We start from the raw sequence: 60948 nt of genomic DNA on the forward strand, positions 1-60948 counted from the left end.
CCTCTTTTGAATGCCTCGATAGCTGTCCTGACATCACATTTTTTTATACTAATTTTTTCACAATTAAAGCGTTTAAAGTAATCGCGTACCGACTCGGTTGGTCCTTGAACCAACCGATAGAGGTCACTGGTTTGCTTCTCCAATTGGCGACTGCTGGCGAACTGTTGATAAAAAGCGTTGATTAGGTCAGACAGGCAGGAGATGGATCCGGGGGGGACATTCTGTTAGGTTATGATACATATGACAATTCATAAATCATGCGGAAAAACCATTTAGCCAGGAATACATATTATTTACACATAATCATATAGCATAGTTTAGATGCATACTCTTTGTTGCGTGCCTTCCCTAGCTGCGCCCGAACCGAACAAGAACAAGTCTTTAGGACTCCAAGTGTCGTCCCTCCGTAGATAGTCCACAGCACGTCCGGATCCGCCTTAAGATTGACCAACTAGAATCGCCCTTAAGGTACTAAAGATTTTCGGCACTTATAGTCAAGAAATGTGTCTGAATTTTCTCTCAAAAACTCACTTTGAATACTTGAATTATCTATGTAAATATGTGACCCTAGGCACTTATTTATAGAGTTATGGAAAGGGTTTTGGAATCCTATTAGGATACTAATTTATTTAATTATAACCCTACTAGGACTCTAATTAAATAATCATTATCTAATAGTTTTAGGATTTAATCACACTTCAAATTCTGATTGCTTCAGGATTCCCGCACAAGCATTGCACGAGCACCGTACACCCGCGCAAGCCTTGCGGCCCACGCTAGGCGCACAGCGCTCGGCCCACTGCCGTGCTCCCGCGCGCGCGCCCAAGGCCTTGGCTGGGCCTGGCCTTGCATTGGGCCTGGTCGAGGCTTGGCGTGCGTTGGTGTGCGTTGGCTCGCTGGGCGACGGCCTGGCTTCGTGCTGGGCCTTCGTCTAGCGGGCCTCGTCCGATGCTAATTCGTACGATACGCTTCCGATTAAATTCCAGATTCCGGAATTCATTTCCGATACGAACAATATTTAATATTTTCGATTCCGGAATCAATTTCCGTTTCGAACAAATATTTAATATTTCCGTTTCCGGAATTATTTTCCGATTCCGATAATATTTCCGATTCTGACAATATTTCCGTTTCCGGCAATATTTCCGATTCTGGCAATATTTCCATTTCCGATAATATTTTCCGATACGTACCATGTTTCCGTTTCCGGCAACATCTACGACTTGGATAATATTTATATTTCCGATACGATCCATATTTCCGTTTCCGGCAATATCATCGTTTCCGGAGTATTCATTTCTTGCCTGTGACGATCTCAGCTCCCACTGAAACCAAGATCCGTCGATTCCGAATATCCATAGATGGAGTATTTAATGCCATTAAATACTTGATCCGTTTACGTACTATTTGTGTGACCCTACGGGTTCAGTCAAGAGTAAGCTGTGGATTAATATCATTAATTCCACTTGAACTGAAGCGGCCTCTAGCTAGGCATTCAGCTCACTTGATCTCACTGAATTATTAACTTGTTAATTAATACTGAACCGCATTTATTAGACTTAACATAGAATGCATACTTGGACCAAGGGCATTATTTCCTTCAGTCTCCCACTTGTCCTTAGGGACAAGTGTGCATTTCCTAATTCCTTTGTCGCTCGATGCTTGCTCTTGAACATAAGGTAAGAGTTGTCATCCTTATTATGTCCAGAGGTGTTTCTCGGTTTCAGAGTTCAACTGATCAAATAAACAGATAATCATAGCCTATGATTCATCCGAGCACGGCCATGCATTTCACAGTTTCTAGCTCTCCGAGTGGCCTTGTACAACTTTTAAGCATCTCATCCCGATTTATGGGAGGACAATCCCAATCTTGCGATCTTGAGATTAGACTTCGTTTGATAGGTGATTACCTGAGCGTTGCCTTTATAGCCTCCTTTTACGGTGCGACGGTTGGTCAACGCCAAAGCAACCAGTTCTCAAACAAGTAATCTCAAATCACTCAGGTATTGAGGATTTAGTGTCTAATAATTTTAATGAAATTTACTTATGACAGATTTTCATCTCTTACAGTAAAGTTTCATAGGTCTTGTCCGATACTAGTCTTCCCAAAGTAAGTATCTATGCAAATGATTATGACATTGCCATGTCCACATAGTTCAAGAAACAGAACTACTAGTCATCTTGCATTCTAATCGTCTAACGTTTTCTATGCGTCCAATTTTATAGAAAACTCCGACTAGGGACCATTTTCAACCTTTGACATTCAAGTTCACTTGATAGACATTTCTTAGTTACAGGACTGGTCCTGACAGTCTATCTTGAATATATCGTCAAATTGAAGGGACTCATCATTTAATAAACCACAAATTAAATGGAAAAATGAATTCTTTTCATTTATTGTGAATGATTAACCAATAATGTTTTACAAAGATTTAAACTCTAAAACTTTAAAACATTAAACAGAGACATCAAAGCCATTCTCCAATATGCTTGATTCCCATAGCTGCAGTGTGCGAGTTGTGCTTCGCTTGCGGCAGAGGTTTAGTCAATGGATCTGATATGTTGTCATCAGTTCCAATTTTGCTTATCTCGACTTCTTTTCTTTCAACGAACTCTCGTAGAAGGTGAAATCTACGAAGTACATGCTTGACTCTCTGGTGGTGTCTAGGCTCCTTTGCCTGTGCAATAGCTCCGTTATTATCACAATACAGGGCTATTGGTCCTTTAATGGAGGGGACTACACCGAGTTCACCTATGAACTTCCTTAGCCATATAGCTTCCTTTGCTGCTTCATGTGCAGCAATGTACTCCGCTTCAGTTGTAGAATCCGCAATGGTGCTTTGCTTAGCACTTTTCCAGCTTACTGCTCCTCCGTTGAGGCAGAAGACAAACCCAGACTGTGATCTGAAATCATCTTTGTCGGTTTGGAAACTTGCGTCCGTATAGCCTTTAACAATTAATTCATCATCTCCACCATAGACCAGGAAGTCATCTTTGTGCCTTTTCAGGTACTTCAGAATGTTCTTGGCAGCAGTCCAATGCGCCTCTCCTGGGTCTGACTGGTATCTGCTCGTAGCACTGAGTGCGTACGCAACATCCGGGCGTGTACATATCATAGCATACATTATTGAACCAATCAATGATGCATATGGAATCCCATTCATTCGTCTACGCTCATCAAGTGTTTTTGGGCACTGAGTCTTGCTTAGAGTCATTCCATGAGACATGGGTAGGTAGCCTCGCTTGGAGTCCGCCATCTTGAACCTATCAAGCACCTTATTGATATAAGTGCTTTGACTAAGTCCAATCATCTTTTTAGATCTATCTCTGTAAATCTTGATGCCCAATATGTACTGTGCTTCTCCTAGATCTTTCATCGAAAAACATTTCCCAAGCCAAATCTTGACAGAGTTCAACATAGGAATGTCATTTCCGATAAGTAATATGTCGTCGACATATAATACTAGGAAAGCAATTTTGCTCCCACTGACCTTCTTGTATACACAAGATTCGTCCGCGTTCTTGATGAAACCAAAGTCACTGACTGCTTCATCAAAACGTATATTCCAGCTCCTGGATGCCTGCTTCAATCCGTAGATTGACTTCTTTAGCTTGCATACCTTTTTAGCATTCTTTGGATCCTCAAAACCTTCAGGCTGTGTCATAAACACAATTTCTGTTAAAACGCCGTTTAAGAAAGCAGTTTTGACATCCATCTGCCATATTTCGTAATCGTAATATGCAGCGATTGCTAACATTATCCGAATAGACTTCAGCATTGCAACTGGTGAAAAGGTTTCATCGTAATCCACACCGTGGACTTGCCTGTAACCTTTTGCAACCAATCTAGCTTTGAAAACTTCAAGTTTCCCATCCTTGTCCTTTTTCAGTTTGAAAACCCATTTGCTTCCAATGGCTTGGTAGCCATCTGGCAAATCGACCAAATCCCATACTTGGTTTTCAGACATGGAGTCTAATTCAGATTGCATGGCTTCTTGCCATTGCTTGGAGCTAGGGCTCGTCATAGCTTGTTTGTAAGTCGCAGGTTCATCACTTTCAAGTAATAGAACGTCATAGCTCTCGTTCGTCAAAATACCTAAGTACCTTTCCGGTTGAGATCTATATCTTTGCGATCTACGCGGGGTAACATTTCTAGATTGACCATGATTCTCACCAGATTCTTCTAAAGATCTCTGAGTTTCATCCTGAATGTCATCTTGAGCATTCTCTATAGTTTGTTGTTCGACTCGAATTTCTTCGATGTCTACTTTTCTCCCACTTGTCATTTTGGAAATGTGATCTTTCTCCAAAAAGACACCATCTCGAGCAACAAACACCTTGTTCTCAGATGTATTGTAGAAGTAATACCCCTTTGTTTCCTTTGGATAGCCCACAAGGATACATTTGTCAGATTTTGGATGAAGTTTGTCTGAAATTAATCGTTTGACGTATACTTCACATCCCCAAATCTTAAGAAAAGACACATTTGGAGGCTTTCCAAACCATAATTCGTATGGAGTCTTTTCGACAGCTTTAGACGGAGCTCTATTTATAGTGAGTGCAGCTGTATTTAGTGCATGTCCCCAAAATTCTAATGGAAGTTTGGCCTGACCCATCATTGACCTGACCATGTCTAGCAAGGTTCTGTTCCTCCGTTCCGACACACCGTTCCATTGTGGTGTTCCTGGAGGAGTCAATTCTGATAGAATTCCACATTCTTTCAGATGGTCATCAAATTCATAGCTCAGATATTCACCGCCTCTATCAGACCGCAGTGCCTTAATCTTCTTGCCTAATTGATTCTCTACTTCACTCTGAAATTCCTTGAATTTGTCAAAGGATTCAGACTTATGCTTCATTAGGTAGACATAACCATACCTACTGAAGTCATCAGTGAAAGTGATAAAGTAGCTGAAACCACCTCTAGCATTTGTACTCATTGGTCCACATACATCTGTATGGATTAAACCCAATAGTTCATTTGCTCTTTCTCCAACGTTAGAGAAAGGTTGCTTTGTCATTTTGCCAAGTAAACATGATTCGCATTTACCATAATCCTCTAAGTCAAATGGTTCTAGAATTCCTTCCTTTTGAAGTCTTTCTAAGCGTTTCAAGTTTATATGGCCTAATCGACAATGCCACAGATAGGTGAGATCTGAATCATCCTTTTTGGCCTTTTTGGTATTTATGTTATATACTTGTTTGTCGTGATCTAATAAATAAAGTCCATTGACTAATCTAGCAGATCCATAAAACATCTCTTTAAAATAAAACGAACAACTATTGTCTTTTATTAAAAAAGAAAATCCCTTAGCATCTAAGCAAGAAACTGAAATGATGTTTTTAGTAAGACTTGGAACATGGAAACATTCTTCCAGTTCCAAAACTAGCCCGGAGGGCAACGACAAATAGTAAGTTCCTACAGCTAATGCAGCAATCCGTGCTCCATTTCCCACTCGTAGGTCGACTTCACCCTTGCTTAACTTTCTACTTCTTCTTAGTCCCTGTGGATTGGAACATAAGTGTGAGCCACAACCTGTATCTAATACCCAAGAAGTTGAATTAGCAAGTATACAGTCTATAACGAAAATACCTGAAGATGGAACGACTGTTCCGTTCTTCTGATCTTCCTTTAGCTTCAAGCAATCTCTCTTCCAATGCCCCTTCTTCTTGCAGTAGAAGCATTCGGATTCAGAAGTGGGTTGACTGACCTTCCTCTTTACAGATTTGGCGCCAGTTTGCTTAGTTGGGCTGGCCTTGTCGCCACCTTTCTTAGCATTCCTCTTCTTTCCAGATTTCTTGAACTTGCCCCCACGCACCATAAGCACATCATGCTTATCACTTTTGAGCGTCTTTTCAGCGGTCTTCAGCATACCGTGAAGCCCAGTGAGCGTTTTGTCCAGACTATTCATACTGTAGTTCAGTTTGAACTGATCATACCCGCTATGAAGAGAATGGAGGATGGTGTCTATAGCCATTTCCTGAGAAAATTGCTGATCCAACCGACTCATATTCTCAATGAGTCCAATCATTTTGAGAACATGTGGACTTACGGGCTCGCCTTTCTTAAGCTTGGTCTCAAGAATTTGCCTATGAGTCTCGAATCTTTCGACTCGAGCCAGATCTTGGAACATGTTCTTCAACTCACTGATGATTGTGAAAGCATCTGAGTTGATGAACGTTTTCTGCAGATCCGCACTCATGGTGGCGAGCATTAGACATTTCACATCCTTGTTGGCATCAATCCAACGATTGAGGGCTGCCTGAGTGACCCCGTCGCCTGCGGCTTCGGGCATCGCCTCATCTAGGACATACTCCTTTTCTTCCTGCATAAGAACTATTTGCAAGTTCCTTTGCCAGTCAAGGAAGTTTTTCCCGTTCAACTTCTCCTTTTCGAGAATTGATCGAATGTTGAATGAATTGTTGTTTGCCATATTAAAAACTACAATTGAAAAGAATAAACAAATAAATAACCATTCACAGTTTCTCTTAATAAACTTAAATTCTAGCATACATGCATAATTCAATGTTTTTTAAGCATTTTATTCAAGTTATGTGTTCCGGCAGGTGTGAATAAAATGATTCCAAGATCCTAAAATCATTGAAGAACTAAGCACAGTTTGTCGACTTAATCCTAAAACATCATAGGTAAGCAAAAGCCTTTTGCTAATAGTCTAGAAACTATTCTTGGTTGATAGGTACTTCTAAGAACTTATTAGGTAAACCTATCGATTTTGCCACGACATAAAAGGACTCCTTACTTATATCGTTGAGTTTCACCAAAACTAACATGTACTCACAATTATTTGTGTACCTTGCCCCTTTAGGACCAATAAGTAACACCTCGCTGAGCGAAAACTATTACTAGATTGATGTAAAGGATATCCAAGCAAGTGTATATTTTGGCATGGCACCTTTTAACTCAATTTTTAAGTTTGGAACTTAAGGCTCTTACTATGTTGGTTAGATTTTAAGTGAACTGAAATCCTTAATCATGCAACATAATCAAGCCACAATCTCATGCATAATTAAGACATATTTAAAGCAATAAATAACTTAAAGCATGCATAAGATAAATGTGATCTAGTATGGCCCGACTTCATCTTGAAGCTTTAACTTCAAAGTCCGTCTTGAAAATCTCCGTGGGAGGCACCATTTTCTTCAAATAGGATAAGCTATAATTAAAACTACGGATATTTCATGAAATGCCCTCGAGTTTTTCCATAATTCACCAAACGCCCATCAAGTTTCAATAATTCATAAAATACCCCTCACAATTCGTACAAATACCCAACATACCCTTACTAATAACAGACCGTTAGTCTGCCGTTAGCCAAGTTTTCTATTCACCCAAATGCCCCTATTCTGAAACTTATTTCACCAAATGCCCCTATTGTGAAACTTATTTCACCAAATTCCCCAAACTTATGTATAGCTATTTTGATGTTTCAGCGACTAGTTTTTGTGTTTGAAAGGTAGCTGTTGGTCACGGTTGACTATAAAAGCCCCTTTGCTGAATGGTTCTTGTAAGTTAGATGTTATTTTGATTTGCATTGCTAATTTCATAAGATTTTTGTCATGAGTTTTCTTTCAAAATCATCATCCAAACCCAATGAGTACACATATACTAAAGTACCTACCAATTTTTGTTATTGTGGTAGGAAATTTGTCATTCGAAGCTTTGATACAACACTCAATCCACAAAGGTTGTACTACAAGTGTGATCCTTGAAACAATCTGAGATGGTGAAAGGGAGTAGTTGAGCAAAAAAACAAGGGGCAACAACACGAAGGACAATGCGGGGGAAACTTAGGCGAAGGAGAAAGTATTGAAAACAGGCGAAACAGTAAGATGCAAGAAGAATTGAAGCAAATGAAGAAGAAGCTTAAACAACAACAAAAATTAGTCAAAGTTGTAATACAAATGGGGATATTGATGTTTGTAATTTTACTGTTTGTAATCATGAAGTAAACACAAGTAATGAGAAACAAATTCACATTTCATAAATAATTGATGTTGCATAATCTGCACAAAATACCGAACTGGGAAGCATTTCTGTTTTTAGCTTCACTTACAAAACATCTTTGCACCAACTACATTTAATGTTATTTTCTACTCAATGAATATGTGCAAGATCAAAACAGATGTGCAAAAAACTACCCCAAAAAGCATTAGCAGCTATCCAGAAGAGCTTGTGGAACACCACTTCAACCTCCATTCCTACCACAATAACAAAATTTGTTAGGTACCCTAATATATGTGGACTCATTGGGTGTGGAAGATGATTTTGAAAGAAAACTCATGACACAAATCTTATAAAATTAGCAAAGTAAAGTAAAATAACATCTAAAATACAAGAACCATTCAGCAAAGGGGTTTTTATAGCCAACCATGATCAAGAACCACTTTTCAAACACAAAAACTAGCTGTCGGAACATCAGAATAGCTATATTTAAATTTGGGGCATTTGGTAAAATAAGTTTCCTACTAGGGGCATTTGTTGAAATAAGTTTCAGAATAGGGGCATTTGTTGAAATAAGTTTCAGAATAGGGGCATTTGGGTGAATTGGAAACTTGGCTAACGGCGGACTAACGGCCCGTTATTAGTAAGGGTATGTTGGGTATTTGTACGAATTGTGAGGGGTATTTTATGAATTATTGAAACTTGATGGGCGTTTGATGAATTATGGCAAAACTCGAGGGCATTTCATGAAATTTCCGTTAAAACTAATTACAACTATTTGATGGTACGCAGACCATATTTGAATTGAAAAACGACTTTGGTACTTTAGACCAATTACATTCAAATTAATGGTACGCAGACCATATTTTCTATCCTATTTGGGCCATACTAGTCACTTCATAACCTGCAAAACAGTACATATACAATATATACCATTCACCCATTCATTATCCTGAATGGCCCACATAGCTGGTTAGTAAAACACATTATGCATCACGTAAACATTTGCAGCAATTAATCAAGGGCACCAATAATCTACCAATTATTCAGTCCTTATTAATTCTAATCAAGTTATTTTAACCTTAAGGATTCGTAGACCTAATCAAGAGTTTATGACTAAAAGCGCTCCCACTTAAACCAATAAATTCATATGCTTTACTAATTTTAAACATAAAAATGTATTTCAAGTCTAACCGGAAACATACAAATTTAATTAAAATTTAAAGCCCATATAAATTTATAATTGAATCCAAAAATTTTAATTTGATTTCAGTCGAATTTTAAATTAATTCATGATTTTAATTTTAGTAAAATAATTAGAATAAATAAAATTTATTATAATTACAATATTCAAAATTAAAATCCAAGAAAATAATTTAAATTATTAATTTTAAAATTAATTAAAATTACGTGAACTGAAAATTTCAAATTAAACATTCAAAACGATCTAATCGCAACGCAAACACCCTACGCATCGCACGCCCATGGGCCACACGCACACAGCCATCGCTGGCCATGTGCGCGCAGCCCATGCGCTCGTCGCATAGCTGCTGCATCTTCCATCGCAAGCCATCGCACAAGAGGTGCTCGCTGCGCGCGCGCCAGCGCTCGATGCACGCGAGCCATCGCTCGCTGTGCGCGCTCGCCAGCGCTCGCTGCGCGCGCTCCAGCGCTCGATGCACGCGAGCCATCGCTCGCTGTGCGCGAGCAATTGCTTGCTGCGCGCGATCAGCGCTGGGCGCAGCGCTCGTGGCACGCGAGCTTGCGCTCGCTGCGCGCGAGGCTGCGCGTGCTTGCGCGAGGCAGTGCGCGTTGTTGCGCAGCTCGCTTGCTGCCCACACGCGACTGCCATGCCTTGCCTTCGCCCATGCCCATTCATCCATAGCTCGTGGCCCACGACACAAGGCAGGGCTGCTGCCTTGTGCTCGTGCACCATGCCCTTGCTCATTGCATTCGTGCCGCACGGGCGACGAGCTCCCTTGCTCGTCGTCGCATGCCCGCACTATACAACACCCCTTAAGGGTAACACGAAGCGTCCATTGCTTTGTGCGTGCAAGTTATATCAACGAATCGCATAAAAATTTAAAATTTATATTTAAAATTAATGACAAATTAATAAATTATATTAATTTCATAATTTTAGGGCGAAAAATCGAAAATTTATTATTCAATTGATTTCCGATTATCATGGATTCAAGCCTAGGTCATAAAAATTTAAAATTTAACATAAATTTACAATTTTTATGGTGGTTTTTAATCATAGGTATCTAATTAAATTATAATTAATTATGAAAATCAAATTAATTCTAAATTATTCTAATTTTCAACTAATTAATCATAATTACAAATTAGATTGCATAATTAACAAGGCTAGGCATTCAAACTTGTTAAACATATACAGTAGGTCAATCAAAAATTCAAGATTTATCAACAAGAATCGCAAATATTTAATTTAACATCTTAAATTTACGAAATTTTGCATTCGAAAAACTAAAACCTTCGAAAAGTCATAGTTAGGCTTCGAATTTGAGAATTCTGGGTTCGGCAGAAAAATACTATTTTTGTCAAAATTTTAGAATGCCTTTTACATGCGGAATTGACACAAAAATCACTCGATTTGGATGAGTAACGAAGAAACTGCCGAAAAACTGCGTACGTATAATTAAATAAACGCAATTTGCAATTAATTAACAATTACGAAAATTAATCACCCCTTTTAATTCTTGCAAATTTGTAATATTTAACCATGTTCATGCAATTTAGATTATGAAAATAATAAGAGGCTCGTGATACCACTGTTAGGTTATGATACATATGACAATTCATAAATCATGCGGAAAAACCATTTAGCCAGGAATACATATTATTTACACATAATCATATAGCATAGTTTAGATGCATACTCTTTGTTGCGTGCCTTCCCTAGCTGCGCCCGAACCGAACAAGAACAAGTCTTTAGGACTCCAAGTGTCGTCCCTCCGTAGATAGTCCACAGCACGTCCGGATCCGCCTTAAGATTGACCAACTAGAATCGCCCTTAAGGTACTAAAGATTTTCGGCACTTATAGTCAAGAAATGTGTCTGAATTTTCTCTCAAAAACTCACTTTGAATACTTGAATTATCTATGTAAATATGTGACCCTAGGCACTTATTTATAGAGTTATGGAAAGGGTTTTGGAATCCTATTAGGATACTAATTTATTTAATTATAACCCTACTAGGACTCTAATTAAATAATCATTATCTAATAGTTTTAGGATTTAATCACACTTCGAATTCTGATTGCTTCAGGATTCCCGCACAAGCATTGCACGAGCACCGTACACCCGCGCAAGCCTTGCGGCCCACGCTAGGCGCACAGCGCTCAGCCCACTGCCGTGCTCCCGCGCGCGCGCCCAAGGCCTTGGCTGGGCCTGGCCTTGCGCTGGGCCTGGTCGAGGCTTGGCGTGCGCTGGTGTGCGTTGGCTCGCTGGGCGACGGCCTGGCTTCGTGCTGGGCCTTCGTCTAGCGGGCCTCGTCCGATGCTAATTCGTACTATACGCTTCCGATTAAATTCCCGATTCCGGAATTCATTTCCGATACGAACAATATTTAATATTTCCGATTCCGGAATCAATTTCCGTTTCGAACAAATATTTAATATTTCCGTTTCCGGAATTATTTTCCGATTCCGATAATATTTCCGATTCTGACAATATTTCCGTTTCCAGCAATATTTCCGATTCTGGCAATATTTCCATTTCCGATAATATTTTCCGATACGTACCATGTTTCCGTTTCCGGCAACATCTACGACTTGGATAATATTTATATTTCCGATACGATCCATATTTCCGTTTCCGGCAATATCATCGTTTCCGGAGTATTCATTTCTTGCCTGTGACGATCTCAGCTCCCACTGAAACCAAGATCCGTCGATTCTGAATATCCATAGATGGAGTATTTAATGCCATTAAATACTTGATCCGTTTACGTACTATTTGTGTGACCCTACGGGTTCAGTCAAGAGTAAGCTGTGGATTAATATCATTAATTCCACTTGAACTGAAGCGGCCTCTAGCTAGGCATTCAGCTCACTTGATCTCACTGAATTATTAACTTGTTAATTAATACTGAACCGCATTTATTAGACTTAACATAGAATGCATACTTGGACCAAGGGCATTATTTCCTTCACATTCATGAGCCATTCCAGAGCTGCTCCATCAAGGGTACCGCCGAATGATTTACACATGACAGGCTCGACCAAATCGTATGGGATTCCGATCTGCCACATGCGCTGCTTGTAGAAGTTGACGTGCCGGTAGGGATCAGACGTTCCATCATACAGGGTGGTCCAGGTAGGGAGTCGAAGTGTGTGTGGAACTGTTACTCTGGCGATCGCCTCACAAAATGGTGACGCTGCATACCCGTCGGTTGGTTCGATCTCTACTGGTGTGGGTGCTCCGGGTAGCTTGATCATCAGCTTCATCCGGCGAGAGTAGTGCTTTGTCGTGCGTGCATCCATCTTGTTCAGGCGCTGGGTCACCCGGTCTGGGGTCGATTCGTCTTCCTCATCTCGGGGTTCCTCGTCGTCGATCAGATCTTCGAAATCGTCGGGCATCTCGAACGTCAGCTTCCTCGGCTTCCCACCAGCCTTGTAACGCGACTGGTATTTTGAGCTCTTCACAGAATCAAGCTCTTTTTGCAAGTTTTCAATGGATGCCCTTTCTTGGGCCAGCTCTGCTTGGGCTTGCTCGTAGGCCGCCTTCATCTTTGCGAGCGTCACCTCTCCAGTAGTCATGGTGAAAAAGATGTTCTTGTGGAAAACCTAGTTAATGTCCCCACAGACGGCGCCAAACTGTTTATGCCAAATTTCGTCTAGGGGCGACTTTCGGCTAGGGTCGACACTAACTAAGCAATGAACGAATAAAGCAAATAAAAGAGACACGACACAGAGAAGTGTTGACGCGGAAAACCCAGGAATAAGGTAAAAAACCGCGGATAGCTATGAGGCTATCAATCCACTAAGTATCTTTTGATATTTCTTATGATCGTTTGTGCTTAATCGAAATAGCTAATACAAGGAGTTCCTTTAGAATATGAATGTAAATAATGCTTGAGTATTGAGAGCTTCCGTTAACTTGTGTCCTCTGATACGCCGTGTTTATCCTTTTATACGTAGAACGCAACGGCTGTCTTGGCTAGGAGAATCCCTACAAGGTCGGGATTTCCTATATCTTCTCCAGTCTTCAACCAATTCCGTATTATCTGGTCCATCCTTGGACTCCTTCCGCTCTTATAACGGCGCTATCTACCTTGGGCTTTGGGCTTAGTTTTTGACCTATCTCCGCTTGTTTGCCTGTCGATCATCATTACTTCCTTGTCGCTAATGCTTCGTCACTGGTCCTGTGTCGCTTCTGCCTCGTCGCCTGTCTTTTTACTTGACGCGTCTGCTTGGTGCGGTGTTACCTACGACACGACAATATCTGGGCGACACGGCATGATCAAACATCAAAGCAGTTATGTCGTTAGTCCAAAAAGTGGGATAACAATTATTATGGAAAGCTTAGAAGATATTGGGATGAGATTAACAATCTAGAAGGGTTTCCTGAATGTGAATGTGGTGCAATGGCTAAGTGTACTTGTAGCATCATAAAGAAGTTGTGGAAAAGGGATGCAAAGAACAAGGTCATAGATTTCTTGATGGGCTTGAATGGAAACTATGACAGTATGAAAGGAAGTATCTTGGCCATGGATCCTTTGCCTACTGTTAACAAAGATTTTCAGATGGTTCAACAAACTGAAAAACAGAAAGAGATCTCTGGTGCTATGGAAAATGTTGTTGAGGCAAGTGCTCTAGCTGTCAATAAACATGTTGTTGTGAATACGTATCAGAAAGGTGCCCAGGGGTCAAAAGTGAATACTCAAGGAGCAAGAAATTTTCAGAAAAGGGAGACAAAGGAAGAGAAGATGAGGAAGTATTTTTGTGAACATTGTAAGATGAAAGGCCACACAAAAGAAGGATGCTTCAAGCTACATGGCTATCCCGAATGGTTTAAAAACCCAGGAAAGTCTAAGGGAACAGGGAATTATGCGGGGAATGTGTCAAGTTCAATTAAGGAGGACAATATTCTAGATACTCCTTTGGAATCTAGAAGTCAAATGGATACAACAATGGTTAATACAGTGGTCGAGCAAGTCATGAAGACGATGTCTAGCAAGCAACAAGATCCTAGTTGTTCTTCCAGAAACAACTTGCAACTGAGTAATTTTGCAGGTATAATGTCCTCATACAATGCATCTTCATATTATGAGATTTTTGGAAAGGATGCCTGGATTATTGATTCGGGAGCATCTGATCATATGGCAAGTTGTAGTAGATACTTCACTGAGATAAAAAGGCTTAACAATCCAATAAATGTGGGAATGCCTAATGGCACTATGAGATCAGTGAAAGAAATAGGGACAGTGGTTTTAGGACCACAAATAACTCTGAGAAATGTGTTGCATATCCCAGAGTTCAAACACAATCTCTTGTCAATTGGTAGGATTTTGGAACAAACAAAGTTGAAAGTGAATTTTGCTGACACAGAGTGTTTGTTTCAGGACCCTTCTAATGGAGAAACGGTAGGAAGTGGAAAGAAGCATGGAGGATTGTACAAACTGAATCAAGAAGGAAATGATAAGAAGAAGAATGAAGAAATGAATGGAAATCAAGTTGTAATGGCTTGTAATAATGTTACCCTAAGTAGCAAAGCAAAACAGAAATTGAACTTAATGCATCAGAGATTAGGGCATGGATCTTTGTCTAAAATGAAACACATTTCAGTTTGTGAATGCCAAAGTTTAAATGAGTTCTTCTGTGATACTTGTTGTGTTGCAAAACACCATAAATTGCCTTTTCCTGTTAGCACATCTATAGCAGATAAGATATTTGATTTATTACATGTGGATTTATGGGTTCATACAGGACACAAGCAGTGACAAGTGGAAGATATTTCCTCACTATCCTATACGACCATTCTAGGGTGACTTGGACGCATTTGCTCTCAAACAAAGGGCAAGTTAAAGGAATTCTGAATGCTTTTCTTGGATATGTAGAAAACCACTGTCAATACAGTGAGGAGTGATAATGGAACATAGATATTGCAAGAGGAATGCTCTAAGATGTTTACAGAAAAGGGGATCTTACATTAGAGAAGTGCTCCTAGAACTTCTCAATAGAATAGGAGAGTTGAAAGGAAGCACAAGCATCTTGCCGAAACAGCAAGTGCCATAAAAATTCATACTGGATTGCCAAGTAAGTTTTGGGGTGAGTGTATTTTAGCAGCAACTCACATTATTAACATGCTTCCTAGTGCTATGATTGGATGGAAAACTCCTTTTGAGAGGTTGATGAAGAGAAAGCCTGATTATAGGCATCTAAAGGTGATTGGTTGTTTGTGCTATGCAACAAATAACTATAGAAAAGGTGATAAGTTTGCAGCTAAAGGTACAAGATGTGTACTTAGGGTATCCTAATGGAAAAAAGGAAAACAGAGTTTATCATCTAGAATCACACAAGATTTTCATATGTTGAGATGTAGTCTTTAAGGAGAATATTTTTCCTTTTAGATTGCAGGCTTCAGAACTTGTGAAAGAACCATTTACTCTGACTTTGACTAATGCAGGAAACGATGAGGAAGACCAACAAAGAAAGGAACAATTCTTATTGCAAGAAGCACCAGAGGAACAAACTGTCTCTGATCCTGAGACAAATCAAAATATGCATACAAGGGAAACTGAAGAAATTCACTCTGTAGAAAACAATGAACAAGTGAATGTTCCTGTGTGTGAAGATAATATGAGAAGACTAGAAAGGGACAGGAGAATTCCTTCCAAGTTTAAGGATTTCATCCTAGATTTCAAGAAACAGAATCAAAATCCAAGTCAAGAAGGGACATCAAGTGCTATGATGAAGAATATGGTGTCTCCTTGAACAATGTGCTTACAATTAAGGAACCAACTAGCTTCAAGGAAGCATCTCAAGATGAGAGATGGATGAAAGCAATGGAGGAAGAGATTCAAGCCTTAGAAAAAAATGGAACATGGGAAGTTTCAGTGCTTCCCGAAGGAGAAAGAGCTATTGACAACAAATGGGTGTATAAAATCAAGTTCAACTCTGATGGTTTTATAGAGAGATTCAAGGCAAGATTAGTCACAAGAGGTGATAAACAAATTAAAGGGAAAGAGTACAATGCCACTTTTTCTCCAGTGGCCAAGTTTGCAACCGTGAGGACTTTGATTGCATTGGCTACAATTAAGGAATTGAATCTCCATCAACTGGACATTAATAATGCCTTTCTACATGGATATTTAGAAGAAGATGTTTACATGAAAGTTCCAGAGGGATGCAGTGGTAGAAATGAAGGGAAAGTTTGCAAATTAAAGAGAAGTTTATATGGGCTGAAGCAGGCATCTAGGCAATGGAATATTGAACTGAAAACTTTTATGAAGAGTCATAATTTCAAGCAATGCACAAGAGACTATTCAGTTTTTTTACAGAGAGAAAGGAAGCAAGATATGCATAGTGTTGGTCTATGTAAATGATCTTCTAATCACAGGAGACGATGAAGATTCAATAGCTCAACTCAAACTCGATCTTGACAAAGCCTTTACCATAAAGTATTTGGGGTATTTGAGATATTTTCTGGGAATTGAAATAGCAAGAGGGATGCATGGAACCATGATCAATCAAAGAAAGTATGCACTTGACATTGTGTATGATACAGGAATGATGAATGCACTGCTACAACTTTTCCTTTCCCTAAAGGAGTGAAGTTGTCAACAGATCATGGAGAACTGTTAGAAGATCCATAATCATACAGAAGATTGGTGGGAAGGTTACTATATCTTAATCTTTCCAAGCCTGATATTTCTTTTTCAGTCCAACAACTCAGTCAATACATGAGTTGTCCTAGGAAACCTTATATACAGGATGCTTTACATGTAGTCAGATATTTAAAGGGAACTACAGATCTAGAACTTTTCTATCCTAAAGAAGGTGCAACATTCTTTACTGCATTTTCTGATGCAGACCGGGGAAGTTGTGCCTTCAGTGGCAAATCCCTTATAGGATATTATGTCTTTTTAGGGAACTCTTTAGTCTCTTGGAAGACAAAGAAACCAAAGGCAGTGTCTAAATCTTCCTGTGAATCTGAACTAAGAAGCATGTCCATGACCACAAGTGAATTAAGTTGCTTGGATCACATGATTATTTGAAGATTTGAAGCAGGGGTTTGACAAACCAGTTACTCTCTTTTGTGATAATAAATCAGCTGAATACTTAGCTCATAATGCAGCTTTCCATGAGTGTACAAAGCATCTCAATATTGATTGTTATTACATAAGAGAAAATATTGAAGAAGGTCTTATTGATAATTCTCATGTGAAGTCATCTCTACAATTGGCAGACATCATGACCAAGTCTCTTCCAGCACATCAGCACTGGTTTTTAGCATCCAAGTCAGGACTCGCAACTCTGTCACAAGTCCAACTTGAAGGGGGAGTGAAGAAATTATCTAGTGCTGATGATTAGTTTGTGCTTAGGAGTTTTTCTTATGTATGCATGTGGCCTGCATGCTTTGTTTATTTGGTTGCTTTTGTTTTGTATTAGCAGTAGGAAATGAGTTGTCTATTGGACAGTAGTGTAATCCGATTTTATATAAGGAATGGAAGGATCCTCCTAGGGTTATGAGCTCATAAAATGACTGCGCCACTTTTCTCTAATTTCCTTTCTATTTGGTGATGCAATATCACTGAAGCTTTATATTTTCTTCAGACTAGCTGGTTGCATTAGCTGTTTGTGTAAAAGTATTTGATAAATTAGCTGATAGATGTTAGTTGTTTAATATGTAAAATGATCATTAATTAACATTTACATAATTTGTTTCTTATTAATATTAGACAAATAGTTTATTGTGTTAATTTTTTTCCCTTTATATTTTTCTAATAAACATTGACTAAATAAAATAAATTTTTTTTTTGTTTATTCTTAATTTAAATTTTTTAATAATATATATTTTTCAAATAGAGAAATATTACTAATGATGTTTCAGCATGATTGCAATGTACTTCAATTGCTTCAAAGTACTAATATTTATTACAACAACAAAAAATGAATCTAGTAAATAGGGTGAAATGAAAAAGAAAGTGTGAGTAATGTTTTTAGGAGAAAAATATGTAGGGTACCAAGGTTAATAGTGGTTGTAATTATAGGCAATAATAGGACAAAAATAGTCATTTCCATTCACTTTAATTTCTTAAACCTCTAATTGCAAAAAGCTCCTATATTGAGCTTTTTCACCCCAAAACTCTTTTCTAAGCCTCTCCTAACCAAACACTTCCAATTAGCTTTTTCTAAAGGTCAAACCCCTAATTCACCCCCAAAAAGCTCTTTTTCCCTCAAACCTCTCCTGACCAAACACCTCCATAGTATATTGAAATAAAAAGTCAACTCATAATGTTTAAAAGTTAACTCTATATGTATAAAAATTGATCACCTCCCTCGAAAGATACGGTTTCCATCCTCCACTAAGAGTTGTTTTCCTACATCTCGAGCGTTCGATGCTCCAATATAATGGCCAATGATCTGAGTGTGAGATGTTCTAGACTTAGAATTGATGATGATGATGATGATGATGATGGGGTAATTGATCTGGGAGAAATTGAATGCACGAACACTAATGAACCTGGCCCAATTAGTTGTTGGGAGGCTTCTCACAGAGCGACCATACAACATTGAAGCTTTCAAGCGCAAGATGACAAAGGTATGGGCGCCCTCCCACAATCTAATTATTAGGGTTCTTAGCCCCAATCTATATGCATTCCAATTCTTTCACTAGAAGGACAAGGAGAAAGTAATAAACGGAAGACTATGGTGTTGGGAGAACAATCTTGTAGCACTGGAGGACGTGAAGGGGGATGAACAACCTGAAAGTGTTAAGATAAACCGGTCCCCGTTCTGATTAGGGTTTGTAAACTATCGTTTAATTGTCGGTCGAATGAATATGTTAAAACCCTAACTACAAGTATGGGTGAGTTTATATATGGAGGACGATGAGATGGGAGTTGATCGTTATAGAAGAATTAGGAGACTGATTGACATTAGCAAACCGTTGAGAAGAAACCAGAAAGAAAAGGATAGGAGGGGTAATGAAATAAAAATCGAATACAAGTAAGAATGACTCCCTTATTTTTGCTTAACCTGTGGTATTATTGGCCACTCTAAGAGAGTCTGTGTTAATGTTTCGAAGGAGGATAAATAGAAAACTTTGGGGTAGGGACTGTGACTAAGGACATCACCACGTAAAGGTGTGGTGAAGGAGGCAGAAGAACTGGCGGCTATCACTTCAAGTAGACGACAATTATTTGTCCAAAGGAGGCTAGCTCATCCTCTAGCTCGTCGAAGGAGGTAAAGGAGGTATAGGGATGCCTAAATGCGAAGAGTGGGGTTGTATTGATAGGATTTACAATTAATCTAATTAACAATAGAGGAAATAATCCATAACCCAGAATCCATGGAGAAGTATAAATTAAGCATGACATAAATTTATAGCATGTACTCCCTTATAGTCTACGAACATGAACGAGAACTCCAATTGTAGTTCCTCTACTTGGTTCACCGACACGTTTAGATCCGCCTTGAGATTGATAGCTTAGATCTCCTTCAAGGTACTTTTACTTTTTTTGGAAGAACACAATTTTGAGCCTCAGAGAAAATTAGGGTTCACAAAAGATGCCTAGGGTTTGTGTATAATTAGTTGTGTGGAAAAACAACAAGTGACAGGGCAGGAAATAACCCTTAGGGTTATTAAGCCAACCGGCCAAAGGCATAATGCGTTCAACCGGCCAATAAAGCCCACGCGCGCAGCACCAACGCATGGGCCATGGGCCTTGCTTAGTGTGCATTGTTGTTGCTGCCTATCCGCGCCTAGCCGCAAGGACATGGGCTTGCTCCGTGCGCGCTGGCAGCGTTGTGGCCTGCGGGCCTTGCGCGCTTGCGTGCTAGGCTCGTTGGTCGCAGCGTTGCTCGTCCCTTCTCGTGTTTTGCGTCTAATGCCTTACGACCATTATTAGATGTATTGTACGATACGGTCCAACGTCGTAAGATAAAATTATTCGTTTTTCCTAGATTACGAATATACGCAATACAATATACGATTCCGATCCAACGTCTTATCGTATATTTATGTTTTCCGAAATAATTTCTCGAAAAGCCATTAAATGAATTTCCCATTCATTTAATCTGGCGATCTGTTTTATGTTATTGGTGAGACCTTATAGGTTCAGTCAAGAGTAAGTTGTGAGCCTAATAAGGATTAGAACTCACTGATCAAAAATATTTCTTCAGCTAGCTGTTCCGGTCACTTGATCTTACTGAATTAATTATTCGTAATTCATATGAACCTTGGTATTGGAGCAATGCACCTTGGGTGAAGGACAAATTTCCTTCATGTATGTCAGGTGATGGGGGTAGAGGACACGGTAAATGGTCCAGCAGGAGAGGTGGAGAGGAGTTTCTTGGAAAAGTTAATGCCTAAGGAACCCCCAAAGGTTAGGTGCCATACGGTTTTGAAGTGTCTAATGAGGGGTGTTAACCCATGTGCCAGAGACAACAAAAGAGAGCGTGAGACGTTGACGACAGTTGTAGGACATCAGTTTAGGGGTAACACTGATTCTGCATCCTTTCTTCTTAAATTTCTGGGGGTTTTTTGGCAATTAAAACAAACTGGGGATTTGTAACAATCAATTGGGTGCGCTGAAGAAGGAGAGAGAGAGAGAGAATTGAAGTTCAGAGTGAAGAGAAAGTTGGAGGAGAAAAAGTTCCTAAATGGAGTACGTAGAACTTTAGTTATAATATTTTATTGTCAAAAGAAAAAAAAAGAATTACTTTTTGGAAAAATTGACATAAATAATCCCACATTTCACTCATTTTCTCAAAATAATCCCAACTTTGGATTATTTTGTAATAATCCCAACTTTCGAATATATATTCTTAAAATAATCTAAACTATCAATTTGCCTATGTACAATAGACGCAAAATGATTTACTAATGACAAGAAAAAAAGACTTCGGATTATTTTGAGAAGGTAATCCCAAAAGTTTAGATTAATTATAATATAATCCAAAGTTGGGATTATTTTCAGAAGATGACTGAAAGTTGGTATTATTCTTATTAACTTTTCCTTAATTTTATTTTTTCGACGAAAATAATATTTTATCGGTATTAAACTCTACACAATTTCTTAAACACAAGTAGTATGGAGTATAGTTAAATTTGATACTTCTTCCATTTTTTAATTCTCGCAACGTATAGACTTTTTACACTATTATCATATGTTACTTTGACTATTGTTGGTTATTTATATGTAATAACTAAGATAGAAAATACTCATGCGATATCTTGTTAGATTCGTCAAAATGTGTATTTTCAAAATAACAACTTTTTAAAAAAAATTGCTTAAAGAAAATTAACGATTTTAACAATCAAAGTTGTGCATTGACATGCGTGAAAGTGACCAACGTTGCGAGTAAAATCAATCTGAGAAAGTATAATAATGATGCAAGTGGGATAGTTGACAATAAAAAATATAAAAAAACAAGTGGGTGTAAAAGTTATAAGAAGTGGAATTATTTATAATTTAAGTGGGCTCATAGGAAAGTAAAAAAAAAAAAAATAATTGGGGAGTGAGTGTGAAAGTTATCAATGGAATTGTGACACCTTAAAACATACGACCTGAAGTAATAATTGTGACTCCTAAAAAATACGGAGGGGGTATTTAAAAGTGGCAGAGGACTGAAAATCCTCGAGCAACAGCAGGCAAGGCCAGCGCGCATGTAATACCTCGTATTTATCGTAATTTATAACTATATTTTATTGTACTTATAAAGATTTTTACGAATTTAATTGCATTTAATGTGATTTAAATGTATTTTATTTTTAAATAATTTAATTATTAATTATTTACGAAAACCGAATTTTTATTAAATAAATTAAACGAATTTATTCATTCGGGAATTGTTGGGTCGTATTTTAAAAACGAATTTAATTCTAATCTAAGCCCGATTCGATTTCGTTTGCAAACCCAACAAGGCTTGCAAGAAACTAATTTTAATTAAGCCCGTAAGCAAGCCCAACTCAAAACCCTAAAACCTAGCCCATGAGGGAAGGAAAAGCTATAAATACAACCCTTCCCCTCATTAAATCCCCACATTAAACTTCGGAATTCTCTCTCTCTCTCTCTCTCTCTCTCTCTCTCTCTCTCTCTCTCTCTCTCTCTCTCTCTCTCTCTCTCTCTCCTCCCTTGCGGCACTCTCTCTCTCTCCGCTTGCTCTCTTTCTTCGGCCGCAAGCCAACAAGACACAAGGTCCTTGCTCGCTGCCCAGCCCGCGCATCCCGCGCCTGCCGAGTGCCTTGTCGCGCAGCATTCCGCGACCGTGCTGATGCCTGCCTTCGCTCCGTGCCTCGCGCACACCCTCATACTCCCTCACACTCCCTCGCGTCCCTCTTGCTGCCAGCACGCGCACATCGCTATGCGTTGTTGCTGCGTTGTGCCGAGCGCCCGCGCCCAGCTCTCGCCCCTGCTCGCAGTGCACCCGCGCACCGTTGCTGCGACGAGTCTCGTGCCCCTGCCGAGTGCTCGTGCCCCTGCCGAGTGCTCGTGCTGCTGCTGTTGCTTTGTGTCGCTGCCCACACGCAACAATTGTGTTGTGTGTGTGTTGTTGTTGATCGATTTCCATACTCCGTATACTTTTAACCTTTTCCAAATTTCGTTTTTAAATTATTTAATTATTATTGTTGTTTTGGATTATTTAAATTGCTGAGAACGGTTATGAACATCGTGTTTTTAATATTGTCGTATTTAGATTGATGATATTGATTTTAATTACACAAACTATTATTTTCAGATTTAATGATTAAATAAAGTGTCAATTTTTATGGTCAAAACATGGTTTTATTGATGACCTAGTGATATGATTTTAATTCCGATGATTCAAGCAATTGATTCACATAATTTAATGACGATTTAAATTATGGGAATCAACTTAAAATTTTCAGATTTATTATAAAGCTTTAAAGTGTTGATTTTAATGATTTTAAGGCCAAAAAGTCAATGTTTTATGCTAGGACTTGAGTTGACTATTTGAGACTATTAATTTAACGAATAACGATTAATTTCTAAATAAACCAAAGTTTTTAGAATCTATAGTTGCTGGAAATTTAGTAAACATGGATAATAATTAAGTTTCTCCTTTGTGTTTATAGGAGTTGATTTCTAGCTTGAGTCGTGATTCGCACAGTGGCCCCCGTACTTAGGTATTTACGTACATGACTAGGGTGACCACCTATTCCATGAGGACTTTATTATGTGTATTGATTGTGAATCATGTGAACTTAAAGTGTTGAGAATTTATGTTTGATGTTGGGAACGAACATGTTATAGTATTGTAGATTCATGTTTGATGTGTGGACAAGCATGTTGGGGATTATTATTGAATCTATGAATTCTACGTGAAGGAGCATGTTATGAATTGTTAATGCTTTATGAAGCTTTGTGAACGGTCATGTTATGGACTTTTATAATCATTGAATTCTGTCAAGCATGTTGTCCAAGTTGATATGCATGTATGGGTGTTTCGCATGCAAGTTATTATGATTATGCTATTGTATGGGATGTCTAGCATACTTTGAGCCTATTGAATATTGCCTTAGTGCATCGTTTATTCTACCACCGTGTAGAATACATTTAAGGAGTTTATGTGAATTGAACTAAGGACTATTCGTGCTAAGGGCACACCCCGCTTGTTAACAGGCTACTACTACTACTTATAAATATAAGGATTATCAGGGTGTTATAGCGCAAGTCAGCCCTTCTCGCGCCCTCGTCCCCCGTCTCCCTCGTGCAACACCCTGCCCCGCGTCCCCCTTGTGCGCGCAGCTCGCGTCGCAAGAAGCAGCACGCGGCAGTAACAACAACAGCGTTGCGTCGCATTGCTCTCCCTCGCCTTCCCTGTCCGTTTGTGGCTTCCGCCGAGCACCACCCGAACCATCGTCCACCGCCGCGCCCTATTGGTCGGCCGATATTGCTTCTCTTCTTCCTAATCTCTCCTCTATTTAATTATTGTTTTTAAATTATGATTAATTATTATGATTATGATTTAAATTGATTTTGAGATTGAGATTATGGATGTTGAATTATGAATTTTGATGATTGAATGTTGTTTATTCAAAGTATTTAATAATATTGTAATTTTTAAATTTGTTTTAATCATTAAATCGGGAATTTTTATGAATTTTAATGGTTTTAATTACAAACTATGATTAGGATTTTAATTAAAATCATATGATAATTGATTAGCATAATTATACATTGATTTTAATTATGATAACCCATTATAATTTTCAGATGCATCAACTCAACCTCATCATTATGGCTTTTTCATGTGAACTTTATTATTGTATTTTGGAGTGAAGCATGTTTAGTTATAAGCTTAGTTTGTTATTGTTTGTAGTACTCGGCTTTTGTTGATTACATGATTTATGTCTTTTGGTCATGGGCTTCACCATAATGACCCTATGATGATCCATTAATTGCACTTGCGTTGTTGGGGAGTATAATTTACTAAGCAGGACTCATAGAGGTGACTTGTCAGCCAAGTAATCTTTCAGGACGAGGTTGATTGAGAGAGTTATTTATTTGCCTTGTTTTAAACTCTATTTCTAATATTTAGTCTAGACCATAATTAGTTAATGGTTGATTTTAATTGGATTTTGGATTGGGCCTATACGATTCCAACTTGTAGTAGAGGTCATTAACTATTATTTATATTTTGAAAGTTAGTTATTTTCGCTGCGTAATTCTGGTACTATCCTTAACCATTATCACGGTAGTGGTAATATTCTAGTAATTCCTTTATTTAAGTTGGAAAATAGTTTTACAAAATCAAGTAATTATCAGGGTGTTACTAAAAGAAGGTAAAAGTTAATGATGAGAAAACTCAAATTTTATATTTTTGATTGGTTGCGGAGAAAAAATAAATAAATGTTGGGTCCATTACACCAAATATCTTGTTGATCGAGATTTATTAACACACTTCAAAAGGGAATAAATTGTAGATAAACATGGTGTATGGAGATAATGAAAACATGCGTTTAATTGACATTGCAGCGTGCTCTTCGAACCAAATTTATAAATAAATACATGCAAGTATTAGGGGAGATAGCTCTCAACATAATAAAAATTAGTAGCACATGATCAAGATCGATCATAATACAACAATGTTGAATTTGGTACAAATATTTGTTTATATCTGATTGACTAGATTTATGAGCATGACTCAAAACTACATTATGAAGATGTGATATGTACCAAAAGTATAATGGATGCTCCTGAAGAGTACAAGCTATCTTCCATATATAAGTTTTGTTTAGATTGTCTTGCAGTTATAATTAAGACAGCAGTTTATGTTGTTATATCACGTCACAATATGGCCAAGTTTTATAGTATCATAATTACAATGATCACTTTGATAATCTAACCAGAAGTTAGATAATGAACTATTTCGTATGATATTACATGATGTGATAATGCAGGCCATCCGGGTTTAAGAATACACGTCATGAGAATTTGAATATTCCTGTCAAATAGTATTTTATGTGTTGGCACTCCCTCGCGTGTTGTATATATCTAAAGGCAAGATATAATGATGAGGTTGAGTTGTATTTCAATCAAAAATTTATAATGAATCGATTGAGAAAATTAATACATACAAGAGATATTTATGATTTTGAAAAATTATGTAATGATAGGTGATTTGAAGTTCATGATAGTAAGTGACTTGCAGTTTACCGTAATGATAGTAGGTGACTTAAAGATCACCAAGAAGTTTAACTTATTACAAGTGCTTTGTGATTGATTTAATTATCATAAACTCTTGACTGGGGCAATCATATGTCAGCACGAAAAGAGAAAATATGAAGAAAAACAACTGCATATTGCATCTACTCCCAATAATCAATGTTGATCTCCAGAAGATAACAAAAGTATGAAACATTTATCAAAATACACGTTGAAAAATGTATTATTTAGTTGGTGAAGAAATTTATGCCCCATAATATATTTTAAAAAAATTCCCAACTTAGGGGGAGATGAGCTAGAATAAGTTGACAAAATGAGATAATAAATTGATCCCCATATGAGTAGGTGTACATGCCAACTTTATGTCCTTGAAGTATGTTTGGACATAAATATTTATGACTTGATTGTGTTAAGTTGTTACATGTTCAGAGGCATAAAGGTGTATAATGGTCATAGTGCTCGATGTTACATATATTAAGTGTTGAGAAATATATATCTTGTCAATATTTATTTAAATCTCTACATCTGAAGTGTAGGTTATATATATAGTTCCAATATAGTGCGATATAAATTTATTTATATGAAAATGGCAAGATAGTGCAGTTGATGATATTATTGAAAATAAAGAAAACACTAATATATAGTGTAAAAATACCCTTGAAGTGGTATAGATATCTGAACTAAAGTAGATGGCCTATGCGAAAAGTTTAATGGTGTTGATTTAATATGTATTCAGATATCATCGGTGAATAGCATGCAAAATATATATTAACTAATACTTGATGATGCTGGTATATGATGGAACCGATATGCATATGTGAAAGTAATAGATTTGAGAATGAGGACATGAAATATATGTTCTTGTTGATGTCGACATAATCATAATGTTCAAAATGAGCTCATGGACCCAAAGTCCAAAATTTTATGGATTTTAAAATCCACACTATACAGTGTTTTGCATTTTGAGTCTTACATTCATATGCATGTGTAATTAATAGGTAAATGCATCACTGATCATACATTTAGTTTGTTTTATGTTTTATCATAGTATGATTTTCATTTGTCCAGTTATACTTTCATATTGCATGCACAAGTTTCAAAGCTATTATGATGTCATATATGAATATGCATCCAAAGAATGGTAAGACGAATTTGCAACTTTATGAAAATTTATAAGAGGAGATTTTTACTCCATTGGACTAATAGTTGCGAAATAAATATATAATGTTGATTTAATAGCATGCTATGAATCATGCAAATTAAATAAGTAGAGTTCCTGAAGAACTTATACATGATGTTCTTAAACATCCAGTGTTTCAAGTTTTGCATATGAATATCGCAACGTTAATGATATATTATCAAAAGTCTTACGGAGTGTTTTTGAATGACAACTAGTTATTTCCCGGGGCGATACCCCGGTGACTATATGTAATTTGAGAACTAATCTTGAGAAAATTTGAGTTAAATAAAAATAATTACAATAGTTTGATATTAAATACTTACATATAACATGAGATAATATTTGTGCATAATTTATTTTTATAGTTTATTTATGTAAGGGTGATTCAATATAAAATTTGGTTAAACATCTTAGTAAACTAAATTTAAATTTAAAATGGAGTAGTCTTTTGTTATGTGTAATACTCTTTTTTTATTGCTCTAGGTAAACTTACATGAACTGGCCTGCTAAAAATCGTAATTATAAATGAACCTAAATGAAAATGTAAATGAAAAAAAATAAAAGTATTGTTTAGTTTCATAAAAAAATATTAAAATGTATAATTATGGTAGACATTAAAGTTTTAATACAAGGTGTTAATAAACATAACTTATATGTTTTCGATTGCTTAAATATCATAAGTTGTATTATTGGATTAGTGGTTAAAGTTCTAACTTATGAACATGAAGTCATGGGTTCAAGCATTGATATTTGCATTTCTTCATCTTTTTGTAAGAAAATATTATATGTCAATGTGGCTATGCCATGTCACTTGCCATCTAATGGTGGCGACATGTATGTCAATGTGGTCATGCCATGTCACTTGTCATCTAATGACGGCGACATGTGGCGATATGGCATGAAATGCCATTGAGATTTAATAATAGTATAGATATATTCAACCTAAAGTCTGAGTACGTAAGAGTTATGGAATACATATACTGAATTATTCACAGAAGAATTCTTGTACAAATATGAATCATCTTAAAATATAAGATAAAAGTATGTAATGTCCTTATAATGGATTTTATTTATGGTCCATAAGAACCGTGGATAACATTATTAGCTATATTATACCTCCAAGTTGGACAATGATATTGTTATTTATCATGTATTTCTATGAAAGTATGACCAAAGAAAATTTGATCAATATTGAACGAAAACTACCATTTATGACATCCAAAAGAATGTATATATGTCCAATATGTATGGATAAGTTTTGTAATATCATGTACAAGAAAATGTACTTATCTCAGGTACGTGAAACTAAAGTATTATTATATTGTGTATCGGGAAACTCGAAAATAAATGTATCGAATGAGATAGAGAAAAGCACATGGTCTTACAGGTAGTATTTTCAAAAAATGGTGATATAGATTGTAACGCCCCGACTTTTCGGCTCCTTAATTATCGGTAATAAACCGCGCTTAACTGATCATTAGCAGCGGAATTAGACATAAAATAATTTTGGGACCTGTGGGTATGGGCCCACAAATAAAATAATCCTCAATAACAATCCACAAATAATACAATATTCCCAAAATAAATATAATTCTTTATTCTCATAATCAAAAACCCAATAATAGGATTTCCATAATAAATAATTTCTCGTCTCAAAATCTTCCTAATAAATTACCAACTCCAGTAATAACTTTGACTTGAGCAACTTGAGCTCCTTAACCGAACCTGTACATCATCATAAAAATAGAAAACAGGAAAAACACAGAAAAATTCCAAAAATGAGTGGAAAACTCAGTAATATTACTCCAGCCCGTCAAAACGGTTTTATTTTCAAAAATGATTTGGCACATTCCAATCATTGGCATTTATTGTTCGGAAATAACTAACTTAATTTCGTTATCTTGAAAACTGTGTCGACAAGGAATCATTTCCTTTACTATTCATTGGCAAGTACAGGGTTTGGCGGAACTTTTCTGGGAAACTGTTTCCCTTTTAACTGTAATTGTAACTGGCCTCCTCCTGTAACTTGCCCACTTACTAGTTTAATTCACTTTTTCATGCCGACAAAAGCAACATCTGTCTTTATTTAAAATAACTTTATAAATATTATCATTATTTCCGAACAATGTCTTAACATCATAACATCATGATCATAATCATAAACATATATCATATCATTTAGCACATAGAACACATAATAAACATATAATCACATAATAGTCGCACATTTCATATACGGACATATAAACTTAAGTGCTGGACATAAAAATTACCTCAATCGATCATTCCATTTCTTAATGATAGTATTATTTCCTCAACAATATATTTCCAAAAGCCAACTCCATGGCATTAAACTTCCATTGGACTACAAACAACCTCATTATTACATTCAATAATAAACATTAGTCATTTTCTAAATAGGAATCTTTAATTAAATATCTAACTTAAGGTAATTAACTCATAATATGTACTTACTTATTCATGAGTTACTTGCAAAATCCCACTTTGAATTTTTCTCTCATGGCCCACTTATTTTAACAATCTCCTTAAACCTTATTGGGTTATATTTGAAAAAGAGAATAGTAGTAAGCATAGCATTAGCGAAGAACAGAGAAAAAGATGGGAGCTTGCAATTAGGCGATGCTACATCATCAAAGGCGACACCAGGACGGAGGAGCTCCGGTGGCGCACGGTGGTTGTTGAGGTGGAAAAAGGAGGCGGCAGCAGCAGCCCCATGGCTTCCCGAAACCGCAGGTAAGGAGGGAGAAAATGAGCGAATCCCTTTTCGGGTTTGTTAATTTCTGGGCTTTAATTGATGTTCTTGTGGGTATTATTGGGCGAAATTAGAAGCTTTAATTGACTGGATATGGATGCCATATCTCACGAAGTAGAGAAAAAAAAGAAAATAGTAGAAAAACTCAATCTCTTTTGAATCAAAACTCATAATTTCAGATTAGTTTTTGAGCTTCGAAATATCTGAAATATTGAGTGCTATTTATAGAGTGAAAAAGGTGTAATAATCGTCACTTATGAGCTCATTGAAATGGTTTATAGAAACCATGGATTTAGAGAAGGAAAAAAAGAAATTATAGGCATTTTCTATATTGTGGGTAAATCAATGACAAGGAAATCAAAAGTAAGAACATGTGTCATTGTGTATTATTTCCATCTTACACGTATGGAGAGGAAGAAAATAGAAGTTGCAAAGTCATGAACTTGGACTGATTGTTAGAAGAATTAAGTCAAAGCTTTAAATGCCAAGTTCTTTTAGTCACACGAGAAAGAAAAAGAAAAAATGAAAGTTTGGTCTCTTTAGTCAAGGGCAAAATCGTAATTTACATGATTGGGAAGAAAATTCAGATTGCATTAAGACTCTGACTTTGAAAAATGGAAGAAATAACTCACATGAAACAAAAATTGGGCTCAAATAATTAATATTATGTCACAATAAAAATATAGACATAACAGGATAATTTAAAATAAGATCGGAAAATTAAGGACGTAATTACGTTACAATCGTAATTACAGAATAATGAAATAGGCTTAAAAATACAGGGTGTTACATCCTTACCCCCTTAGAAAAAGTTTCGTCCTCGAAACTGGATATCTCAATACGTTAGGTCAGTCTAACCTCAGATAATTCATAATATGACATACTCTCTAACCCGAAATTCATTTACCCCTTTTAAAACTCTTTATTCTCATACCTTAACATCTAACAACCTAAATAGCTATTAAAACCTCAAAACTTTCTCATAACCCAAAGATCATACCCAAGCAGTGCAAAGCACTTTCGGATGGGCTCCGCTCTGATACCATACTGTAACGCCCCGACTTTTCGGCTCCTTAATTATCGGTAATAAATCGCGCTTAACTGATCATTAGCAACGGAATTAGGCATAAAATAATTTTGGGACCTGTGGGTATGGGCCCACAAATAAAATAATCCTCAATAACAATCCACAAATAATACAATATTCCCAAAATAAATATAATTCTTTATTCTCATAATCAAAAACCCAATAATAGGATTTCCATAATAAATAATTTCTCGTCTCAAAATCTTCCTAATAAATTACCAACTCCAGTAATAACTTTGACTTGAGCAACTCGAGCTCCTTAACTGAACCTGTACATCATCATAAAAATAGAAAACAGGAAAAACACAGAAAAATTCCAAAAATGAGTGGAAAACTCAGTAATATTACTCCAGCCCGTCAAAACGGTTTTATTTTCAAAAATCATTTTGCACATTCCAATCATTAGCATTTATTGTTCGGAAATAACTAGCTTAATCTCGTTATCTTGAAAACTGTGTCGACAAGGAATCATTTCCTTTACTATTCATTGGCAAGTACAGGTTTTGGCGGAACTTTTCTGGGGAACTGTTTCCCTTTTAACTGTAACTGTAATTGGCCTCCTCCTGTAACTTGCCCACTTACTAGTTTAGTTCACTTTTCCATGCCGACAAAAGCAATATCTGTCTTTATTTAAAATAACTTTATAAATGTTATCATTATTTCCGAACAATGTCTTAACATCATAACATCATGATCATGATCATGATCATGATCATAAACATATATCATATCATTTAGCACATAAAACACATAATAAACATATAATCACATAATAGTCGCACACTTCATACACGGACATATAAACTTAAGTGCTGGACATAAAAATTACCTCAATCGATCATTCCATTTCTTAATGATAATATTATTCCCTCAACAATATATTTCCAAAAGCCCACTCCACGGAATTAAACTTCCATTGGACTCCAAACAACCTCATTATTACATTCAATAATAAACATTAGTCATTTTCTAAATAGGAATCTTTAATTAAATATCTAACTTAAAGTAATTAACTCACAATATGTACTTACTTATTCGTGAGTTACTTGCAAAAGTCCACTTTGAATTTTTCTCCCATGGCCCACTTATTTTAACAACCTCTTTAAACCTTATTGGGTTATATTTGAAAAAGAGAATAGTAGTAAGCATAGCAGTAGCGAAGAACAGATAAAAAGATGGGAGCTTGCAATTAGGCGATGCTACATCATCAAAGGCGACACCAGGACGGAGGAGCTCCGGTGGCGCACGGTGGTTGTTGAGGTGGAAAAAGGAGGCGGCAGCAGCAGCCCCATGCAGGTAAGGAGGGAGAAAATGAGCGAATCCGTTTTCGGGTTTGTTAATTTCTGGGCTTTAATTGATGTTCTTGTGGGTATTATTGGGCGAAATTAGAAGCTTTAATTGACTGGATATGGATGCCATATCTCACGAAGTAGAGAAAAAAAAGAAAATGGTAGAAAAACTCAATCTCTTTTGAATCAAAACTTATAATTTCAGATGCGTTTTTGAGCTTCGAAATGTCAGAAATATTGTGTGCTATTTATAGAGTGAAAAAAGGTGTAATAATCGTCACTTATGAGCTCATTGAAATGGTTTATAGAAACCATGGATTTAGAGAAGGAAAAAAGAAATTATAGCCATTTGCAATATTGTGGGTAAATCAATGACAAGGAAATCAAAAGTAAGAACATGTGTCATTGTGTATCATTTCCATCTTACACGTATGGAGAGGAAGAAAATAGAAGTTGCAAAGTCATGAACTTGGACTGATTGTTTGAATAATTAAGTCAAAGCTTTAAATGTCAAGTTCCTTTAGTCACACGAGAAAGAAAAAGAAAAAATGAAATTTTGGTCTCTTTAGTCAAGGGCAAAATCGTAATTTACATGATTGGGAAGAAAATTCATATTGCGTTAAGACTCTGACTTTGAAAAATGGAAGAAATAACTCACATGAAACAAAAATTGGGCTCAAATAATTAATATCATGTCATAATAAAAATATAGACATAACAGGATAATTTAAAATAAGATCGGAAAATTAAGGACGTAATTACGTTACAATCGTAATTACAGAATAATGAAATAAGCTTAAAAATACGGGGTGTTACATAGATATTCACCTCGACTCTTCAAGAGGAGAATTGAAGATTCAAGATAAACTTTGGAGAATCAAGTTTCAAGGAACTCCATGATGCTGCATTTGAGAAGCTACTCAACAATATTGGATTGATTGCACTAAATATCTCAAATGATGTATTCATCGGGGGGAAAATACGTGTTGCACTCTTTTTCCCTTAACCTAAGTTTTGTCCTACTAAACTTTTTTGGTAATGATTTTAATGAGGCGACATCTCAAGCATATAATAAAAAATGATGTACTCTTTTTCCTTTAGTAGGTTTTACCCAACCGGGTTTTCCTAGTAAGGTTTTAACGAGTCATAATGTTCATTAATGGACATCCAAGGGGGAGTTTTATGAAATATTATGTGGATGTTATTTTACCCGTAGTATCTTTTCAGAATATTCTAGATCTTAGGGTTCACGGTTCTCCAAGCAAACCCTATTCTTATATATGTATATATACCCATTGTTTACGGAATTATACACACAATTTTTCTCTCCCAATTTTTCCTTCTTTCTCTCAGTATTTAACTACAATATTTGTAAGGTTATGAATAATAAAATAATATAATTCATGCGGAAAAACCATAAAGCCAGAATCCAAATTAATTGCCACATAGTCAATTAGCATAATTTAGATTACATACAATGTGATGCGTGCCTTCCCTATCTGCTCCCGAACCGAACAAGAACAAATCTTTAGATCCCCAAATGTTGCCCCTCCGCAGAAAGTCTACAGCACGTTCGGATCCGCCTTAGGTTCAACCAACTAGGATATTCTTTAAGGTTTTATGCACTTGGGTTAGGCTATAAACTATGCTCTCTCTTGAACCCAATAAATGTAAAGAATATGTTTTTTTTTTGATGATGTATAAATTATGAGGGCTAGCCTCATATTTATAGGGTAGGAAATAAGGAATTAGAAGAGCAATTTCCTTCAATATTGTTTGAAGATTCGTAAATTCCCAAAATACGCTACTTTTTCACTTATTTCCCACTCTACCGTCCACGTCAGCAAGAAAGCCGGTCTAATTTTTGTATATGAAATCTACAATAAACTGCTATCTGAAACAGCGGTTTAAAGGGGTAAACCGTTATCTGAAATATAATAATTACCAATCTTATTAAGATTAGAATTATTAATTAATTAGAGTTATAGGAATAATAAAACACTTAGTGTTTAAATCCAATCCTTATATTCTAATTCTAGTAGGACTAGGAAAACTAGACTTAAGGCCAAAGTTACTTGGCAACTAAGTAATCGGGTAAGGCTTAGACGCACAAGGACTCGCCACCAACGCATCCTTGTAGGCCCACGCTGACGCGCTCCTTTGCTTGGCCCAAGCAAGGCTTGCTGTTGGCCCGTGGCCCATTGCTTGTTGCTACTTGGTCGTGGCCCATCGCATAACACGCCAGCACCATTGTTGGGCCCTAGGCCTAGCCTTGGCGCTGGGCCTTTGTGCTCAGCGTCGGCGCTGGGCCTCGTGCCTTGCGATGTGCGCTCGGCCTTTTGCTTGTCGAGAGATGGACCGACTCGCTTGCCGGCTTGTCGCTCGTCGAGCTTCCGATTCGTTTTCCGATTCCGGAATCTATTTCCGTTTCGAACAAATATTTACGTTTCCGTTAATATTTCCGATTCCTGAAATAATTTCCTGTTCCGACAATATTTCCGATTCCGGTAATATTTCCGTTTTCGGCAATATTTCCGATTCCGACAATATTTCTATTTCCGATATATTTTCCGATACGATCCATGTTTCCGTTTCCGGCAACATCTACGACTTGGATAATATTAATATTTCCGTAATGAACCATATTCCCGTTTCCGGCAATATCTTCTTTTCCGGAATATTCTTTACTTTGCCTTTTGACGATTTCAGCTCCCACTGGAACCGAGATCCGCCACTTCTGAATGATCATAAATAGAGTACTTAAATACTTGATCTGTTCACGTACTATTTGTGTTACCCTACGGGTTCAGTCAAGAGTAAGTTGTGGATTAATGTTATTAATTACACTTGAACTGAAGCGGCCTCTAGCTAGGCATTCAGTTCACTTGATCTCACTGAATTATTAACTTGTTAATTAATACTGAACCGCATTTATTAGACATAGCATTAAATGCAAATTTGGACCAAGGGCATTATTTTCTTCAATATTATTTATACCACGTCAGTCTAGGGGTGTCAAATCGGATCAACGGATTGGGTTTGGGTCGGATTCATCGGATTCGGGTTGAAAAGGATCGAGTTGGAACGAATTCATTTGGCTAACATGTTGGATCAGATTGGATTTAAAACTTAACGGATCGGATCGGGTCATATTTTTATGCACTGGTTCATATCGGATCGGGTGGTAAACGGGTCGGATTGTAGTCGGGTTGGGTTGGATCGGATCGGATTGGAACATGACGGATTGTTAACGGGTTTAGCCGGACTATAACGGATTCGGGTTCATATCGGGTCGGACTAATATCGGGACAGATTCTTATCGGATCGGATTAATCGGGTAGCGAACTAAAATAGGTCGGATTGAAATGGATTTATCCTGGTTACATCGGATTCAAGTCATATCGGATCGGGTTATTATCGGATCGGGTTAATTGGTAGCGGGTTGGAATCGGGGTCGTGTCTATTCGTTTCCAAATTATTAATTATAATATCGATGACTTAATTAGGAGACGAAAACGATAACTAACTTTTAAAAGTATTAACAATTTAAGATCATTAATATAAGTTATTGATTTGTATATTGTATATAACTTACTTTACTACTACGTAATCGACAACGATGAACTAATAGCTAATAAAGTTTATTACGTCGTATTAACGAAACATGTATTAATGAACTAATAAAGTAATAGATAACGAGTATAATTTATAACGTCCACATGTGATTACTTTAACAAACTAATAATAACTTATGGATAGAAGGTGAGTAACGTGACAAGTTGTTTAATTTGACAATTTACTATCAGATAGTCTTTTACAAATATTTACTTAACAAAATATATCAATTACAAATTTCATTTGAGCAGAGTATATAAAGGGAGACATGAAGTACAAGCAGAACTCCATACACTTAATTGGTAGTGAGACATAATTAATGTTCTCTTACGGTCGTGAACGGTTCGGGTTAATGGGTTCGGATTGAAATTGATTCGTATTAAACGGGTGATGGGTAGAAACGGTTCGGATTAAACGAGTCACGGATTGAAAATAGACCGGATTAAACGGATTCTCCTCGAGTTAGAACAGATTCGGGTTGAAACGAGTTGGATCAAAAACGGGTTTCGCATCGTTTCGGTTCGGATCGTTTCGGCTCGGATTAAACGGATTCGGATTGTCACGGATCGGTCTCTTATCGGATTTGGATATTAATCGGATTAATATTAACGAGTTGGGTCGGAACGGGTTGAATATAATCGGATCAGATAGGATCTCGGATTTTAGCTCCCGGATTCTAAACAGTTCGGATTCTAAACGGTCGTACAAATCCATCAGGTTCACCGGATCGAATTGAGAATTGACACCCGTCACCATTCAATTATTGTCACATCATATGAGTAAATTACGGATACCAATGGGTCAATTAGGTTTTCTCCCCACAAATTATACCATTTGTGTTTTCAGTTTTTTATTTTTTTAAACTTGGGGTACACTGTTATACCTAGGGGTGTTCAAAAAAACCCGACCCGCAAACCCGTTATCCCGCTTTAAATTAACCGGGTTTTTTTAAAAAAAAAGTATAAGAATTTCACGGGTCGGGTACCCGTCCCGCTACAATTTTCGGGTAGACGGGTTGGGTACGAGTCGTTGTTTTAGTTCATTGGGGTACCCGATTACCCGGTAAATCTTATTTTTTTAGAAAAATATTCAAAAATATGGATATTAGATTACTGGGTTAGTGGATATTTTTTTAGGGTTTCTTACTTTCTTTTCACTCTCAAGTCTCTGTCGTTTTGTCTCTCCTCTCCTCCTCTCCTTTGAGTCTTCTCCTCTTCGTGTCTCCCAGTCCCCATCGGTCGTCTCTTCTTCTGATCTATGTGTTGGTCTCCTCTCAAACGGACGTCGCTTCGCCGCCTTTAACATCTTCAAGGTAATTTTTTTCTTGGTATTGTGTTAGTTGTTGGATGAAATCAGTAATTTTTTTTATTTGAATATTTTAATTTTAATATGTACTTGTGTTAAATAACTAAAATCTATTAATTTATGTTAATTTATATGAATTTTGTAATTGTTTATGTAATTTATGTTCATTTGTAATCTGTATGCTTAAATGGACTCGAAAATTGTAGTTGTTTATGCAATTTATGTAATTTGTGTTCATTTATAATTTGTATGCTTAATTTATAAGACTAGTTACTTCTAGATGTGTTTTTGTGGCATAGTTGGCTTTGTAGAATATGTTGAGTACTAAAAGGCTAATCAGATAGGGTATTCAATGTGAGTTGGTGTGTAAATATGAACGTGGAATCACCTATTAATACAATATCCTTTGTTAGAATAAATATTAGCTTGGCTTTACCAGTGAGTTGATGTCTTGAGAGTCAACGATAAGTTTAAATTGTTGGTTTAGAATGAAGTTTCCTTTGTAGATCAGGGAATTGAACTTTATCCCATATTTATCTGAGATTGTTAGTTGCAGATCAGCTTTAAATTATAGTGTATTGTACTCTGTTGGAAAATATGAATTCGGCAAATTGTTGGATGTGGAAAGCCTATATAAATATTGACTTGATGTATGCCTATATAAATTTTGTAATTGATATTTTAATTGTTTAATGTTGATTTTCTTATCTTTTTTGATTGATTACATTATTTCCAATTTGGCAGCAAATTTGTACATTTGTTTTTGGTTGACTACAGGGAGGTTCATTTCCTTTTTCTATCTTTTTTTCTCGCCATGTCATCATTATCATTACCCATTGCCTCAAAGAGGCTCCCGCAAGAAGCGGGGTAAGGGGGGTCGGACGTACGCAACCTTACCCCTGCAATTGCAGAGAGGTTGTTTTCAATTGACCTAGAAGCGATAACAAGACAAGGACGACAACGGGACGACCATCTTCTACTTCATGTAAAGGAAGCGAATAGGTTTTAAGAGTCATTTTAAGTTAGTCCATTACATCCCACAACCAAAAGAACAAATGAATAATTTTTTCTGGTCATGTAGTATGAATATTTATCTTTGTCAAATGTGCAGAATGTCAAGAGATGGTGGTGGTGAATCAGATGATGATTTCATGGAGGTGGATTCTAGTACCACAGTTGATGAACAATCATATGAGCATGTGATCTTGAAGGAGATTCCAACAAATGCTAAGAAGAAAAGGCAAGGGAAGAAACCACGAGTCGAAAGTGAAGGAGGTAAAAGGAGAAAAACCTCATATGTTTGGGATCATTTTACTCCAGTTGTTGGTGATAAAGATCATGCTCAATGTCATTATTGCTCAGTGAAAATTTCTTGTGTAGCTAGAAATGGAACTAATGGCATAAAAAGTCATACTAAAAGATGTAAAAAAGCTCCTTTTAACTTGGATAGGAAACAAACAATCTTGGATTTTGAGCCTAGAACAAGGGTTAACACTGATGGGACGGTTGAGACAGTTAGTATCCCTAAGTTATGGAGATTTAATGAAGCTGAAATTAGGAAAGCACTTGCTAAAATGTTGATTCTTGATGAGTTGCCATTTGCTTTTGTTGAACTGGAGGGTTTTCGTCAATGTTGTAAAATTGCAATTCCTGATTTGTTCCTCTCTCGCGTACTACTATTACAAGGGATTGCTACGGCCTCTTTATTGAACAAAGGAAGAAAATGAAATGTTTCTTCGAGAACTTGTCTTCTAGGGTATGTCTTACCACATATACATGGGCTTCTGGTCAAAACTTGTCATATATGCGTTTGACTGCCCATTTGATAGATGATGATTGGAAGTTGCATAAAAAATCAGTAACTTTTGTCTTGTTAGTGGTCATTCTGGTGAACTTATTGAAAAATCTTTTGAAAAGTGTCTCTTAGAATGGGGTTTGAAGAGGATCTTGACTGTAACGGTCGATAATGCTAGTTCAAATGATTTGGCTATTAAATACTTAAAAAAGATTTTTAACCTTTGGGAAGGATGTGTGTTAGATTCTGAATTTTTGCATATGAGATGTGTTGCACATATTCTAAACCTAGTTGTTAAAGATGGCTTGATAGATATGTTTTCTTCTATTGAAAAAGTTCGATGTGCTGTGAAATATGTGAGAGCTTCTCCTTCTCGGCTTCAAAAGTTCAAGTCTTGTGTTGAAGAGGAGAATATAAGTTCAAAAGTGTAATCCCCCGTAATTTTATACATTTCATTTATATATTTTAACGTATATTTAATATATTTAAATAAGAATTTATGAATTTTGGAAATAAATATATAATTAACGTATATTAATTTATTACTTTTTAATATTTTCAACGATTTACGAAATCGAAAATGATTTTAGAATTTTAAGTTGAAAATAATTTGAATTACGAAAATTGATTGAATTTAGAAAACGATCCTATTCGGTTTTGGATTCAAATCCTAAAGCTAAATTCCTAAGTCTAGCCCAATTGGACAAAGCCCAATATTATAAACCCATAACCCCAAACTACCCTACTCCCTTCTCTTTCAACAATACGTAAAACAAAAAAAAAAAAAAATAAACAACCAAACTCCCTCCTTCAATCTCACGTAAAAAGCAAACCCTCAAGAACTCCTCCTCCCTCACGTTGCCTCCAAGCTCAGCCGCCACCACCGCCGGACCAGTCGCCGCCGGTTAGCTTGCTCCCCCTCTTCTTCGACCTTCTTCTTCGTCGTTCTCCTCCCTCACTGTTCCTTCTTTGTTTTTCCTTTTGTTCTTCTTCTCACGTTGCTTCGAGTATTGCTCTCCTCAATTTCTTTTCTATTTTCGTACAGCCCGCCGCCGTACTCGCCGCCAGCACAGCCACCTTGCCGTCGCCTGACGGCGACCTTTGTACGGTAGCCTTCTCGTCTTTCTATTTTGTGTCTTGCTCTCTTTCGTTCTCCTTTCTCAGTTCTCACCAGTTTATGTTGTTGCGGCAGCCAACCACCACCACCGGTGCGCCGTCGTGCCCCTCCTTGCCGTCGTTCCACCGCTGCCGCGCCTGTGCTCCGCCGGCCAGCATCTCCTTGAATCCTTCTTGGTTATTTCTTAAACCCTAAGTAAACTAATTATTTTAATTATATTTTGTTAATTTGATTTATGCTTTGATTTAATAAATTTGTAATTTTTATGACTTAATTGGAATTTCAGATTTATATATTATGTTTAAACAATATATTTATTTTTCAGATTATCTAAATACATTGAAATATTGATTTTTGATTATTTAAAGTATGAATTTCAAGGTTTAAATGGTTGTAAATCATGGTAGGACAATGGTGGATATTGAATTTATTGTCTCGATGTACTAGGAATGTAAATTGGCCTTGGTGAAGTTTTAAACGAGTTTATATTGCTGAAAATTTAAAGTACGATGTTTGCAAAGAGTTTCAACGAATTTCAATCACTAATTCGATATATATGATGCTAGGAAATCAAATATTCAAGTTTTGATATTGGGGAAAGTTCTAAATATGTTTAGGATGCATTTAGAATGCTTTATTATGGTTGCCAATGATTAGAAATTGATTGGGATTACTTGTTGGTTGTTTTAGGCGGAGAATTCTCTTTAGGCGACTTTTGAAAATGTTAAAGTGCCCTATCAGTTTTTTACACAAGGTACGTACATACCTGTGTGCTTGGAATGTGTGCTAATTGTTGAAACCATGTTGAATCTTGTTGTTAAACTTGGTTATGTTGATATTATTGTTGAACTTGGTGATGTTGATATTATGGACGAACTGGGTTATATTGAATGTGCATGTTTAATACTGTTGGGCAAACCTATTGAACGTATTTTGCACTATAAGAACTGTAACATGTTAGTATGGATGTTTGATACAAACATGTTGGTTGGGAACACTAGATTATTCTATATGATTGGGTTGGATCGATTGGTTGTTGTTCCCTTTCTATCTTTTCACTACTTTATAAGGGCGGAGGACCTTGTTTAGTAAGTTGAAACTTTATGCCCATATACAGGGTTGCTCATGGTTAAAGGAAAGGTTGGTTAAGTTGGAATGAGTCTTGATTGATGCTTTTATGATCACTTACTTAATTCCAAGATAAAAACAGTTGTGAACAAATGTGAATTGTCTGTCTTATGTAATGGTTGAGTCATAACGGAATCTCAATTTGTAAATCATGTAAAGTGAAACTGAATAGCAATAGCTTTAGACTGTGCACGTCTGAAGTGACGGACAAACAGGAGTTGGGGTTCATGGTGGTAGCCCATGGCCTTTAATTCGGACCGGATTGATCACCGTGTCCTATTTTTATTTAAACGTTCCTCGATATTGCAGGTCACTGAGGTTACGGAGTCGCGCCCGTACCTCGTCTTCCTTAGTGAAGACTTCTGGATATTCAACTCGGTCCATTGTCTATTTCAACTAAAATAATATTTTTGCTAAAAGTCTAGCCTAGTCTAGTCTGGTCAAGTATGGTCGTCAAACTATCATGTTTTGTCTGCCCTTGTTTGTGTTCATTAGTATCATGTTAGGGTTGTTCGTTTAATAGAATCATGTAAGGATTATTATTGATTTAGTATGTAGTACTCAGCTTTGCTGATTACGTGCTTTTGCTTGTGCATGTTGATCATGGCTATGCCTTATTGATCCTGTGATGACCCAATCTTTGGTGAGCAGTCTCTAAGGATCAATAAGCATTGTCCATCTGCAGGTTTGAAGATGTTGCATCATTGGGATCGGGAATAGAGAGCTTGTATTTAGTTTTGATTTGCTAAGTTGACTTGGGTTTGCTTAATTGGACTTTAAACCTGTCATACTATTTATATTTCCTTATTTTCGTTGGTTGATTTTTGGGACTAAACCTGTAATCGATTATTTATAAACCTAAAGTTAGTTTTATGTTTTCCGCTGCAAAATTCTGAATAAGCCGTTACGTTTTCACACGGGCGATAATGCCTTGATAATTCTCTACGTTTTATATTAAAATGTTATTTTAGAAAAGAGGGAATTGTCGGGGTGTTACAAAGTGGTATCTAGAAGCTAAGGTTTTACTTTAATAAATTTTTAGGCGCCTAACTATCTAGTTATTTAAAATAAATTTCTTAAAAATCGAGATTCTACGTATTATAGTGTTCAAAAATTGGTACTTTTTTTTGGGGGGGCAGATCTCCTTTTATCTTGTTTGAAAGTATATAATATTTCTTATTTAAGTTCGAAATCAAATTATTTATTCGAATTAAATTGACTTTCGAAATTTTTATTCTTTTTCTTATTAATTATTATTCAAAAAAAAGGAGTACAATTTTTTTTAGAAGTTCAATTTTTTTTTAAATTGTTTCAAGAGTTAGAATTCGTTATTTAAAAAAAAATATATATATATAAATCTTCTTCGAATTAATAACTTTATTTTCGAATTTATTCGCTACGCATTTCCTTAATTTATTTTACTTAATTTATTTTATATTTTTATTCTATGTTATAATTTTATTATATTATCGTCCTTTTAATTTGTTATTTAAACTATTTCAATGCTTTAGTTTATGAGAGATGGGTAGTATAAGAAGGGCATATAAGATAGAATTATATGTGCATTAGTAGCTAGTCAATGCTAGCATAAGAAATTGATTGTTATGTACGTGCGTATGCTAATTGTTTAATGTTACATTTAAATGTGCATAAAGAATTGTTTGCTTCCACCAAACTTATTGCATTATTGAACTTTGTTTATGATTTGGCTGGAAAATCGTTAGTGAGACCTTGAATTGTTTATTTCAGGAATAAAATGTTTCTTTCCAAGTATACCAACATAGAATCCTTCGAGAAACTTGATATAGAAACCCCTGATATTTACGTGAAGAAAATTGTGTTTGGATGTGAATATTATGCTAAAGTTCAAGGGCAACCTATCTTAATGAGAAAGGATATCATAGCAGCCACTATCATTAATTGTTTACCTAACCAAAAATGCCATACCTAGAACTCAAATATAGGTTTAAAGACATGCATTCTGATGATGGAACACCAAAGTTGATTAAGTATGGGACTAGGGATGGTAGGTAGAGATATGACGTAGAGATCCTGACCACCATTATTGAGGTCGTAGAAAATGGGTTCAAGGAGGGTAGAAACTCATGGAGTCATGCTTGGGATGCAGTTATAGATGAACCTATTAGAGTTGTAAATATCTAGAGGGAAATGATGTAACCGTGGAGAATGAGAATGTAGTGGTTGAGGCAAATAACCCTAACCTAGTGGCCCATGAGCCTACCATTGAGATTCCTAGTGAGTCGGATGTGGAACCTAAAGGTGATGGTGAGGTGGCAAGTGAGTCTCATCAAGATAAAGACATGAAAGAAGACTCATACTCGGAAGAAGAATTCGACGAATATTGAAGATCTAGATCTTACTCCACAAGTTTCCAAGGAAAGAATAGGTAGGCAAGATGCCTTAAACATTTGAAGTTGTAATAGTTAGTTAGTTCTTTTATGTTTTAAAGAATAAGTGGCATATCAGCAACGGTTTAAAGTTAAAGCAATAAGAGTTTGAGTTATTCTTTATCCTCTTCAAGGATATAATAAGCCTTTATAGAGTTAGCAATAGAAGTTAAAGTATTCATTTCCAGTTTGAGAGTTTCGTTATTCAACAACAATAGTTTATGTTTGTGTCGTAGAACCTTTATGTTAATTTGAGGACAAGTGCGTTATTATGGTTTAGAAATTGTTATTAACATTCTTTTGAGGAATAGAGTTAGATTATTGATAATCCAAATGATCAAAAGTTTATTTTGGGCACGCGAATGGGAATATTATTACTTATTTGTTGTGATTGAACTTCCATTCATTGGTTTTCAAATTGTATGTCCTTGATGGGGATATTTTCTTGAATGAGTGACGATGATTGCTTTATTATTGGTGTACATTCTTGAATAAGTGTTTGTTGATGCGATTTCTATGATCAAATCTAAATTTCTTTCGTAGAGGGGACATATGAGTTATTTTAGGTCGCACACTAGAATGTCAAGCAATAGTGAGTTAGTTGCTACTATTCGCCTTTTGGCGGGAAGACTGGCTGAAGAGAGAACTGAGCGTCCTGATTCTACTGGGGACATGTTTGAGAGACTAACCAAAGTTAAGCCACCATACTTTAAGAAGCAAGCTGATCCTACCTTTTTAGAGAACTGGGTTAGAGAGTTTGAGAAACTGTTTGGGGATGTGAACTGTCTTGAGAACAGGAGAGTGGGTCAAGTTGTACTGTACTTGGAAGATGAGGCTGATTTGTGGTGGAGAGAAAATGGGGTTAGACTTAGCGCTGTTGAGAGATTCAATTGGGCTTCGTTGTTACTGCCTTAAGGAAACTCCTTTAATGAGAAAGCAAAAGGCACAATAATTGATAAACCTCGTGATGGGATTGGCTAAATTTGTACAAGGCTAAGATAGACGTACTGTGAAATTCAGAAAGTAAATTTAAGGAACCATATTGGAAGATTGACCTCGTATAGATGTTTTGAGAAGTCCAAAAACCTTTAGTTTTTTTTCTGTAATGCAAGTGAGGACTTGATGAATAAGGAGTGTGAACTATTTTTCTGCAGTGTGTTAGAAGTGGGTAAAGAAGTTGGAGTGGAAATCAAGGATGTTGCCATTGTGAGTGGATTCATTGATGTGTTTCCGAGTGAAATTGCAAGTATGTTACCTGTTGGAGCCTTTGAGTTCACTATAAACTTAGTTCCTGGAACGACACCTATAACTAAAGCACCATATAGAATGACACCTCTCAAAATGAGCAAATTAAGACACAATTGCAAGAGTTGTTTTGTTAAGGGGCATATTAGGCCTAGTGCATCACCGTGGGGAGATCCTGTGTTGTTTGTTAAGGAGAAAGATAAGAGTACGGAATTATGCATCGATTTTAGGGAGCTAAACACCATCAAGAACAAGTACCCTTTGCCTAGGATAGATGACATATTGGATCAATTGAATTAGGCGAGTGTGTTCTCGAAGACTGAGTTGTGTTTGAAGTATCACCAATTAAGGATAGCTGATAAGGGCCTAAGACCTCATTAGGACTCGTTATTGTCATTATGGGTTTAGAATAATGTCTTTTGGGTTAAACAATGCACCTGCCATAATTATGGATTTGATGAATAAGATTTTCCACGAATTCCGAATTAAGTTCGTTATTATATTGATGATATCCTGATTTATCCAAGGAATGATAAAGAGCATGACAAACACTTGAGGATTGTTTTGGAGACTCTTAGAAAGAATCTAGTGTTATGTGAATGAAGTATACAAATCTTGAAGTCACGTGTGTATAAGTGACACCGACGGAAAAGTGAAGACTAAATTGATTGAAAACTACGTTACTTAAGGGAATAAAATTAAGAGAAGATTCGAGTGGTCCAGGATCGTTAGAAATCATTTGTTGTCTTGAAAAGATGGGAAATATACGAATTGGTGAAAGAGCTAAGAGTTAATCCCAAGAGTTATACATCCATGAAAGACGTGATGAGGTTCGGTAAAAAAAAAAAAAAAAAAAAAAGAAAAAGTGAGCAGAAAGCATTTCTGTAGATCCTACTAAGATTCAAGTTGTGACTGAGTGACCTACTCCAAAGAACGTGTCCGATATTTGAAGTTCTCTAAGCCTAGACGACTATTATAGGAAGTTGTGAAAGACTTTTCGAAGAAAGCAAAACCAATGACCAACTTGTTGAAAAAAGAATCGAAATTCAAGTGAAGTGAGAAATGTGAAAAAGCTTTCTAGGTTTTAAAGGAGTGTGTAACCTTCGCACCTGTTGTCGCATCAATTGAAACCTTATAAGGCTAATTACCCTACCCATGACCTAAAGCTAACTGCTATTGTGTTATCTGTGAATATTTGGAGACATTACCTTTATAGGGAAACATGTAAGATCCTTGCCGAGCACAAAAGTTTGAAATTTTGGCAGTAAGGTCCAGTTGAATCTTGGGGACGACATTGAAAATGAGTATTGCTTTCCACCCTGCAACCGATGGTCAGCCTGAGAGGACTAACCAAACCATGGAAGATATGTTGAGAGCCTGTGCTATTGACTTTAAAGGGCAGTTGCTAAACCATCTAGATTTGATTGAATTTTCGCGCAACAATAGTTACCATGCGAGAATTAAGATTACACCTTTTAAGGCGTTGTAAGGAAAGAATTGTAGGAGTCCTACTTGCTGGAATGATTTTAGGGGAAATATTGTATTGGGGATAGAATTCCCTGAAATGAGTTACGGGGGCGTAACTCGTTTTCTTTAAGAGGGGTAGAATGCGATAGAAATTCGCGCTTTTTACCTATTTTTATAGCAATTTTATGCATTTTACGCTCATTTTTAGCAACTTATACATGTTGATGCAAAGTAAATAGATTCTCCGCATAAGAAAAAGGTGTTCATGAATAACACAAGCAACTTTAAGTTGGCAAAAGAGTGCACAAGAGTGGCACAAAGTACTTCTACAATAAGAATAAGTTGAAAAGTTTGGAAAGATATGTGCATTTTCGTGTCAAGTTTCGGGACGAAACTTCTTTTAAGAGGGGTAGATTGTAATCCCCCGTAATTTTATACATTTCATTTATATATTTTAACGTATATTTAATATATTTAAATAAGAATTTATGAATTTTGGAAATAAATATATAATTAACGTATATTAATTTATTACTTTTTAATATTTTCAACGATTTACGAAATCGAAAATGATTTTAGAATTTTAAGTTGAAAATAATTTGAATTACGAAAATTGATTGAATTTAGAAAACGATCCTATTCGGTTTTGGATTCAAATCCTAAAGCTAAATTCCTAAGTCTAGCCCAATTGGACAAAGCCCAATATTATAAACCCATAACCCCAAACTACCCTACTCCCTTCTCTTTCAACAATACGTAAAACAAAAAAAAATAAAAATAAACAACCAAACTCCCTCCTTCAATCTCACGTAAAAAGCAAACCCTCAAGAACTCCTCCTCCCTCACGTTGCCTCCAAGCTCAGCCGCCACCACCGCCGGACCAGTCGCCGCCGGTTAGCTTGCTCCCCCTCTTCTTCGACCTTCTTCTTCGTCGTTCTCCTCCCTCACTGTTCCTTCTTTGTTTTTCCTTTTGTTCTTCTTCTCACGTTGCTTCGAGTATTGCTCTCCTCAATTTCTTTTCTATTTTCGTACAGCCCGCCGCCGTACTCGCCGCCAGCACAGCCACCTTGCCGTCGCCTGACGGCGACCTTTGTACGGTAGCCTTCTCGTCTTTCTATTTTGTGTCTTGCTCTCTTTCGTTCTCCTTTCTCAGTTCTCACCAGTTTATGTTGTTGCGGCAGCCAACCACCACCACCGGTGCGCCGTCGTGCCCCTCCTTGCCGTCGTTCCACCGCTGCCGCGCCTGTGCTCCGCCGGCCAGCATCTCCTTGAATCCTTCTTGGTTATTTCTTAAACCCTAAGTAAACTAATTATTTTAATTATATTTTGTTAATTTGATTTATGCTTTGATTTAATAAATTTGTAATTTTTATGACTTAATTGGAATTTCAGATTTATATATTATGTTTAAACAATATATTTATTTTTCAGATTATCTAAATACATTGAAATATTGATTTTTGATTATTTAAAGTATGAATTTCAAGGTTTAAATGGTTGTAAATCATGGTAGGACAATGGTGGATATTGAATTTATTGTCTCGATGTACTAGGAATGTAAATTGGCCTTGGTGAAGTTTTAAACGAGTTTATATTGCTGAAAATTTAAAGTACGATGTTTGCAAAGAGTTTTCAACGAATTTCAATCACTAATTCGATATATATGATGCTAGGAAATCAAATATTCAAGTTTTGATATTGGGGAAAGTTCTAAATATGTTTAGGATGCATTTAGAATGCTTTATTATGGTTGCCAATGATTAGAAATTGATTGGGATTACTTGTTGGTTGTTTTAGGCGGAGAATTCTCTTTAGGCGACTTTTGAAAATGTTAAAGTGCCCTATCAGTTGTTTACACAAGGTACGTACATACCTGTGTGCTTGGAATGTGTGCTAATTGTTGAAACCATGTTGAATCTTGTTGTTAAACTTGGTTATGTTGATATTATTGTTGAACTTGGTGATGTTGATATTATGGACGAACTGGGTTATATTGAATGTGCATGTTTAATACTGTTGGGCAAACCTATTGAACGTATTTTGCACTATAAGAACTGTAACATGTTAGTATGGATGTTTGATACAAACATGTTGGTTGGGAACACTAGATTATTCTATATGATTGGGTTGGATCGATTGGTTGTTGTTCCCTTTCTATCTTTTCACTACTTTATAAGGGCGGAGGACCTTGTTTAGTAAGTTGAAACTTTATGCCCATATACAGGGTTGCTCATGGTTAAAGGAAAGGTTGGTTAAGTTGGAATGAGTCTTGATTGATGCTTTTATGATCACTTACTTAATTCCAAGATAAAAACAGTTGTGAACAAATGTGAATTGTCTGTCTTATGTAATGGTTGAGTCATAACGGAATCTCAATTTGTAAATCATGTAAAGTGAAACTGAATAGCAATAGCTTTAGACTGTGCACGTCTGAAGTGACGGACAAACAGGAGTTGGGGTTCATGGTGGTAGCCCATGGCCTTTAATTCGGACCGGATTGATCACCGTGTCCTATTTTTATTTAAACGTTCCTCGATATCGCAGGTCACTGAGGTTACGGAGTCGCGCCCGTACCTCGTCTTCCTTAGTGAAGACTTCTGGATGGTCAACTCGGTCCATTGTCTATTTCAACTAAAATAATATTTTTGCTAAAAGTCTAGCCTAGTCTAGTCTGGTCAAGTATGGTCGTCAAACTATCATGTTTTGTCTGCCCTTGTTTGTGTTCATTAGTATCATGTTAGGGTTGTTCGTTTAATAGAATCATGTAAGGATTATTATTGATTTAGTATGTAGTACTCAGCTTTGCTGATTACGTGCTTTTGCTTGTGCATGTTGATCATGGCTATGCCTTATTGATCCTGTGATGACCCAATCTTTGGTGAGCAGTCTCTAAGGATCAATAAGCATTGTCCATCTGCAGGTTTGAAGATGTTGCATCATTGGGATCGGGAATAGAGAGCTTGTATTTAGTTTTGATTTGCTAAGTTGACTTGGGTTTGCTTAATTGGACTTTAAACTTGTCATACTATTTATATTTCCTTATTTTCGTTGGTTGATTTTTGGGACTAAACCTGTAATCGATTATTTATAAACCTAAAGTTAGTTTTATGTTTTCCGCTGCAAAATTCTGAATAAGCCGTTACGTTTTCACACGGGCGATAATGCCTTGATAATTCTCTACGTTTTATATTAAAATGTTATTTTAGAAAAGAGGGAATTGTCGGGGTGTTACAAAAAGGTCTTGTTTGCTTAGATGTTGCAACAAGGTGGAATTCAACTTTTTAATGATGAAGAGTGCTTTGGTGTTTAGGAAGGCATTTAAAAACATGAAAACTAAGTGTCCTCCTTACGTACGAGAGCTTAAGAAGAAACCGTAATATGGTGCTCCGATGATTGTGATTGGGACAGAGTGGAAAGTATCTTGCCCTTTCTTGAAATTTTTTATGAGGCTACATTGAAGTTGTCTAGTGACGGGTAATACTTTTGTAGATGACATATATGATATTGGGTTTAGCATAAATGATTATCTTAATGACCCAAATGAAGATATTAAGAGCATGGCAAAGAAGATAAAGTTAAAATTTGACAAGTATTGGTCAAATGTTAGCAAGCTTAATGTTTTAATGTTCATTTCTTTGATTCTTGATCCAAAGAATAAGTTGATATAAACCGAGTATATTGTTTGTCGTTCTTATGATGGTACTAGTAGCTATTTTTTGTGCCAATGAATTAAAGATACATTGAACAAATTGTTTGAGTTTTATGGACAACATGTTGTGGTCAAGTAGATACTAGGATGCTTCCTAAGGCTTCTCGGTTGAGAAGTGATTTTGCAAGGGAGAGTGTGAGTTTAAACACTTCCCAAACAAAAACTGAATTAGAGAAGTATTTAGGGGATAGTTGAGGGTTTATCTTGGTTTGGTGGGATTCACAAGGAAAGACTTATCCAATCCTTATGGCAATGGCCCGTGATATTCTTGTTATTCCGGTTTCAAGTGTTGCCTCGGAGTCCGCTTTTAGTACGGGAGGACGTGTGCTAGATAACTTTCTTACCTCTTTGAGTTCTAAAATGGTAGAAACTCTTATTTGTAGCCAAGATTGGATGTGTGGCTCTCAAGAACCTATTACCATAGAAGAGAACTTGTTAGAGTTGGAAAATATGGAAGAAAGTTACTGTATCAACCTTTTCGTTTACTCCGTATTACTTTCATTTTCATATTTTCATATTTGGTTTTAATATTTTTTATGTAAAATTCTGACATTTATTGTTGCTTTTATTTGCAGGAATGAAAGAATTGGTTTCGGAGCAACCAACAATTACATTGATGAGACGGTCGAAGTCCTTGAAGTTTCTGATTTCACAACTGGAGATATAGAATAAGCCTTGAAAACTTGAAGTGGTGTTCACACAATGATTTAATGTATTAAAGTGTTTGTAAACTATATTATTTGAGTGTTTTGTACTTTGTAAACTTATTTTTCCCCTCCCTTAAGTACGTTTTTTCTTGTTTGAACTTTAGATGAAAATGTTGGACTTGTGGGTCTGTGGTTGCCTGCTTGTTTGTTGTTGAAGTTGATGTCGATGCTTCTGTTGGCTACTTGGCTTGTTGCCTTGCATCTCAAATTAATGAATAATGACAGACTATTTGTTGATTTTGTATACAGTGAGTCAGGGATGCATGAATAATTTCAATGGATGTTTGTATACAGGGATTCATGTTTGTCAAATGTTATGTATAATGTTAAAGGTGCTGACTTTCAAAATTAAAAATAACAAGTAAAAGAATCTGAATACCCTGTTACCCGACCCGTTATAATCGGATACCCGTTAAGTCAAGTATCCGATTTTTATGAATCGGATCACATTGCAATATTTTAACTACCCACTATTTCAGATACCCGTTAAGCCGGATATCCGCTAATAAACACCCCTAGTTACACCTTTCAACGAAAAACGTGAGGTACAAATCTGTGAAACAAAAGTAGAAATTAGCTACAAAAATTAGACATGTGTCTATTCCAAAGGTTGTGGTGTCATCCTTGAAGGCTTGAACCCCTCTGCAAATTTGATGCGATTATCAAACTACTACTCCGTATATCAGTCTGTCCAAAAAATGTCCCCCTCACTCTAATTTCACATCCCACATTCTCACATAATATAAGGAAGAAGATTCATTCAAAAATGTTGATAGGTTTATTGAGTATTCAATCAATCATGGATTTAGTGTTGGCTGGCATTTCATTGATGATTGGTCTTGGGGTTTTCTGCTTCATTGCGTCGATTCTTTGCTCCGCCGCCTTTTTTCAGCATGCCAAACTTGTTTCTGCTTAATTTTATCAATTCCCAGTTTAATCAGGTATTATGATACCTAATTTTATCGATATTTTTCATTATTTTATTGCTTATTGTTTTTAAGTTATAATTATCTTGAATTCTCTGTGCTCTGGGATTGATTTCTCAAATTTTAGTTTAGTTTTATTTTCTTGTCTTAATTTGAAGTTTATTCATTTTGTGGCTAAATTTGATTTCGCCATTTAGTGGGGAAAACAAAGGTAATTAATTTAGTTGAATGTTTAAAAGGTCCTAATTTTCATCAGTTTCCACAAATTTTGCTGCACAGATTCAAGTACTTGTCATTATTTAACTCAGTTTAGTTAATCCAAACAAAACAATTTGACATCAGGTTATTGTTGGCTGATGTGAGTAAGTGTAAGTGTTGGTTTCGCCATGCTACAAATATACAACTGTGTTTTGTAGATGTATTGGTGCATTGGTTTTATTCAATTCAAGTAATGAAGTATGTAGTGTTATTATTAGGCTATTAGCGTATCGCAGCACTGCAGCTGCTCCTTATTGTTTTCCTAGGCGGGCAGGCCTAACTGTATTAAGTTCCTCTCTAATCCCTTTCATCTGTTCCTATTTTATGACAACATCTATGTGTCCATTTCCGTTTGTTCGGTTGGCTATGGGATGTAATGGACTAAATCAAAATGGCTCTTAAAAGCTCTTCGCTTCCTTTCCATGAAGTAGAAGATGGTCGTTCCGTTGTCGTCCCGTTGTCGCCCCGTTATCTCTTTTGGGTCAATTGGAAACAACCTCTCTGCAATTGCAGGGATAAAGTTGCGTACCGACCCCCTTACCCCGCTTCTTGCGGGAGCCTAAGAAATGGACCATCCATTTCGTTTAGGAAATGGGGGAGGATCCCAACTCCTAGCCGCCTAGGTCTAGTATCTTGATATCCTAACTTGGAGCTCAAATGACTAAATTATGAAGAACTATACTATCATCTATATTGACTAAAACTATTACGGTTTAGTACAAGTATGTGATCTTGTCTCATATCATTTGACATGGATCTGTTAATCTGTTGAAGTTCAAAAATACCGAATTAGAAAAATAAGCAAGTATTATTCACCCCATTGGTAACAAAATCATATTACCATCCCCTTTCCATCAACCATCGTAACCTAAGTTTTGCATCATTCTCCCCAGTATCTCTTGTGTTTGGATAAATTTACCCAGGTTTTTTACCTTACTGTGTTTTTCTGCCCTGTTCCTTCGAAGTTTTCATCAGTTCATTGGGAGATGCTACAGAGGATTTTGATTTTCAGCTTGCTTCACTGCTAGTGTCCTACATGTAGTAGTATGAATATACTTTGACCAGTGGGCATGCTTGGTTGACTCAAAATCAGAAGGAGGTAGTTTGACATTCTTGGGTTTGGAATAGGCTAAATTTTCCTAAACACAGCTCCATATGCTGGTTGGCTATGTCTAGGAAACTAAGAACCAAAGACAATTTTTTTTTATGTATAAGGTCACTGATGATGACTTGTGCCACGATATCAAGAAAATGTTAAGTAATGATGAAATTGAGGTGTCTACTGTTCAGCGACAATTATTCAACCCATAGGCCACATCAGTCCAATACTGCCTCTAGTTTATCAGGAGATGATTAAGAAGGAAGCAGTCTTCAGCATAAGGTACACATAACAATATGTACATATTAATATCAATACTAACCATCAGGTTTGTTGATTCCCATGCCAAATGCCACCTGAAACACATATCACCGAGAGATAAGGCTAGTGTTCCGGTATGGAATACGAACGGTCGGAGAGGTCTGCCGCTTGTCTTGGATTCTCTGTGCTAGTAAGGTTCTGCACATATACGAACGTTAAGCTACCCTCGGGGGTGATACGAGGATTCCCCTCCGATGCTTAAGTCAGATATTGTAAATGGATTATCAAATAATTACGTAGTAGAATGATTGAAATATGTATCTTTCGCAATAAATGAGGTCCATATATATAGGCCGGTCAAGTGTACAACGGTTACGGACTATGATCCGTAGGATAGTACCTGTTGACCCTAGGTCTATCCGCGTATTATGACCCTACCCCTATCGGCACATAGGATTTTGTCTTATCAGCTGACAGGAGAATGACAGGATGTTCTTGTCTTATCCTAATAGGGGCTCCTATTGGCCTGTTGGTAGGTATCCCGTACAACTAGCCCCCTCCCCTCAGAGCGAGTGCAGTGAATCAGTGATCGAGATTGCTGTGATTGCTCTGAATTGAAATGAGATTACCCCATACAGCTAGCATTCGCCTGAGAAGCATAGAAGATACCAATTAGAAAAGTTATGGCTACCATCTTACCGTGCCAACAATAACTTTCCGCTACTCCACCTGCATCATGGTAGATTTACCAACAGCTTAGACTAATGTATGCCATTAATCACTTATTCCAGATCCGTCGCTTATTTATGAAGCAGCATTATAAACAAGGACATTGTAAAAGTGAAGGGGGACTTAGCATACTCTTTTGACACGGCACATATTTCGAAGGAAATAGTGCAATTAGGTTTTTAAATTTTTATGGAGCCTTTCGTTTTTTAGATATAGCGTAGAAAATATAAATGGGGCAAAGTTGCTAAATTATGTTACAGTTATGCTCAGGTGGGACAGAGAGAGATTAGTCACTGAACCCACCAAAATCCAAGGTAGTATCATTAATGTAAAAAAATGTCTGAAAAAGTAGTGACTACACAAAAGTACAAAACTAACAACTTAATAAAATTCTAACAGCTTACATCAGTTTGTGAACCGTAATAGTAATGAAAAAAATGGAAAGAATAGAAAAGGAAAACATTATTAACAAAATAAAACCATGAATTGCATTGTTGTGTGACTGATGCATATGAAATGTAAACCTTACCAAATGTGAACATTTTCACGCTCTCTTACTTCCATATCAGCATGATAATGATCAACTTCAATTCCTTCGCAACTTATTTTCCAGAATATGAATTCAGATTTGTCAGAAACCAAAGAGGTTGTCAATCGCAGTATACTAACTAAGTGGAAAGGTAAGAAAATCAGATAAAACCCCAGCGTTTTTCTGTTGTCTATCCAAATAGAAATTGAGATAATGAAAAATTATAATCTGAAATGAATCCACTATAACACCATACTTTATTGGCCAAAATAAAATCTCACGTCTCCTAACATAGCTTTAGGGATTTTCTTTTAAAGTTGGTGTGAATATGAAGCAAAAGGCAATCCCTCAAATTCAATGATGGTACAAGGCAAAGAAGGGGTAGAGAGTCCATAATATCATGAATTTACAATAAAAGATTTACAAGAGTTTCTGAATGCATGGTTACTCAGTTTTCAGACCTGTTAGAAAGTTCATCATCATATAAATTCTTGCAGCAACTATCAGGATAGTTCAGAAATTTCTGTAACTTATCCATCCCACCTCAATCTTCTTGCCAGCACCCATGCCACTTGATTTGACCTCCTTCCTTCAAATTGATCGAAGCTCTGAGAATTGAGTATGTAGTATCCTGCAATCCATGATAATATTGGACTATCTTCTATATTGACTGAAAACTATTATGGTTTGTACAAGTACTTTGATCTTGTCTCGTGTATCATTTGACATGGATATGTTAAATTTATTAATGTTCGAAATAACGAATTAGCAAAACAAGCAAATCTGCTAATATATGAATCTTAATTCATCTACCTCTCCTTTGTATCTCGTATACATCCCATGCACCCCATTGGTAGCCAAATCATATTACCATCCCCTTCCCATCAACCATTGTAACCTTAGTTTTTGTATCATTGTCTCCAGTATCTCTTGTGTTTGGACAATTTTTCTGTTATGAATTAAACATACTGGATGGATTCATGGAACAATGAACATTAAAAGAAGAAGAATGTGATTCACATATAATTCGTTTTTGGCGAGTATTATCAATAATACAGAAAAGTATTTACAAGGTAACTGAGAGGTATCCCTCCCACTTTACAAAACACTTCAACACAACTACAAAAACCAACATACCACCATACATCCGAAATATAAGCACAAAAAGACAGCTGCTACAAACATGAAAACACCAGACCAATAAACAGCAGCGTAAACCAACTCATTGAACCAATTCAACTTTGGTTAAAGAGAGGGAAAAAAAAAAAACATACTGAACCGTAGACCACAAGCCCTTGAATACAAGCTGCACTTCCCCCAGCTGATCTGAGCAGACAGAACACTGCACCAGGCCAACAGAACTTGACCAGACACAACAGGAACCAACAACTAAGCCAGAACAGCCTTCAGGAGTTGAACCATTCCACATCTGCAGTTCATTGTGATTGATATTTCTGGAAAAATAGAACACTGATTGATGGATACAAGCTTTCGAGTGGCTTGCTTCACTCCCAAAATAAAAAAAAACTAAGATAACAACTCCAAAATTCTCGACGGCCTTTCTTTTTGCCTACTCTCCCTTATTTATAGTGGACTATCTTACTCCTCAAGCTACCCTTAACCAACTACTATTAGGCTAGTTCAGTACAATAACCCAGGGTTTCTACTTTTGTACTTTCTGCCCTGTTCTTTCGGAGCCTTCATTAGTTCATTGGAGATGCTACAGTTTATTTTGATGTTTAGCTTGCTTAACTGCTCAAGTGTCCTGCATGTATGATGCATCAACAGTAACCACACATTTTAACAAGCCGTATCTTTTTGGTGAAATTTCTCTTGTAAATAACTCTTGTCTCTGCTAACCCGTCAGACGTACTACCAGTATTCAACAATGAATAGGAACTAGTTAACTACACAGATACAGCTAGCTATTTACTATTAAGTATTACTCTCTTCATTCACTTCTAACGGACATTCTAATTTAAAAGTGTTGGGACTATAGCAATTTGATTCAGGTGATAGTTTATCCTTATTTGAGGTGCTTTTTCATTCCTATTTTCTGAGGGTAGGCCTTTTTTAAATAAAATAAAAAACTAGGGCAGGAATCAGATTACTTCAAGTAAAAGAGTTGCAATAGTTTCGGGATGCATGGTTACTTAGTTTTCAGACCAGTTAGGAAGTTCATCATCATATAAATTCTTGCAGAACATATCAGTTCAGAATATTTCTGTAACTCATCCATCCCATTTCGCTCTTCTTTCCAGCACCTCTGCCATTTGGTTTGACCTTCTTCCTTCAAATAGAATTCAAAGCTCTGATAATTGAGTTTGTAGCGTCCTGCATTCTATGATAACATTGATTAGGCCGGGTTGGATGATGTAATGTTTGAAAAATAATAGTGCTCGGCATGTAATGGCCTTAAGGTGTCATGATACTTTGTGTGGATTTTCAAACATTTGGTTTAAAATACAAATAAAGGAATAAAACCTCTTCCTCTATATTACTCTTTCTCTATCTTAATTCGAAGTTACTATATAGTTTTAAAAACAAATATTAGGGAAAAAGGCCAACAGTGATAATAAAAAAAAAAGGTATAGCCATAAGGTCCAAATATGATTGTTAAACCAATCAAAAGGAAAGGGACAACATTTATCATTAGAATAAGGTACATCCAAATACATGTAATTTGAGTTCCTCTTCTAACTCCTTGATTTTTTTTTCTTATCTCCCTCTATCTGATCCTTCTTACCTTTTTTTTAAGTTCTGCCTCAGTCAATTCCTCTTTCAATTTGTCTATCTCATCTTGTTTGTTATTCAACTCCTGCTTTTACACTCTCCCTCCTCCAACTCCTTATGCTTTCTATGCTCTGCCTCCCCTGACGCGTCTTTCAATATTTCTATCTCATCTTTTTTCTTCTATTCTCTCTGCTTTTTACGCTCTGCCTCCTCCAACACCTCTATAGATTTGTCTATCTCATCTTCTATATCTTTCTACTCTTCCCATTTTCTATGCTCTTCCTCATCCAACTCCTCTTTCAATCTATCTATCTTTTCTTGTTTTTCGTTAAATGCCTGTAGCCTTTTACGCACTGTCGTCGTCAACTCCTCTGACTCTTTCAATTTCTCTGCCTCATCTTGTTTCTTCTGCAACTATTCTTGCTGTATATGATGACTTTTCAATAGTTTATTATTTCTTGTCTATCCTGCAATTCATCCTCGGCCACCGACAACACCTTTTTCCGAGTCTTTCATGATTAAGGTGAAACAAATTCTCTTCAGAGCGGATACGGCCTGTACCTGATCAGATTCCAAAATAGGAATGGTGATCAAGATTAGTCAGCTTGAAGCCTTGAAGGTAATCCAAAATAGAAGAAAGGAAACATTGAGAGCTAAACTAATATGGAGGAAAATATTCAGAGAATTTTAGAGAGAGAAAGAGGTTTATCAGAGAAGGAGAGTGTAAGTTCAGTCATAATCCACTCATTACACTTACGAGGCCATATACAGCCTTTTTCCATTCATTGAACTGGAAATAGGAATTACTGGAACTAAAACAATGTTAAAATAAATAATTGAATTACAGCCATATTCATTCCCTGAGGAATGTTCTCTCCTAACGTTCCCGAGTAATTCAAGGAGTTAGTTATTCCAGCTCAACAATAGTGTCAGAATCTTTCCCTTGCATTCCTTTGTTCTTTTCTGCCTTTGCACAACACAGCTCATCTTTCCTGTTGATTGCACCTTAATTTCAGCATTTAGTGGAATAATGATGTCACCTTCAGGGGTAATTGTGCTGATGCTTGCATCAATAGAGCTTGATAGAAAAAATCCAGAAGGTATTGTACATTTCCTAAGGTATTCTCTCAAATTTGATGGTTGTGTTTTGTTGATGGGTATGTTTTTTATGTAGGCAATTTTCAGCAATTTCTTTGAGTTGTCTTTATCTAGTTGTTGCCCCATCTAAGTGTGAAGTATTGAATTTGTTAGGATCATAAGGATGGTGAGGATGATGAGAAAAGTTTCCATACTGTCTGGATCTTGTATATCCAAACCCTGTGTCTGGCCATAGGATTAGGTATTTCCTAGTTAACACCATGCAGTGACATTGCCTGTTCAACTGGTAAGGTCCATGGCTCATATAGTCCCTTGTTCTGCTTTTTTCTGTTGCTGTGGGCTAAATAGAGATGGACAAAAGGAGCTTGTTGTGAGGCAATAGGATTGCCAATAAATTGCTGCTTTCTGCAGTCGACAAACTCAGCCAGTTGGTCCTTCCCCCATTCCTGGCTGCTGCCTGAAGCCCATTGACATCTGCTGCGCCTGTATACTGCTCCTGCTGAAGCATTTGACGAAAACAAAATTGTTTATGTCTGTGGGTGCTACATTAGTTTATTACGTATAAGAAATCACCCTGGCAATCTTGGTCATTTGCTTGGCTGTCTCTGTCAAGTATGTATCACTTCCTTGTAAGGCTAATGCAAATGGGTGTTTGAATTGCGTGGAAGATGCTTCTTAGCAACATCTGATATTCTGATCTGCATGTACCAGGGTCCATATGAAATTGATCAGAGCCAGACGCTTAGTTTGGAATTGCTTCTATTTCACAAAAAGTTGCTGAACCTGATGAAGTAATAAAGACTCATGGAAGGAAGAAAAAACAAAAGATAGGGCCGGGGCAGGGGGTGGGGGTGGTGGTGGTCAACTGGTCTATGCCAGAATATTCCTTTGAGTGACCAGATTTCTAACTTTTGGTTCTCACGTACCAGTAAATCTCCTAATAAAATCATTTCCTGACAAAAATACTTCATTCGATTGTTCCCCACGAAAAGGATATACTACCCCGACAATTTTTTCCCCTTTTGCACCCTAAAGATTTCTGTCCGTGCTATGCCTCCAACGTTGTGTAAATGCTGCTGTTTCCCATATTACCAATCTTGAGACCACGCTAGATTAAATCCCAAAGGACTGGATTGTGAGACGTGTAGTACGTTATAAAGAGCTGGTTGTTTAAGACTCTTTGATCATAATCTTAATACCGCAGGTATGTTGGTATTTTGGTGCCTATGAGAGAGGACTAAAATAGTCAACGTATGATTATCATTATAAAGGATCGGTTATCAAAGTGAACCTAAGTGGGGCCATATTTTGGGTATTGTGCAGATGTCACTTAGAACCGAAGTAAGACATAAGCCGCGAATTTCTCTAATCTGTACCGGGCATGGTTTTTTCTCCAACATTTTCCTTCAAGATTGCAACTAGTGTGTGAGAATTTCAGTGTCATATTCATTGTAGAAGTTTTCTTGTGAATGTTGTGATCTATTTTGTCCTTTATTCTGTATAGAGCTTTCGTGATAAGATTTATGTTAAAAGAGTCTTCAGTCATTTTGATTTGTAGCGAACATGCATTTTTCTTTACTAATTCTTCCGTCATTTTCTTAGTTAGCTACGATTTTAAATTTACTAAAAAGATTTTAGATTTATCGCTGCTGATGGCTGATGCTACTGATAAATGACCTGCAGGATGCTCTTGCCTTTTCTGGAATGCCTCTGGACTGAATGTGCTTCATCTTTTCCCATCAAGTGTATCTTTTTTTTTTTGGTTGGACTTATGTTGTAGAATAATATAGAGTGAATACTAGGCGCACCTCTTCCAATAATGTGTGAAATGCTGCATGAAGATATGCATGTCTTTGTAAAGGTTTGTACAATTATAATTGTGAAGTCGTATCCTGTAAGGAAGTATGGATGTACGGACGTACTCATATGTAGTCCATAACTTCTTTTTTTTTTTTTTTGGCAGAGTTGAAATGGTCTCTTGTGCAAAAGATGTAAATTGTATGATCAGCTCACCTTTTATTGCTCCCCTTCACACTCGTTTAGGATCCTCAAAGCAATGGATTTTCAGTAACAGGATATCTACCATCTAACTAGGAAGCTTATTGCTTGCTATCACTACAAGAAATTGTACTATTAACGACGGGAAATCCCGACGCGAAAGGCCAATAATCGTTGATTAACGACGGGATTTTCTGTCGCGAACCCGTCATAAAAGGGGACCGTCGTTAATAGAAAATCCCGTCGTAAATCCGTCGTAAACCCGTCGTAAAAGACATTTACGACGGTTATTCCCGTCATTGTTTAGTTGTTAGCCCCGTCGCAAAAGGCTTTTGCGACGGGATTTTTGACCCGTCGTAATTAGGTTGTCGTTAAAGATACAAATTCTTGTAGTGTATGTTAAACGGCAAATTAAGCAATACGGAACTAAAACAGCAAATTAAAACAAATTAGTGTGTGGCTCGGGTGATGTCCCGCTTACTACTTTGAATAATTAGAATTTGAGATTTTTCTAGACTTTAATATTCATGCAAAATGCACGTAGTCCATCAAATGAAAAGATGCATTAAATTTGTCAAATATACAAGTACACTGTGTCATTTATCATGACAAGTAGTTTTTTTAATTAGACTATTTTTCAATTTA

At 36.7% G+C, this 60948-nt stretch overlaps 1 protein-coding gene and 3 long non-coding RNA genes across 4 annotated transcripts; all 4 read left to right on the top strand.

The window, feature by feature from the left end:
* The first annotated feature begins 39635 nt into the window (after positions 1-39635).
* LOC110796925 (uncharacterized) lies at positions 39636-40421 on the top strand. Its single transcript, XR_002535701.2, has 3 exons — positions 39636-39795; positions 39937-39999; positions 40084-40421. It is a non-coding gene; the product is annotated as an uncharacterized lncRNA (long non-coding RNA).
* A 6581-nt stretch (positions 40422-47002) lies between these two features.
* Positions 47003-47775, top strand: LOC130470266 (uncharacterized). The gene is made up of 3 exons (XR_008930257.1): positions 47003-47149; positions 47291-47353; positions 47438-47775. It is a non-coding gene; the product is annotated as an uncharacterized lncRNA (long non-coding RNA).
* A 39-nt stretch (positions 47776-47814) lies between these two features.
* On the top strand, positions 47815-49364 carry LOC130470267 (uncharacterized). The gene is made up of 2 exons (XR_008930258.1): positions 47815-48117; positions 49143-49364. It is a non-coding gene; the product is annotated as an uncharacterized lncRNA (long non-coding RNA).
* A 1853-nt stretch (positions 49365-51217) lies between these two features.
* LOC110796926 (uncharacterized) lies at positions 51218-60276 on the top strand. Its single transcript, XM_022002014.2, has 2 exons — positions 51218-51613; positions 59989-60276. Exon 1 carries the CDS (start codon positions 51439-51441, stop codon positions 51586-51588), a length of 150 nt encoding a protein of 49 aa, XP_021857706.1. The 5' UTR covers positions 51218-51438; the 3' UTR covers positions 51589-51613; positions 59989-60276.
* The last annotated feature ends 672 nt before the right edge of the window (positions 60277-60948 follow it).

Source organism: Spinacia oleracea, chromosome 3 (assembly GCF_020520425.1).
Source record: "Spinacia oleracea cultivar Varoflay chromosome 3, BTI_SOV_V1, whole genome shotgun sequence".
NCBI classification, from domain to species: Eukaryota; Viridiplantae; Streptophyta; class Magnoliopsida; order Caryophyllales; family Amaranthaceae; genus Spinacia; species Spinacia oleracea.

Excerpts from the sequence above, each read along its gene's own strand:
- LOC110796926 (XM_022002014.2), top strand. The coding sequence starts at position 51,439 with ATGTTGATAGGTTTATTGAGTATTCAATCAATCATGGATTTAGTGTTG.